Source organism: Ailuropoda melanoleuca, chromosome 11 (assembly GCF_002007445.2).
Source record: "Ailuropoda melanoleuca isolate Jingjing chromosome 11, ASM200744v2, whole genome shotgun sequence".
In the NCBI taxonomy this organism is placed as follows: domain Eukaryota; kingdom Metazoa; phylum Chordata; class Mammalia; order Carnivora; family Ursidae; genus Ailuropoda; species Ailuropoda melanoleuca.
This window is the reverse complement of record NC_048228.1, coordinates 26,281,579-26,353,667: the sequence shown is the minus strand read 5'-3', so window position 1 is coordinate 26,353,667 and position 72,089 is coordinate 26,281,579. Positions and strand designations below refer to the sequence as shown.

General features: G+C 39.3%; 1 long non-coding RNA gene across 2 annotated transcripts; it reads left to right on the top strand.

Annotated features, from left to right (window-relative positions):
* Positions 1-38,254: 38,254 nt before the first annotated feature.
* Positions 38,255-54,650, top strand: LOC117804392. Of its 2 annotated transcripts, XR_004628763.1 has the most exons (4): positions 38,255-38,578; positions 42,520-42,631; positions 52,498-52,659; positions 53,009-54,650. It is a non-coding gene; the product is annotated as an uncharacterized LOC117804392 (long non-coding RNA). The 2 variants fall into 2 exon arrangements; XR_004628764.1 differs by lacking the exon at positions 42,520-42,631.
* The last annotated feature ends 17,439 nt before the right edge of the window (positions 54,651-72,089 follow it).

Genomic DNA, 72,089 nt, shown 5'->3' with positions numbered 1-72,089 from the left:
CCTTGACAGATGAATGGATAAAGAAGATGTAGTGTATATATAATCAATGGAATATTATGCAACCATCAAAAAAATGAAATCTTGCCATTTGTACGTGGATGGAACTAGAGGGTATTATCCTAAGGGAAATAAGTCAATCAGAGAAAGACAATTATCATATGATCTCACTGATATGTGGAATCTGAGAAACAGGCAGAGGATCATAGGGGAAGAGAGGAAAAACTGAAGCAAGAAGAAACCAGAGAGGGAGACAAAGCTTAAGAGACTCTTAATCTCAGGCAACAAACTGAGGGTTGCTGGAGTGGAGGGGAGGTGGGTGGGATGGGGGGGCTGGGTGATGGACATTGGGGAGGGTATGTGCTATGGTGAGTGCTATGAGTTGTGTAAGACTCATGAATCACAGACCTGTACCCCTGAAACAAATAATACATTATATGTTAGTAATAATTTTTAAAAAGAAAAAGAAGAAAAAAGAGAGAGAAAAGAAAATAGTTACATAAAAGGGAAACCCCATAAGGCTGATTTTTTCAGCAGAAACTTTGCAGGCCAGAAGGGAATGACATGATACATTCAAAGTGCTGAAAGGGAAAAATATGCAGCCAAGAGTACTCTGTCCAGCAAGGTGATCATTAGAAAAGAAAGAGAAATGAAGAGTTTCTTAGATGAACAAAAGTTAAATGAACTCATGACCACTACACCAGCCCTATGAAAAATGTTCTGAGTGGAAAGGAAAGATCATAAGTAGGAGAAAAGAAAGCAAGAAGCACAAAAACAGTAAAAGTCAGTGTATCTATAAAAACCAGTCAAGGGATTCATTAAATAAAAGGATATAAAGTATGATACCATATACCTAAAATACAGGGGGAAGGAGTAAAGAATGGGTTCAAACTTAAGTGGCCATCAACTTAATACAGACTGCTATGTGCACAAGATGCTATATAAAGACCTAATGATAACCACAAATCAAAAACCAGCAATATATATGAAAAATACAGAGAAAGAAATCCAAGTATATCACAAAAGAGAGCCAGCAAACCATGAGAGAAGAGAGCAAGAGAAGAAAGGAACAGAGAACTACAAAACAACCATAAAACAAAAAACAAAATGGCAATAAGTACATACCTATCAATAATTAATTTAAATGTAAATGTAGATGGACAAAATGCTCCAATCAAAAGACAGAAGAAGACAGGATGGATTAAAAAAAAAAAAAGCAAGACTGATCAATATGCTGCCTGTAAGAGACTCATTTGAGACTTAAAGACACATGCAGATTGAAAGTGAAAGAATGGAAAAGCATTTATCATGCAAACAAGGAAAAAGAAAACTGGAGTAGCAGTACTTATATTGGACAAAATAGACTTTAAAGCAAAGACTAACAAAAGAAAAGAGGACACTATATAATCATAAAGGGAACAATCCTACAAGAAGATATAACAATTGAACATATTTATGCACCTAGCATACATAAAGCAGCTCATAACAGACATAAAGGAAGTAATCCATAGTAATACAACAATAGTAGGGGACTAACACCCCACTTACATCAATGGGTAGACCATTCAAACAGAAAATCAACAAGGAGACAGTGGCTTTGAATGACACACTGGAACAGATGGATTTAACAGATATATTCAGAACATTCTATCCTAAAACAGCAGAATACACATTCTTTTCAAGTGCACATGGAACATTCTCCAGAATAAATCACATATTAGGCCACAAAACAACTCTCAACAAATTTAAAAAGATCGAAGTCATACCATGCATTTTTTTCTCACCGCAATGCTTTGAAACTAGCAATCAACCCCAAGAAAAAAATCTGGAAAGAACACAAATACATGGAGGTTAAATAACATGTTACTAAACAATGAACAGGTCAACCAAGAAATCAAAAAGAAAATAAAAAAATTACATGGAGACAAATGAAAATGAACACACAATGGCCCAAAATCTTTGGGATACAGCGGAAGAGATTCTAATAGGGAATTTTATAGCAATTCAGGCTTACCTCAAGAAGGAAAGAGAAAAATCTCAAATATAGACCCTAACCCTACGCCTAAAGGAGCTAGAAAAGGAACAGCAAACAAAACCCCAAAACAGTAAAAGGAAGGAAATAAAATTAGAGCAGAAATAAACAAAATAGAAACAAACAAACAAAAATAGAACAGATCAATGAAACCAGGAGCTGGTTCTTTGAAAGGATCAACAAAATTGACAAACCTTTGGCCAGATTCATCAAAGCAAATGAACAAAAAAAGGGGGGGGATGAAAACAAAACGGAAAGAACTGACACCACAGAATACAAATGATTATAAAAGAATATTATGATAAATTCTATGCCAACAAATAGGACCACCTAGAAGAAATGGATAAATTCCTAGAAACATAACCTCCCAAAACTGAATCAGGAAGAAACACAAAATTTGAACAGACTGATTACCAGCAATAAATTTGAATCAGTAATCAAAAACTTCCCCATGAACAAATGTCCAGGACCAGAGGACTTCACAGGTGAATTCTACCAAACATTTAAAGACTTAATACCTATTCTTCTCAAACTATTTAAAAAAAAAAATAGAAGAAGGAAAAGGAAAACTTCCAAATTCATTCTATGAGACAAGCATTACGTTCATACCAAAACCAAAACACTACAAAAAAAGAAAACCACAGGCCAATATCTCTGGTGAACATAGATGCAAAAATCCTCAATAAAATAATAGCAAACCAAATTATACAATACATTAAAAAAAATCATTCACCATAATCAAGTGGGATTTATTTATGGGATACAAGATTGGTTCAATATTTGCAAATCAATCAACATATATCACAGCAACAAGACAAAGAATAAAAACCATATGATCTTTTCAACAGGTGCAGAAAAAGCATTTGACAAAGTACAACATCCACTCATGATTGAAACCTTCAATGAAGTAAGTTTAGATGGAACATACTTCAACATAATAAAAGTCATATATGAAAACCCACAGCTGACGTCACCCTTGATAGGGAAAAAAAAAAAAAATGAGAGCATTTCCCCTAAGATCAGGAACAAGACAAAGTTGTCCACTCTCACCACTTTTTATTCAATGTAATACTGGAAATCCTAGCCACAGCAATAAGACAACAAAAAGAAATAAGAGGCATCTAAATGGGTAAGGAAGAAGTAAATCTATTTGCAGATGACATGATACTATATATAAAAGAAAAACCTAAAGACTCTATCAAAAAAATACTAGAACTGATAAATGAATTTAGTAAGGTTGCAGGATACAAAATCAATATACAGAAATTCATTGCATTTCTATACACCAATAAAGAAGTCCAGAAAGAGCAATTATGAAAACAGTCTCACCTACAGTTGCTCCAAAAAGAATAAAATACCTAGGAATAAGATTAAGCAAGGAGGTGAAAGGCTTGTGCTCTGAAAACTATAAAATGTTAATGAAAGAAATTGAAGATGGCAAAAAGGAAAGATATTCCATGCTCATGGATTGGAAGAAGAAATATTATTAAAATGTCCATACTACCCAAAGCAATCTACAGATTTAATGCAATTCCTATCAAAATACCGACAGCATTTTTCACAGATCTATAACAAAAAAAAAAAAAAATCCTAAAATCTGTATGGAACCATAAAAGACCCTGAATAGCTACAGCAATCTTGAAAAAGAAGAACAAAACTGGAGGCGTCACAGTCCCAGTTTCAAGATACAGCACAAAGCTGTAGTAATCAAAACAGTATGGTACTGGCACAAAAGGAGACACATAGATCAATATAACAGAATAGAAAACCCAGAAATAAACCCACAATTATATAGTTAGTTAACGTTCAGCAAAGCAGGAAATAATATCCAAAAAGACAATCTCTTCAACAAATGGCGTTGGGAAAATTGGTCACCTACATGCGAAAGAACGAAGTTGGACAACTCTGTTACGCCATACACAAAAATAAACTCAAAATGGATTAAAGAACTAAATGTGAGATCTGAAACCATAAAAATCCTAGAAGAGGGCACAGGCAGAAATGTCTCTGACATCAGCCTTAGCAACATTTTTCTAAATATGTCTCCTGAGGCAAGGGAAATAAAAGCAAATGTAAACTATTGGGACTACACAAAAATAAGAAGCTTCTGCACAGCAAAGGAAACAATCAACAAACTAAAAGGCAGCCTATGGGATGGAAGAAGATATTTGCAAATGGTTTATAAAGGATTAGCATCCAAAATACAAAAAGGACTTATACAACTCACCACCCAAAAAGACAAATAATCCACTTAAAAATGGGCAGAAGACATGAACAGACATTTCTCCAAAGAAGACATCCAGATGGCCAACAGACACACGAAAAGGTGCTCAACATAATTCATCATCGGGGAAATGCAAGTCAAACCACAAGGAGATATCGCCTCACACCTGTCAGAATGGCTAAAATCAAAAACACAAGAAACAGCACGTGTTAGTGAGAACGTGGAGAAAAAGGAATACTTGTGCACTCCTGATAGGAATGCAAACTGGTGTGGGCACTGTGAAAACAGTAAAACATTAAAAATAGAAGTAACAAATGATCCAATAATTCCACTACTGGGTATTTACCCAAATACTACAAAAAGACTAATTCAAAGGGACACGCAGACCCCAGTGTTTATACCAGCACTATCTACAGTAGCCAAATTATGGAGGCAGCCCAAATGTCCATCAACAGCTGAATAGATAAAGAAGATATGGTATGTATATATACACAATGGATATTACTCAGCCATAAAAAAAAAAATGAAATCTTGCCATTTGCAATGACAATAAAGGAGCCAGAGAGTACAATGCTAAGTGAAATAAGGCAGAGAAAGACAAATACCATATGATTTCAATCATATGTGGAATTTAAGAAACCAAACAAAGGAAAAAAGAGACAATTCAAGAAACAGACTCTTAACTATAGAGAACAAACTAATGGTTATCAGAGGGATGTATGGGGAGGACGGCTAAGGGGAGGGGATTAAGAATACACCTACGATGAGCGTGTGTACAAGTGTTGAATCACATACTTTACACCTGAAACTAATATAACACTGTACTATACACAACTATACTGGAATTAAATTTAAAAAAAAAAATAGCTGGGGAAAGTTTAAAAAGAAAAAAAAAGCACCATGAACCAAGGAATGTGAGTGGCCTCTAGAATCTCAGGTGGCAGGGAAATGGATTCTTCCCTCCAGCCTTGAGAAAGGAAAGCAGCCCTTCTGACAGCTTGATTTAACCAAGTAAAACCGAGGCTGGCCTCTGACCTCCAGAACTGTAAGATGATAATTTTTTTTTTTAAGCTACTAAATTCGTGGTATTATGGTTTAGTAGCAATAGGAAACTAACAGAGAGAGCAAGAGCTCCATCACCGGATGATTGGCTGAATGATGAGTGGTGGTACCACTAAGGGAGGAAGGGGAAATAAAGGGAAGGGGAGATTTCTTACTTGTTATTCAGGGTAGGTATGCAGGAAAAGATAATGAGTTCAATTTTGAAATTCTCAAGAGTGAAGGCACCAATATGGACAACCAGATGGAAATGTTTAGAATATAGTTGGATAGAAATGTCAGAAAAAAATAGGAAAGTAAATTTCAGAGTTTTGTCTTGTTTTTAATCAATTTGCATGTGGTAGTGGGAGCCATAAGCATGGATAAGATCGTCCAGGGAGTATTTGTAGTAGTGTGAGAGGTAAGGAATTCCTGGAGCAGGAATTACTTACTTAGAACTTAGGAATCACTTACTCAGAACACTCACTCGCTTAGAAGGAAGTCGGGAAAACAGTGACCCACAAGAAGACTATTTCTATCTAGATATATCTAACCCCACTTCATATCTCCCTCCTGAGTTTAGATCCACATTTACAACAGCTTCTTGGACATCTCTACTCGAATATCACATAAGACCATCAAATTTGTTGTGTCCAAAATGAAATGAATCTTTTCCCACAAACCTGATCTTCCTGCTTGTCTTTATTTTCAGCTAAGGATACCTCCAGGAACTTCGCCGCCCACGGTAGAAATCCAGGGATTAACAGTAACTCCTCTTTTCTCTCACTATGCTCTTCATAAAATCCTTTATTAAATTTTGTCAATTCTACTTTCTTGTGCTTCCAAATTGCTCTGCCTCTCTCTCTTCCCCACCACCCCCTCCCATGTCCAAGGTCACTATCATCTTTCAAGAGGACTACAATATTAGCTTCCCACATGTAGTCTTGCCCCCCCCCAACTCCAATTCCTACGCTGCTTCCAGCGTGAGATTTAAAAGCAATAGTGCTCACAGCATTGCCCTGAGAACCCTCCAGTGGTTTCCTGTATTTTCAGGATAAAATATAAATCCCTGAACATGACAAAAATGCCCTCAATGATTTCACTCTTGACTATGTCCCCATTCTCAACACCTCTCCTAAGTCACACACAAAAAAACGCCTTTTCCTAAATATGCCATTTGCTCTGTCATGTACCCCATCCTTTTCACATACTGTTCCCTCTACCTTTAACAAATCCCACCTTTCTTCACCTGGATAAGGTATCCTGGTCCTTCAAAACTCAACTTATACACTACTTCTTCCAGAAATCTCTCCCTCACATCTCCAAAGTTTACTTAAGAGCTCCTCCAGTGTGAACCCTTAGGCAGAAAAGAGATGAAAAGTATTTGGGGTAAGTCACAGACCTGACTAACCACAGAGAAATCAGACTTGCAAGAAGACAGAAAACAAGGGAGCTCTGGAGTCCGGTAGCAAAGACTCCTCATTCTATTATCATGCTGCCACCACTGGAGCAAAGTTATACAGAGCTTAGTTTGCAACCTTGTGTCATTCTCTCCTGATTCAAAGTCCCAGGGGAGAGTCACATTGGCTTGGCTTGAGTCACATGATGACTACTTAGCTAGATGAAGGAGTATTGGCATACATTTTGACTAGCAACACACGCATGGGGAGAAGATAAAACTCTACAGTGAAATCAAGGTGCTGCTACTAAAAAAAAAAAAAAAAGAGAGAGAGAGAGAAAGTTCAAAACAACAAATATCCACTAAGGCCTTGAACCAAGTGTAAGAGTCATCAGATAGTTGTCAGAAATATTTTTTTTCCCCTAAAATGTGAGAACACACTGGAGAAAATCAGAACACCCAGTCAGCTGTCCCATTTTCAAGGAAAGTTGTTATGTCGTTACAACAATGACCTAATAAGTCAGCAGTCATTAAAATGTGCTGCAAGCGAAAATCAGGGCCTATTTCTTTTGTCATCTGAAACATACTGAAAGCGGAACAAAGGCATTTTGTGCAAAGGGAAATGATGCTCCTTTTAAAAGTTTTATCACGAGTAAGGAAATTTCTAGGTTAGATTAACATCTTATTTGTAGTCCCAGGGCTCATGAGAGTAAGTAAAGGGCCCTACGCTTTTTCTGAGGAGCAATGAGCATCTTTCTGTTACCTCTTACTTTTCTTAGGAACCTCATGGAAGTCACATGGCACAGTCTGCTCTGGCACAGACATACTCTCCATTTCAGCAGGCATCAACTGTCTTTCCCCCTCAGCTCCTGACCCTGCCAGCCTCCACATGTCACAGGCATGTACTTCTATTTTTTTTTTTTTAATTAGGACATGAGTTTCCCACTTGCAAAAGGGATAGAGCATTCCAAGACACACCTTGCTTGGCTCAGAAACAGACCATGGAATATGATCATTCTATAATAGTAGAGTGGGCACAGATAGGCCTCCTCTCAGTGGAATCCCTTGGAAAGACCCCTTAAAAGAAGCTTTAGGGAGAGGCACACTCCTCATTGCAGTGTCAAAGTTCAAAACCAAATCTGGGAATGCAGAACAGTCTTGTTTTCTGCAAACTGAATACGAAGTGTCTGGACAGCATGGGGAACTAAACTCAATGTTTTCATTCTTCTGCCACCAAGTTCATTAGCGTTCATTTTTTACTTTTACCTATTGATGGATATTAACAGAAGCAGAATTAGCTACAGTCTGATACCCCATTAAAAGAAAGAGGTGCTTTTTCTAAAAAAGTGGCAGTAACTTGTAGAGGAAAAGCTGGTAGAGAAAAACAGTCATTTTATCCTGGTTTCTCTGCTAACTGGCAATGTCACCTTGTGTGAAATACTTAACGTTTCTGTGTTTCTAATTCTTTCTTGTGCATAGTAATATCTGTTATGAGACCTCAATAAGATAACTAATATAAAATTTGGGGGAAAAAAGAGCTACCATAATCAAAGTCAAAATAGATCAGTGCTTTGACAAATTCACTATTGTACTCCAAAGTTATCATTCCATTCCAATAATAATGCTATTTTACGTTCAGAAACTAGAGAAGAGCTCCATTTCTTCCTACTACTGTATAATGCAGTTACTTTCTAGTTATCCTACCTAGAAAACTAATGAGTGGCTTTTTGGTCAGTGGATGTTTTGGTTACTTACTCCCAAAATAGGAAAATTAAAATTTTGAAAAGCTGGCTGAATTAGATTATAAATTTTACTAGAATTCATTTCTATTATTATTTAACTATCAAAAACCAATATTTTAAAGAAAATGTGACACAATATGAGCCAAGTCAGGTAAATATAAATGTTGACTATTCATGGGTAAATGCATGTTGAATCTAAAAATTGTATTTAATTGATTCTGGAAGCACTTTTTGAAGTTCAACAAATGTTTCAGAAATCAGATGGAAGTCCACAAATGGTGATAGTATTTAGCTCATTTCAATGGAAATGGTCTCATTAACATGTCAGCTGCTAAAAATGTATAAGCCCAGCCATGTCCTTTGCCCGCCTGGAGGAAAGAAACCCTACTTGCACATTTTTGCTTTTAAAAATAATCCTTGTTTAAATTGTTAACAGTTGCTGTAGTGGTGGCCCATGGCAAGAAATTCAAGCCCCTCTCCTCTCTTATATAAGCATTTCCAAACCCTTCAGCCCTCTCTTATACTGTCAATGCAAAATGATTTAGTTCTAACTGCATTTAAACTATTTTAACCAGCTTTAGTGATAGACTTTCTTCCTCAGTGCAGAATATACAATTTAAATCAAAACTTAAGAATGTTAAACGTGCATGTTTTCCACAACATGAGCTCAGAAGTTCCAAAATTTATGAGCAATATCAGTAATAACATCAGAATACATATCCAGTAAAATAGCCAGATGGCATTAACTAAGCAACTCTCTTAGACTATCTGTTCTTTTTAAGAATTAACTAAATGGGAACTTTTCAAATAATTTTGATCTTACAGGTATGAGGTTTGCTTTAAAGTAGGTGGTTTCAAGGAGGGATTTCATGTATATATTAGGTGACTTAAAATAATAGGACATTTAGGAAAACATCGTATAGAGTCTGCCTTGAATTAAAGCAATTTCAGCAAATAAAGCTCAGATCAGAACTGTAACTCATGGGAAATATTTTTTTCAATGGAACATTGAAGATTGCATTGTTATCACTTTAAGTCCTCAGAACTGCTCATTTTGCACCTATGTTGATTGTTTATTTTGAGCCATTGGCAAAGCTCACATTCCAGAGATATTCAATCCAAATTAAGGAAAAGAGCACTAACTGAAAGAAAGAATATTTTAATTACACTTCAAGATTAAAGTCCCCAAGACACACAAAAAAAGGAAAGACATTTCATGCTCATAGATTGAAAGAAAAAATATTGTTAAAATGCCATACTACCCAAAGCAGTCTACAAATTCAGTGCAATCCCTATCAAAATTCCAATGGCATTTTACACAGAAATAGAACAAATGAGCCTAAGATTTGTATGGAACAACAAAAGACCCCAAATATCCAAAGCAATCTTGAGAAAAAAGAATTGGAAACCTTACACTCCCTGATTTCAAACTGTATTGTAAAGCTACTGTAACCAAAACAGTATAGTATTTTCATAAAAACCGACACATAGATTGAGAAAACAAAATAGAGATCCCAGAAATAAACCCACACATGCATGGTCAATTAAATTATGACTAAGGAGCCAAGAATATACAATAGGAAAGTCAGTTCTTCAATAAATTGTGTTGGGAAACTGCACAGCCACATGGAAAAGAATGAAACTAACCACTAGCTTATACCACACACAAAAAATCAACTCAAAATGGATTAAAGACTTGAAGATAAGACCTGAAACCATAAGACTCTTAAAAGAAAGCATGACATCAGTCTTGGCAATGAGTTTTTGGTCTGACTCCAGAAGCAAAACAAAACAAAATAAAACAAAAACAAATGGGACTACACAAAAATGTTTCTGCACAGCCAAGGAACCCATCAACAAAATGAAAAGGCAACTTATTGAATAGGACAAAATATTTGCAAATCATACATCTGATTAGGGTTAATAGCCAATATATATGAAGATCTCATACAACTCAATAGCAAAACAACAACAATCTGATTAAAACATGGATCAGAGGCTCTGAATAGACATTTTTCCAACAAAGACATACAGAGAGCCAACAGACGCATGAAAAGATGCTCAACGTCACTCATCATCAGGGACGTGCAAAACAAAACCACCACATGCTATCACCTCTCATCGGTTGGAATGGCTATTATTAAAAAGATAAGAAATAAGAAGTATTAGTGAGAATGTGGAGAAGGAAACACTTGTGCCTTGTTGTTAGAAATGTAAATTGGTGGAGCTAGGATGAAAAATAGAATGAACCTCCCTCAAAAAATTAAAGAGAGAACTACCATATGATCCAACAATTCCACTTCTGGGTGTTTATCCAAAGAAAACAAAAACACTAATTGGAAAAACATAGGTACCCCCATGTTTATGCATTCATTTCAATAGTCAAGATATAAAAATAACGTAAGTGTCCATCGATGGATAAATGGATAAAGATGATGCTGTGTACACACACACACACACACACACACACACACACACACACACAATGGAATACTATTCAGCCATGAAAAATAATACAATCTTGCCATTTACAACAACATTTTGCATCTTGAGAGCCTTATGCTCAGTGAAATAAGTCAGACAAAGACAAATACCATATGATCTCACTTATATATGGAATTTAAAAACAACAACAAAAACCAAGCTCATTGGAACAGAGAACAAACTGGTAGTTGCCAGAGCGATTGGGGAAGAAATGAGTGAAGTAGGTCGAAAGGTGCAAAATTCTAGTTATAACATACTTAAGTCATGGGGTTATAATGCACAACAGGGTGACTATAGTTAATAATACTGTATTACATATTTGAAAGTTACTAAGAGTAAACCCTAGCGGTCCTCATCACAAGAAAAAATTTTTCGTAACAATGCATAGTGATGGAGACTAACTAGACATATTGTAGCGATCATTTCACAATATATGCAAATATTGAATCATGTTGTATACCTGAAATGAACATGTTATATGTCAATTTTACTTCAATTTAAAAAATTTTAAGTGTCAAGAAAGTTCTTCCCATTTCCCACCAAATAATAAATGTCACTGATTAACATTTCAAAATACTGTAAAAAAAAAATGGCTTTTGCTTTTTCTTGGAAAAACCTACTCAGTATCTCTGAAACCTTCTCGACAAGTTCTCTAAAAGTAATTACTGGCTTTTTTCTTCATTTGAATGTGAGGTTTCATAGCAAGTTTTCAAGGCTGTTGCTCCCACCCTCTTTCTAATGCTCCAAATACAAATGGCAAGTAGTCCGATGGCGCCGAGCTGTTCAAGGCAGAAGACAAGTCTCCTGACACCTAGTAACCAGCTCCACAACTTCTGCTCCTGGCACCAAAGAACGAAAGAAAGAGAAAGAGGAAACATAGAAGAAAATCTCCGTGGCCTTAGACTAGGCAAAGACGTCTTGTCATGTACCACCAATAAAACACCCAGCCAAAAAAAAAAAAGAAAAAAAAAAAAAAAAGACTTCTTAAACATTGTACAAAAAGCAAGGTCCACAAAAGAACGAAAGAACAAATCAGTGAATTGGACTTCAAGGAAATTAAAAATCTGCTCTTTTAAAAACACTAGTAAGAGAGCAAAAAGGCAAGTCACAGACTGGGGAAACAATAGTTTTAAATTATATATGTGGTGAAAGATTTGTTTAAAGAATATATAAAGAACTCTTAAAACTCAGTAAGAATTTAAAAAACTTTAATAGGCAAAAAATTTGAATAGGCCCTTGCCTCAAAGAAGTCATGCAGATTGTAAATAAACAGATGAAAAGATTTTCAACACCATTAGTCAGTAAGAAAATACAGAGTAAAACCACAGTGAGATACCACTGTACGTCTACTGGAACAAAATCTAAAGCATAGCAAGTGCGTCGTAATGTGGAAGAACGGGAACTCTTATATACTGCTGGTGGAAAGGCAAAATGGTTCAGCCACTTTGGAAAACAATGTGGAAATTTCTTAAATTAACATATACCTACTGTAGGATTCAGCCATTCCACTCCTCGATATTTACCCAAGGGAAATAAAAGCGTGTGTCCGCAGAAAGACTTGTATACCGATGCTCATACAGCTTTATTTGCAATAGCCAAAAACCTGTGAACATTCCAAATACCATCAACATGTGAATGGACAAATGATCCTGTGTCCACATCATAGAATAACACTCTGCAATACGAAAGAGTGGCCTATTGACATAATGATAATCCCAAAATAAGTATAATGAGCGAAAGAAATTGAACAAAAAGAGCATACAGTGTAGATTCTATTTATATAAAGTCCTAGAAAGTACACAGTAATCTATAGTAACAAAAAGCAGATCAGGGTTGCCTCAGAAAGAGGGAAGGGGTGGGGAGGGCCAAGAGGGAAGGAGTGAAAAAGGAACACAAGAAAACTCTTGTGGTGATGAGTATGTTAATCATCGTAAACTTACTGATAGCCTCATGGATATTTACATATATACAGACTTACCAATTGTATACTTGATATGTACACAGTTTCATGTATGTAACTTATACCTCAATAATGCTGTATTTTAAAAAAAGAAAAGCACTCTGCAGAGACAATGCTAGAATACCATATAGGGGTAAACAAACCAAGTTGTCTGCTCTTGGCACACACTGAACTTCCTTTTCCCCCGATAATATCTGCAAATTTATGAACTATCAAATAAAGTATGCAGTCTTCATGGATAATATACTTACATATGCAAAAGGGAGCCAAACAATTAGCCACTCTCCCTACTTGCCCAGGAGAATAATAATCAATGTCTGATGAGTAGCAAAGCATACAAATTTGATTTACAATGTTTCCCTGCTCTATGAGGGTGGGCTGGAAACACATGCTTATATGCTGGAAAATGCTTACATACCAGACTTCGCTGAAGGGCCAGGTGCACATTTTTTTCTTTTTCCCCCTGACTTCCACACCAGCCGTGATCTACTGTCTTGCAGCCTGGATGTCTCTGTCAATGGAGCAGATGGAACAATTCTTTCCTACTTCTAGCTAGCTTTGATGCTCACTGATGAAATCAACATTTCCTCCTTGCTGAGTATTCTTGTTCACATGTGTTCATTTGGCATTGTACCTGCTTACAAGATGTTTTAGCAACGTACATGCCAAGTCATCGTGGTTCTGCTCTGGGAACCTAGGAGTCTTCAGGGTTCTATTTAATTCTGCCCTCTGCAACCTCCTGAGGAGGGGGAGGGGGAGAAGTGGAAGATAAAGCTTTAGACTTTTTCTGCAATTATGTTGTTGATACTTTCAGATAAAAAGGTCTGAGGCTGAACTTAGGAAGATACCAGCTTGACAGCCTCAGTACGTAACGAAGATGAGCCCTTTACCATTTCTGTTTCTCCCCTAAGGAAGGTGCCAATGGCTCTATTAAAAAAGGAAGGGGCTGTTTGCCAGTTGGAACGGCCTCACATGTCCTGCGAAGCTGCCCAACATAGCTGGCGGGCCAAAAAAGCCAGTCTCCATCCTGGAGTTAGTCTCCTGCCAGAACTCCCACCATGTGAGAAGCTACAGAAGATGTCCAGGACGTGTGCAGCGTGAGTACCTACTGTCTTGGCCCAAGTTCATTTCGGTTTATACCAGTTGGTGCCGCCCCTGGAGAATATTTACTACATATACAAACAGGCAGTTAATGTGACCCTGATAGACACGGTAATAGGGTTTGTACTGACAACTGACCCAGAACTGCATTCTGCCAGTTGTAGCATGATTAATTCACTGCGCCGGCAGAGAACAAAACGGCTCTAGCTGAACCCTGGGATTCAGGTTGAGAATCAGCCTACCAAGACCTCTACTGCAATGACCCAGTCGATGCACAGTGAACCCAGACGCTTTGAATACGCTTAAACCATTTCTAATATACACGAAATGGAAAGATAGCAACACTACGAACACTGACTCTTCCTAAAATGCCATTTTCTGTCGAGGTTGGGGTTGTTCCGAAGCCCCTTGGCTTCCAGCATCCTTTGTATTTTCAATGAAGACACGTACACCAAGGAACATAGTGCCACCAGTGAGCAAATTCCCTGAGATTCCTACAAGCCAAGGGATTTGGATAAAACTGATTTGTCTCCAGAAATGGCGTAAGTTCACGGCTGTTCAGGAAACGGGCTTTGCCTTTCTGCACTTCTTGCCCTTCCAGCACTGGCAGTATGTTAAAAATCTCTCTTCGACATGAGGATGAGGGGACTCTTAGAAACTTCCCAGGCCAACTTAACACGTTTCCTGAAAGCATCACAAAAGAAAAGAAAGTGCGTCCTAAGACTCAGACCTTCCCAACCTCGTCAGACCGGCAGGACAGAAATGACAACTGCCTGACTCTAGAGAAATCCTGGAATAGGCAGCTCTTACATATTAATACCCAACACAGACCAAGAAACTCATGGTCTCACGGATTCTCAACAAACCAACGGATTTCTCTTCCATACACATGTTCTCACCTCAGCCACAAAGTCACAGAGCCACACATAATAGAGGTTTAAATCAAAGATATATACAAGGTATTAAACATGGACCCAGGGAATAGTTGGACACTGTTTACCTTTAGATATGAGTCCATACCTTAATATTTTAAAAAGCTGCCCCGTTCACATTTACTTAAACTACTACTGATCTTGAAAATAAATTGAAATATTGGATATTTGGTTAGTCTTTGTCACCTGTGATTTTTTAATTAAATATTTACCAAAGTAAAAGTTGCCATGAATATTTTCTTTAAAGACTTTATTTATTTGGGAGAGAGAGAATGAGAGCATCAAAGGGGTGAGGGGCAGAGGGAGAAGCAGGCTCCCCGCTGAGCTGGGAGCTTGACGCAGGGCTCGATCCCCAGACTCCTGGATCATGACCTGAGCTGAAGGCAGACATTTAACCAACTGAACCACCTAGGCACCCCTGTTGCCACATATATTTAAACATATTTGGTGTATATGCAGAGAAACCTCCAATTACTATGTTGCTACTCTTTGAGGTACAGGATTAAAACTTCACTTATTATTCCATTTGTTAAGAAACTGGGTGTTTTTCCCTACTGATAGGGAAAGGGAAAGCAATATTTGGATATAAAAACTAAGCAAAAGTGTATGCATTTACAGAATATATTTCTCTGAGCAGCTCACATTGAATAGTGAAGTCCTTCAGAATCACTTTCCTTCTTATTCACACACATCCTGATATATAAAAACATCTGCATGGTTAGTTGGAAAGTACACATTGGTATAGTCTGAGTCCCCTGGGACTGTTCATAGCTACAGATGTGGGCTGATATGGGCTATCAGCTGGACTGTGGGTCATAGGTGCCCCTATTTGTTTATTAACTATTTTTAACATCACCCCAGGTTATAATAATAATGGAAAGTTAGTAGCACATTTTTTCCCTATCATAATGCTGTGTTACAAGCAGCCGCTTTAGTGAATGCACTGTCCTGGCCTATATTGTAAAGTGAAGAGAAAGAGCAGGAGTTCTCCCTCAAAACCAGGGAACAGGAACTTGACGAGGATATTAAGTTGTTTCCTTGTTGTCTGGGCTGCTAAAACAAAATGCTAAAGACTGGGTAGCTTATAAACAATGTAAATGTGTATCTCACTGGTCCAAAGGCTGGGAACTCCACGATGAAGTTGCCCGCTGGTCTAACGTCTGGCCTGCTTCTTGGTTCATGGACAACCAGCTTTTTGCTGTGTCCTCACATGCTGGAAGAGGCTGGGGAACTCTGTTTAGTCTCTTTCATAAGATGTCAGTCTTGACAAAGATTTTTTATGTGACACCGAAAGCTTTCTGACATTGGTCTTGACAGTGATATATTGGATATGACCCCAAAAGGACAGGCGACAAAGGAAAAATAAACAAGTGGTATTATGTCAATATAAAAAGCTTGTGCAAGAAAACTAACAACAAAATGTAAAGAAAACCTACAGAATGGAAGAAAATATCGTGCACTATATATCAGATAAGGAAATAGTATTGAAAATATGTAAGGATCTCATGCAACTCAATAACAAAATAAACCCACATTAGAAACGGTCTAAGGACTGAATAGACATTTTCCCAGAGAAGACATACAAGTAAGTGAAGGGATTAAGAGGTATAAACTTCCATTTATAAAATAAATTAGTCACGGTGATGAAAAGCCCTGCACAGGGAATATAGTCAATATCATAATAGCATTGTGTGGTGATAAATGGTAACTATACTTATCATGGGAGCATTGAGTAATGTATAGAATTGTCAAATCACTATGTTGTACATCTGAAACATTATATTTCAACAATTAAAGAACATTAATCCCACTCATGAAGGCTCCATCTTCATGACTTAATCACCTGCCAAAGAGCCCACCTCCTAATACCATCCTTTTAGGCATTAGGATTTCAACCTATTGAAATTTAAAATTTTGAGGGGCCATAAACACACAGACCTTAGCACCTGTGGTAATAACTTTGCCTCCATTTCTTAGCTTTTGGTTTCTGACCCCTTTTGAGACCTATAGGTCCCCATTGCATGTCTTTATCACGACATTAAAAAGTCACAATCTAGACTGGTAACAGTAACAGCTACCATGAGTTGAATAGCTGCCATGCACCAAGTACTAACAATCCTCCAAGGTAAGTGTCATCCCAGTTTTACACACAAGTAACCGAAGACTCAAACAAGGCCAGCTACCCGCCAACAGGCCTATGGTATTAGGTAGCACAGCGAAGCTTCCAACATGGGCTGTCTACAAAGCCAATGTTCCCCTACTCTGTTTTATATTATTCCTCCTAGAAAAGCCAGAAAGATTGTCAAGCTTTCCCTGAGAGTCAGCATGTTTCCTGCGTTCCTGCTACCTGTTGCTTTAATGGAACAAGCAGCCCTTCCCCCCGTCCCATGGACTCTGAATTCTAGTTGTTTTAATACGGTTGTGTTTGCTAATGTAATACTAGCAATGATGATAATAACATAATACCCACGCATGTGACTATCAAGATGAGTTTCTGTTTCTTACCAGAAAAATGGCTCTGGAATTGAGGCCAACATAGACTGGAAGAGCCCAGATTTAGCTGGAAAGGGACAAATGATAAAGGGGACGATTTCAGAAGTTATTAGTACTCTAAAGGAAATGTTTCTCAGGTAACCAAAAATTAGTTTTTCTTAAACTAAAGTGATAATACAGATTTCTTAGTGAATCAGACAAAAACTATAAATTTGTGGCAGGAAGAGATGTACAGAGGTTTAGATAACTACAGAACTCAGTAAAAAAGTCCTGAAGCTGAGTTCTGGATGTATTCTTTGTACCTATTGTGTTCAGACTAATTTATAGCTGGTATCCAACTCTTGCTATACTCAGAGGTGTTATTTTTCAAAAGAGTAATTTATTTCCACCTTTTAAAAGAAAACAGTCATTGTGGAACCTCTGGGGTTTCTGTGCATTTGTTTAGTATTACATAAACTTAAGTTTGGAAATAAATAAAATAAATGTATGTATTAGATGCAGTCAAAACCATGGATACATTCAAATTATCAAGTAAATGTGACAGATGATACTATTTTACTGAAACCAAAGTATTGGTGTTATAAATGGTAGAACATACGTCCTCAGTTCTGGTTCTATATTTTAACTATTTCCGTGTGTTGAATTTAGTCATTTTCGTGCTTAAAATGTCCTTTTAACTTCAACATGCCGCATGTGATGGAATTAATAACGCTGAGATTTTTCTTGCTACTTCAGGATAATCAGATCTTACATTCAGTCAAAACTACAGCAATCTATTTTCACATACCAATGTAAAGAGCTCTGCAAATGATCAGCTTAATTGAAGATTAGTATTATTGTGCACAAGTTAAGATCAGTTTGGTAGCAAAGATTAAAAAAAATACCAGTGGTTTAAGTTTTTTAGATTTTTTTCTTTTAATATGACCATAAAAGAAGTCTAGAAATTCACAATCCATGACTGATACAGGCAAGCCATGGTGTCATCAAGAATGCAGGCTCCTACATTTCTGCTCCTGAATCAGACCTTCCATTTTTAATGTCACCCCATCATCCATGGAGCTCACGCTGGAATTCCAATTATCATCTTCACACTGAAAACAACAGAGCAAATGCAAAAGGGCGAAAAGGATTCCTCTCCACTGAGTTGCCTTCCTTTAAACGGCCTTGCCATAATTTTAACACAATATTTCTACTTATACCCTGTTTGCCTCAACTTAAACATATAGCCATACCTAGTTGCAAAGGAAGAAAAGAAATAGAAATTTGTTTTTGGTTTCCATGCAGCAGTGTGTCTGGGTTTGTTATTAAGGTGAGAGAGGAAAATGTTTATCAGAGGAGGCAACTATTAATCTTTGTCACAAGTTATACTTTTAAACTCTGCACTTTAAAAATCTAATGCAGTTCTTGATAAGGAACAATTACATCTACCACTAATAAACTGTTCCCATTTGATATACCCAAAGGTGACAACCTCTAGGTAAGTGTGAAATAGAAATGAAAATATTGGTTTCTGCCTGCCAGTTCCTAGCACAGAACTCCTAAAATCCTTGTCATTTCCTACGTGATAATAGCACTAAGAATATCATTTTTTTCCCCTAGTATTTGGCTTTTGACCCCAGTTCCTGACAATGCCTTTAAATGCCTTGGGATTTACTGAGTGATAGAAATGTCTGTTGTTCTCTTGGGTCTAGACGTAGTGGACATCTAGAAAGCTTCAGGATAGGGACTGGTCACCAGAAAAACCAAGTCATGATTAAAAATTTAGAACTTTCAGCCTCCTCTTCATCATTTGGATAGGGGAGAAAGGCTGGAGATTGAGTTAATAATCTATCATACCTACATGATGAAACCTCCATAAAAAATCCCGGAAGTGGGAGGTTTGGAGAGCCTCTGAGTTGGTGAACACATCCACGTACCAGCATGACACACCTTGAACACATCCACGTACCAGCACGACACACCTTAACTCCATGGGGACAGAAGCTCCCGTGCTCAGAACCCATCCAAACCTCACCCTGAGTATCTCTTTGTCTGGCTGCTCATCTGTATCCTTTATATAATAAACTGCTAAGCACAAGTAAATGTTCCCCTGAGTTCGGTGAACCATTCTAATAAATTATAGAACCCCAGGAAACGTTCCAGCCATTTGGTCAAAAGTACCGAAGACAACCTAAAACTTGTGATTGGCATCTGAAGTGGGGACAGTCTTATGGGACTAAGCCCTAAACTTGTGGTGCCTGTTACTCGCTCCAGCTAGAGAGGTCAGCTGAATTGTGTAACACCTGGGTGGTATCACAGAATTGGTCGCTGTGGTGGTGGTGGGGGGGGAATCACACATCTGGTGTCAGAGATATTGCGTGTGTGTGAGTAAAGGAGACACACAGGGATATGTTTGCTACACACTGTATGTCTACTTACAGTGTAAAAACGGTAATACCTCTACAGTATAGGTGCTCTTTGCTCTATTTGCTTAAACTCTTACGTACAAAGTGATGACTTAGTTCTACCATTACCTTTGTCTTCTAAAACTCTAGCAGGACTTTTGTTCATACAGCATACCATGGCAGTTTCCAATCTCTAATATGGCCTCTGGCAGTCTGAACAATCAAAATTATTTTTTTTTAAAGAAGAGTCTAAGGTTTAGAGAAGTTAGACAACCTGCCTGAAGTCATGCAGCTAAATCCAACCCTGGACCCCTGTGCAGGTGCTGTGGCTCCTCGGGCCTCCTTAGCACAATTTATGGCACAGAGTCACTTCTTCAGATCTAGGGGTCTAGTTAACATTGTGAACGGCCATGCAATCCTATGTGGGCTTCCCAGATGCTTAAAAGAATGTTTTTCTTGGCACCTCCATTTCAAGGCATCACATGGATACCGGGTAGAGCACGGGCCGCTCTACCAGTAACAATGATGGTGGTACACAGTTTTATGTTGTTGATGGTAAATAGACAAGTTTCAGCAATTATTATAGAAAAATGACTCATCGTTGTGGCTAAGAACTATTTCTGGATCCACACCACTTGGTTTGGGATCCCAGCTCCAAAATTACTGGCTGTGTGATCATCAAGTTAATCAACCCATACCCCATTTTACTCATTTGTGAAGTATAAATAATAGTATGTACAGGGTTGTTAGAGGATAAATGACCTAATATTAGCACTTAAAATAGTGCCTAACGCATAGAGAGGCTGAGTGTCTGCTATCATCATTAGAAGTAGCTGTGTCATTGGTGTCATTATAGTCACTGTACCGAGGCAGAAGGGAGCAATTTTGCATAAACGGGAATACTCTGATGTGAGAGTCATAAAGAAGGAATTCAGAAAATCATATAAAATGGAAATGCACTTATGAATCACACAGACCCTAAATCCAACAGGATCTCAGGTCCATCACTCATCTTGGATAGAGATTTTTTTGTTCACTGGCAATAAAGTAAAGGAAATTGGTCTCTTTTTTTTATTTAGCAATTGTAAAACTTTGCAAAATTAATTAATCAATTATTTATTTATTTATTTATTTATTTATTTACTTATTTTACTCAAACTGCCAGGATCACATTATAAACAATGACAACTGGCTACAAGAGGGAAGGAGGGAATAAACCCTTGAGTTTGGGTGGGGGAGGGAAGAGCACGCGCACATTCAGGAAAGGTAGAACTAGTAATGCAAGAGACTGAGCTACCCTATCAGCCCTAAGCTGGTTTTCCTGACCCTTTTCCTACTGCTGATTGACCTTCTGCTATCCTCCTGCATTTGGATTTCCCTTACCTCCTGAGTCACTTGAAATTTCTTTTTTTTAATTTGACATCCCATGTATCATGTCTATAATGTTCCAAAAAGAAGAATTAAATTGAGTTTAGAATGTATCCTCCTTCTCTGTATGACAGGCAGTAAAAGACAGTGCCAGTCTTCATTTTATAAAACAAAGTACAATATCCATGCAAAAATAATTACTAAAAGAAGAAATAGATTAATGAATAGTATTATAAAAGTGTTTTCTGCCCTCCATTTCTTACACAAATGAACTGAGGCATAAGCTTCGGGGGAGGGAAACTCAGAGATCACTTCTTGGTCTCCCCCAAAGAAAAGACAGAATAAAAAAAATTCTTTAGAACTAAATGCAAGAAATTGCAGAGAGAATGAAAGCAGTTTTGCAAGAGGAACGCTAGCATAGTTTGACTCATTTGGTAAAACTTTAAGACCGGTATATATATATATATATATATATATATATATATATATATATATGACTGATACCTGCAAAACTTGCTTTAATGCTTCTTCCTGTAAACTGATATTTCTCACAAAATTCAGAAGGGAACTCTAACTCTAACTCCTTTTCTTCCTCTTTATGTGCCTTCTGTCTCAAATCCAGCACAGACATGCAAACAGGTAGATTTGATTCTTTGTGCCAGTAATTGATATAATTGATATAGTTGAACAAAGGATTCTTTTACCATAAAATCTATGTATTGCTGAAAGGAATCATGAGTTACCAGGCAGAACAATACCAGATGGCAAAGCTTGGAAGGAGAAACTGAGGTAGGTACAAAGCAACAGAATACAACCACTGTGGGTCCCAAGCCCTGGCTCGGTCTAAGCCTACACAAGGGAATCTCAGCACCTCTCCGTCACTGAGCAGCCCTGACAGCTTCTGGACCTTGGCACACGTGTGGACATCAGGGACCACATTATGCCTTGGTGTGATTAATGCAATTATCTGAACTCCACCTCACAGCCTCCTTTGTGTTTTCTAGCACAGTAGCACCCCCACTAGAGGGCAGGAAAAGGCATGAAGAACCAGTAGAACTCCATTAATGGAGTTCATGAAGTTTTGAGTGAAGAATAAGGATAAAGAAAGAATTTCTTCTGTTGACAGGGTCTGTGGTCCTAATTAGCATACATAATGGAAAGTGGACCACACTCGAGTCCCAGAGTCATTTTTAAAAATTCAGAATTCTAATTATGTGACTGACAAGCATTTCCTAAGTTATTTTATTTGATAAATTCGTTCTTTCTCCTGGACTCTAAATACCTTCGAGCAGGCTCTCCTATGCAAGTGTACAAGACCATTCACATTTTGTGACAAAAGGCTGATTACATCTCATCCCCTCCAGGAAAAAAGTAAAGACAGAGTAAAAAAAAAAAAAAAAAAAAAAATGGGATCCAAAAAAAATTTTGTACTTTTTTGTAAACAAGTCCGAAGGTTTAAAAGAGTGACCAAGTTTTACTGCAAATAATATATTTACCCAAGCTCAGCATCATACGTAGTCTAGTAGTATTCAGGTATGACAGGAATAAAAACCAAAAGCAGCCACAACTGCGTGTTGTAGAAATGACTTCAAATTCATCTAAATATGAAATATTTGTACAATGTGGATACATGAAAAACAAATGGGGTCTTTAATTCAGGGGTTGAGTTTTTTTTTTGAAACCTAGCCTATGGGAGCTCTTGAAGAATATAGTTTTGCTGCCCTTTCTTTATAATATGTAACTGCTATTTCTATTCTGGGGATTTCTCATGAGTTTGCAGCCACACTGTCACATATGGTCGCCTTTCCACCTAGTGCTGGATAGGGTCAAGTTCCTATGGATTTCTGTGACTTGGGCTTGGGGGGTTCTCTTTAGGTCAAATATATTTAATGTGAGAGGTCATGGTGTGGAGTGCAGCTGCAGGCTGAGCGACCCCAGCAGGAGGAAGGTAACAACAACCCACTGTGTCTACGGAGCCAAGCACGAAGAAAAACTACAATTAGCTTTTGCTGCTTTCTGCAGAATCTGCATTTGCATTTTAAATTACATTTTGGTGTACTCATTTTCATCTTTCTTTTGGCTTTTAAAGCTGGAACAGAGACTCCTGACAAAAACACTGCCTAAGATTGGCATTTATTAGGGGGAAAAAAAACCCACATCCACATGATTTTTTTTCTAAAATATTCCTTTGAGATTAGTTATTTCAGAAAGTCATGTTGACAGGCAGATGGAGAGAAAGATGCAAGATGGTTTCAGAGATTCTAGGAATCTCAAAGCCTGGATTTCCATTTCAACATTTCAATTCCTTGCTAGCCCGTGAGTTTCTCTAGCTTGCTACATTGAAGTGTGTACAGTAGTAATATATATTAAACTTGCTCTCCTGATACATGCTGACAATTATATAGTTTATCATGCCAATAAGTTTGTTGAAATCAAATCAAATCAAACTTGTCTCTTAAATCTCTGGAGGGATGCTCTCTCTACAAATTCGTTAAGCTTTGTGTGTCCTCCCCCCGCCATTTGCTTAAATACTATTGATTATCAACAGCCTTCTCCCAAGTGATCACTGGGTGTTAAATGTAAAGCAAAACAGAAATTCTCGTGAATTCAACTGTGAGCTCATTCTCACTTCTTTGAAAGGGACCAGTCCCTCCTCATTAAATGATTAATTCTCGTGGACCCTTTGGCCAATGACTTTATGGATGGGTAAACCAAAAAGAACATCTCACTTTTCATTTTATCACTAAAGGACAGATGCTGAAAAACTGAAGATTGAGCCAGGTGCCAAGGGGGAATAGAAAAATTATACAGCTCAACTGCCAATTTTCTAAAGGAGATATTAGCATGGAAATATACTGCTGTGATCAACTCAAGTGGAATTAAAGGAACTGATATTGTGCGGTATTTATAATTCTCTACAGTTCTAGAGAATTCTAACTTTGTCTATCTTATTGGTATATCTTAGTAGTTTATGTCTGAGTTCATCCCAGTCTATATTTTTTCCAGCCTTCAGTGGTTTCATGCAATAGTTTCTTGTTGTGCAATAATGAAGCCCTTTAGGTTTGAAACACTTCTACATGCATTTATCTAAAAATTTATTTGAGTATAAAAGGCACTAGGGATGCATTTGTGAAAAACACAGGTAAGACCCCTGGTCTCAAAAGTCTACGTTCTAATTAGCAAAAGAATCAGTAAGTGGGAAACACAAAATCACTTTGGATAGCTATAAGTGCTATGAAAAAATAACAACAATGATAAACTAAAATGATATGGGGGAGGTGAGGCTAATTGAAACTGAGTGATCTGGAAGGCCTAACAAAACAGAACACTTGAGCTCCATTATAAGAAAAGACAATGAGGAAAAGATCTGGGGTCTGAGTTCAAGCAGGGGGTACAGCAAGTACCAAGGTGCTGGCACAGGAACAAGCCTGACCTTCAAAGAAGCTGGTGTGGCCACTGGGCAGAAGCAAGAAGGAAAACAGAAGGGGATGAACGCCAAGGTAGAGGCAAAAGCTGTATTTTCAGGTCTTTAGAAGCTACTAGGCTACCCAATTTTTGTGAAATTACCCCCAAAACATAGGTGCTTAAAATAAAGGTTATATTTTGCTTACAGTTTGAAGATTAAGAATATGGGAAAGTTCTTCCAGGCAATTAATCTCTGATCCACGTGGTATTAGCTGGAGCGGCTAAAGCTGGAGGGCCCACTTTCCAGGTGATTTCTTCATTCGGTGTCTGGAGCCTCAGTGCTCCTTGGCCTCTTTCTCTACATGGCACCTCACATTCTAGGGCCTCTCCAATGGCTTGTTCTTCTCACAAGATGGCAGCATGACTGTGTCATAGTTGTTAGACTGCTTACACAAAGCCTGCCTTTCCCCCAGAACTATCCTTGACCCACACTTCAAGCCTTCTATATGACCTCTCTTCAAAGTCTCAGAACATCCCTTCCCCCATTTTTTCTTAATCAAACAAGGCACTAAGGTCAGCCCAGAGTCAAAGGAGGGAGAATCAGACATCTCCTAAGAGAGGAAGGTCAAAGAATTTGTGGCCACCTTGAGTTGGCTACAGAGGCATGGTAAGCATTCTGCATTTTTTTTTCTAAGTCTAATGGGAAGCCACTGGAGGCTTTAAAATACAGAAATGACATGATTTTATTTGTGTTTTTAAAAGATCATTTGGGCTGCTGGACAGAGAATATACTGAATGAGTATATTCTTTAGAGAATGAGTATATTCTTTAGAGAAAAGCAGGGAGACCAATTAGAGGCAGTTACAGCTGTCTGGGTGGCTGAAATGGAATGGTAGCCATGGAAAAGAAAAGAAGTGAATATGTAAGTAAATATAAGGGACATTGTGAAGGACTTGCAGTTGGATAGGTCTGTGGGAGAAGAAAAGCATCAGGGAGACTGAAGATTTTACTGAGGAACTGAATGGGGATTCTATTTATTAAGGCAGGAGGAAAAGGATCCAACTATTTACATGTCTCAGATCATCATCCCAATAGCTCTTTGTAACAGCCATGAGGTAGGCCTTATTGTCCCCAGTCTTTTGTCAGATGAGAACAATGACATTCATAAATAAAAGGAGGAAGAGGATGGGAGAATAGGGAAGGAAGGGAGGGAAGGAAAGAAAGGAAGGAAGGAAGAAAGACCTTCCTAAAACAATTAACTAGTTATTGCGAACATGGGTCTAGAATTACTTATCTAGTCAGTGCATCTTCCCATTGTACAACATAGTTAACTGTCAACCATTAGTATAAGAAGTTGAGTTTAAATTACTTATTTTAAACCTCCTCAAAGAATGTTTCCCTCTGAGTAAAAGAGAAACAGTGAAGATGATCACAAGCCAAAGTTTTGTTCTCAGTAATCACAGGATTTAAGCAGTGGCATGATCAAGTCTTTTCAGAGATCTCTAAATGTAGGTCAAATTCATTTTGATTTTATGTCTGCTAAATATATAAATGTATTTTAAGTTGAATCAAAAATCACAGTGAATAGAGGGAAAGCAGGATCTAGCAGAAATGTCCTGGAGGGCCTACTAATAAACAATGAATTGTATGAAAATTCCCTAAATTCTGTCTAATTCCCTCCTCATCAAAGCATTGTTACTGTTAATAACCATGTCATGAACATGTAAAGGGGAAATTATTGGGGGGAAATATTTTTATATACTTCAAAAAAAAAGCAAGTCTGTTATTATGAATTCTTCCCAAACAACATTAATTTAGAATTTTAATACACCAGTCTATTACCCACTAAAAAGAATGCCAAATAACCCAATATATCAGGACTCTTTGTGAGTAGAACCCTTTCCCTGCCACCTCTCTAAGTCACATTCAGCAACAAGTAGTACTTAACAGATTTTGTCAAATCAGTCTTCAAATATGAAAACTCACAACGTGGTTAGAAAATAAGTATTCTAGGAGGGTCCTAGTTACCAAGACAATACTCGCTGCTAATTATTTTTCTCTCTCATGCCCTGGTTTATACTGAATTGTTGGTCACTGTCAGCACCTTTCACTTCGTGAGACCCTGACTGGGGCGCTGTGCTAACACGCACACGCCCACTCACACCCACCCCAAGATACCTTTCTCTCACTCTGAGCAATGTTCCTTTACCCACGTGGGAACATTTATTGGGCTTGTTTCCATTCTAGGGGAGTGCAAGATTAAACGAGTACTATCTGAATAATCATTCGGTGATGTGTCTGAATTTTATATTCCTCAGCAGAAACAAGCCACAGACATCAAAACTGCCTGAAGATACAGATATATATAGATTTTATATGTGTATATATAGAGATATATATAATCAATAGTCTTCTGTTAGATCTCAAAGTTGTGCTGCGTACAGATGAGGATGGTAGGTCTACATACAGAAAAACCAGACCATTTCTCTTGTACTTGTTGTGGGAAACTGATTTAACTGATTTGGAAATGCTTAAAGGCAGGTTGAGAAAACTCTGCTGAATGTCCAAATAAACTTTCTGATTGTTCAACAATTTAATTAATGTTTCTGAGAAATTTGCAGCCAAAAGACCTTTGGATTTCAGTGCAAGCAAAATTTAGTTAGACATTCCACCAGAGTCATCATTCTTAAAATTCAAATTAAATAAGCAATGTTCCAAAGCATAAAATTCCAAATACATTTTCTTTTCCCTCAAAAAAAAAAAAATCTTTCTTCCTCAGATGTCACCACTTCTGTTAAAAACAAGAGCATTCTCATTTCCCTACATCTCTCCACGTGGCTCAGTGAGACTGCCCTCACATGAGCACTGTGCTGGTCTCCCAACCTTCCTGCCTGTATTGTTTCTTTCATAGGCACTAAGTCAACTTGCATAGTGTCCTTGCATATTACAATCTGAAATACAATTTTGTTGTTACATCACACTAAAGATTCTTTCACTGTTTACCTATTGACTATGAAATACTGTTCAAAGTCCTTAATTTCACTCTCCAGGTTAAGACCACCTCTTGGTTGTGTGGGGTCGTGGGCAATTTTTTTTTTTCAGGGCTCCTGTCTACATAACCTGTTTGATTAAAAATGTATTAAAAATTCAGAGGCCCATGTGAGGTATACTGATTTACTACCGGAGATTTCAAATCATAGGTAGAGAAGATGGACTCTCCTATTTATTGTCCAATCAGAACACGTTAAGATTTTTCCTAGTGTTCAGGCTCCTTCTCTGCCTGTTCAGGTCTGGTAACCATCTTGTCATTATCTTTTGATGGTGACAATCCCTCATTTTGTGCTAATAGGATTTATTCTCCATTTCTCATTTTTATTCTTGACATTCCAGAAATTGTTGCCAGTTCCTGACCTAATTTGAGTTCAAAATAATTATGTTTTTATTTTTCCCCACCGAGACAAAAAAAAGTAGCAATGCTTTCATCACTCACAAAGCCAAGGCTTTTTGTAATATTTTTGCAGCAATACAATACAGATTTTCTTGCTTCTGCAGTATTCTGTTATTTATATAATGCTGGTTATGTCACTAAAAATGCCCCCTCAGCCAGTGAGCAGCCCATGAATACTGGTTTCCAGTGACTCTCTCAGAAGCTGTGACCATGCTTCAGGATGGTGAACACCATGCTTACCCAGAGTTTGCAGGAAATATTAATGATAATTCATCTTCCGGTTATGCTAAATTTACTGTTTGGAATTTCATCACATAGATGTGGAATAACAAACCCCTCATCCATTTTTTCCCCTAAATTCTGTACGATACCTCGTGTCACCCCTTGAGTGTGCTTTCTCAGTGCTGACTGCATCTCCACCTCCCATACACCCCACCAGCGGGGGAAAGAAGAGGGGCCTGCTGGCAAAGCGGAAAAGCTCCCCTTTTAGGTAAGAAATGTCTGTGCCTCATGCAGCATGGCTTAGGACCAGCCTGAAAGGACATGATGTTGCCTCATCTACTGTGGGCAAGTGAGAACATGAGTCAGAAGGGCTGAACAGCCTTTCCTAATACGCACATTCCGATAATTCAACTTTGAAGCTCATTCCTGCAATTAGGATGAACTAGTCCCTAAAGAAAATACCTTGTCGAAGGCCCGTGGAAGAAACAAACGAGATATAAAGGGTAGAATTCAGTCTATTCTTCTTGATTTCATCTTTTCATCAAAAACTATGTAATCTAGTGTTGTTTTTCCAAAGATACGCATCTACTAATAAGATAGTGATGACACCATTTTTATGCACCTTCCTGCAGTGCATGCAATCGGGCTTTTGTAGACTTGTTTTTCCCGGGACTACACACACTGCCCCTTAAACGAAAACCAAACAGTGATCTGGTTTCACCTTCCAAATCGAGTGACTCGTTAATGATTGTGAAGGCAATACTGATGTACTGGGTCAAGCTGACCTGCTTCTATCTGTAAATCTGTTCTGATACTATGATCTTCCAGAATTGCATGTACTATGGTTACGGAAGGTGTCTGGAAAGATGTCAGATGGAGCCTGAGTTTCAAGGAAGCTGGTTGTTTTCCCTCAGTTCCTAACACCCATTCTGAACCATGCGAGGAGGAATACTGTATATTTAAATGCATCTGTTGTACAACTGCTGAGTTCAGAGTACTCTAGCAAGGGGTGGGTAATCACACAGATGGTGTGCTTCACAACCAAAACCGCTCGCTGGGAGATGCCACATTCGCAGAGAACATGTAAATACTTGGCACAGTTGTGAGAGTTTTCAGAGGTGTTACATTCATTTAGAGAGTTACAGCTTTGGTGGTGACAGCTTCTCATTTTGGGCTAGCAGGATTAATTCTTCCTTCCTTATTTTTATTCTTGACATTCCAGAAATTGCCACAATTTCCTGATCTAACTAGAGTTGGGAAAGAGTTGTGTTTTCTTATTTTCCTTATTTTCTTCCTTAAAGAGGGTTCCTATACCAACAAGAATGTGATGCACAGGAGCTGGCTGACCAGGAGAGCACTGGCTTCATGGCCCACCAGGGAGTCTTCAGGCCTATATTCGGGCGCCTTCCCACATTTCAATAAATGCCACCCGCGGCCCACCGCATCGTTCTGGTTTTCTTTTACTCCAAAAGTACTAGAAAAAGCATTTTTTAAATCTGTATTTTCTATGAACATTCACCTGCCCATCCACTTACTTATTAAATATATCACTGAAAGCTCGCTGAGCGTAAAATAGAATTGGTCTCTAGGTCCCTCTGCATAAGCTTCCCTGGCAAAGTAAGAAAGTCGGGGAGGGGCCACAGCTGAGAAGATCTGGAAAAGACGAGGAGGGGAGCATACCTGAAGAATGGTGAGAAGATGAAAGAGACAATAGTAAGTGGCATTGGTGTCTGTGAGAACTGACGATGAGGTATGACAAGCTATAGGTCAAGTTCAGGACCTTCTCCACAGATACCATGTATCAGAGCACGCAACCCATGTGGCCTGTGGCCCGTGTGGTTACACATCTGGCTGTTTAAAGGGGCAACACAGGGCTGCACGCTAAGGGAAGGTTCAAATGACACAGGAGCTCCCCTAGAGGAATTCACCGTCCAGACAAGGATGAACACCAGTAAACGTAGTATACCAGCATTCTAAAAAGAGCCAAAGATTGGGTCATTTCTAGTTTCATGGGGGAAATAGCACAGAATGTGGGTCTCACAGAATGAGTAGGTATGTGACAGCCCAGAGGAAAGAGGGTAGAAGAGAAGAGCGCAGAGTTTCAAATGTCTGTTCCTCCTGATTCTGTGGTACATAGAACAGTGGCTGGTACGTAAGAGTTATCATTTACTGAATGAATAGATGAATGACTATCAAAGAAGGTTGCATGCAACTTTTAAAAATAAGATTCAGACTTTAAGGACCCCATACGCAAACTTGCAACATCATGCAACAGACTACATTAAAATAGAAAATATGTAGAAAGATCGTTTATAAGACAAAAGAATAATGGAAAATGAGAAAGAAAATTAAGGGGTGAGCTTAGAAAGCCAAAGAGAAAACAAGGGTAGGAAAATAGTGTCGGCCAGAAAAGAAGCTTGCCATCATCAGATTAGTTTGTCAAAGCCATTTAAAATTTCTATGTATATATTTCCTATAGAAAATTTATAAAAATAAAGCAAAACAAAAAACACTCCTGATTCTAACATCTAGAAAGACTCGCTTATCCAGACACAACCACTATTAACCCCCATTGTACATATTTTAAAACAAATGCACTAATATTTAAATAAATATTAAAAAGTCTGATACTCTATGTTTTCTTCTCCTAACTATTGTATTGCAGAGAAGGAGATACCGAGAAAGTGAAAAGTATCAGAAATAATCCTCATCTGATTTAGCACAATTTTCTGAGATGTCTAAGAAAGTGGGAAACTTCTAGAAGTAACTTCTAGGTAGTTCTCCTGAAATATTTTAAGAGCCACATTCGTTACTTCACTAACAGTGACTTGAAGCAATGAAAACATGTAGTTAATTGTTGGCAAAGAGCTGGGGGTAGGCAGGAGCTCAGGGGCATCGTCAAAGTCTCCGTCTCCTCCTCTCTGCCCCCTTGCCCCACACACAGCATGTCGCCCTACTCCTTCGGGGCACCACGATGGCTGTCCCAGCTCATCTCCATGTTCACGTGGCGGCAGGAAAACAGGAAGGGTATGCGCGCTAGCTTTGTCTGTCCCTTCGATCAGAAAGGCCAAAGATCTCTCTCCACGTTAGTGTGGCCGGCATCCCTACTTCTGATTGATCAGAGTTGGGTCACACGGCTGGCAACTTTGAGAACACAATTAAGACTGCCTTTAATACACGTAGTGTCATTGGAGCCAAAGACATGGTGATACCAAACAGATGTGCGGTTCTGTCATCAAGGAAGGAAGAGACAGGATATAAGCGATCAGCTTGCCTGCCATACACACACTAACAACTAGGGGCTGGTCCGTGAAACCCTCCTCACAACCTCACGGGTACGTCTCAGACTCTTGCCACGTCAGGCGAGGTCCGTGCTCCAGCTCTAGAAGCCATTTGCCTGATCACTGAAATGCACGGTAGCCTCTCTACTCTCCGACACGATTTCATCCGTGCGTCTCCCTGGCAGGACCGCACAGGTCAGCATTCAGTTACACTATCAGTGTTCACTGCTCTGTATGGCTCTCTTAGGGCTTCTCTTATTCTCTGTGGCAGGCCACCCAGGAGCCAAATATGGCCTATTTATTTGTGTAGTTTTATTAAATGCAGACATGCTTGTTTACTCACTGTCTATGGCTGCTTTTGCATTTACCGGGACCGAAATCATATGAACTTCATTTCAAACATATTTACTATCCATCCCTTTATAAAGAGAAATTTGTCACCCTGTGGTCTACAGGCCTGTAAGTTTCTCAAAGGCAAGGTCACACCCTGCATCTCGGTGAGCACAGCTCTAGACACAGGGACTGCTCAGCAAATACCTTCTGTCGGATGGAAACGAAAATCAAAGGAGAGCTAAACTCTAATAGTTAAACTCTGACATAAGTGTCACATATTTGGTGCTTCATTAATGTTTGGTGAATTAATCCAGGAATTAACTAAGTAATTGACTAAGGCAAAACGCTTTAGTACTTAAGAGTGTGGGCTCTGGCTGCAGACTTCCTGTATTTAAATGCTGTGTGTCCTAGACAACAAACTTAACTTGTCTATTTCCTCTTGCATAAAATAGAAGTAATAGGATTCAATTGCTTGTAAAGTGCTTAGAACAATACCTATCACATAATAAGTTCTCAAAAAAATTGATTAGTAATGCTGTGAGGGGAGTCCTTTAAAATATAGAGTGTCATTTTCATACTTTGTGGTAGATCTTCAAACCTGTTTCATAAAAAAGACGGAGACGGGATTAAGATGGGATCAAGACGGAATCCAGCTTTTCCTGGCACCCTAAACCAAGTCTGAATCAAAAGGAAGTCGGAGGTAGGTGTTGCAGGGACCTCCAGGAAGTATTTGCTGGTGGCAGGGTCAGAGAATGAACTCCCACATGCTGGGGCGGGGGGTGGGGGGTGACCAAAAAGTCACAAGCACGTCAACACAAAAGGACTGAAGTTTGCTTCTGCTGATGAGAAGCGTCCTCGCCACACACATGAGGTGAATGGCAGGAGAGCGCTTTCATTGAACTGCCAGCTAATGAAGTGGTGAGAAATTAGCAGGCCCTGCGATTTACACGCTAATTCTCCCTGATGCCACCTGGGGGCTTCCTGCAGGCAGAGGCACAGAGGAGTGGAAATGGTGTCCTCCATCCAGCAGCCAGCCTGCAGGGCTATTCTCTCTGTGCCAAGCAGCACAGCAGCCCAGCTTGTTCCCGTCCACTATTCAGCAAGCACTTGGCAGACGTCCCTCAGAGCAGGGGCAAGCCTCAGCTATAAGAGCACAATGAAGACAATGAAAGGAATTTTAAAAGGCTTCCACCTATTTTGCACTTTCTGTATGCTCTCTAAAAGTTGACTCAGCAGGCAACCCTCTATCTCTTCTGCAATCCTGCCAACCCCTCCCTCGCCGCAAGAATACGCCCGTGGAAATGGTCACCGTAATCAATGCACTCCGGGAAACACAACTCAGAAATACGATTCGTGAGACCCAGCATCCAGAAGGTGTTCTCACTGCACTTATCATCATTACATTGATGATAAAGAGAGGAGTTTCTTTTTGTAAAGCTGCACCATGTATTCCTCTAACAGGACTGCAGCTCTGCCCACCTGCCTGATCCCTAGACTCTCCTGTTATGAAAGAAGTAACAGTTCTCACCCCAAAAACACACGCCAGGAGAAAGCAGGAAAGGACTGTCTTCGTCTACTGGCATCTTTCAGGCAAGCGGCCAAGTCAGAACTGGGGAAACAGTGTGTGATTGTGTATAGAACAGCCTTCCGTATTATAATCATATATTTCCTTGGACATCCTCTGACTGTCCAATGAATAACGCTGCAGTTTAGCTTCCCCTGGTAAGCTAGGCCTGATTTTAAGACCATTAGGAAGGGGGAAAAATGCTACAGTCTTCCTGGTTTCTCTGGGGTCACGGTGTAATTGTGCGGCAGGAGCAACAAGGCCCTAGAGATGGTGTGACAGTCACTTCTCATTACCTCCCACTTGGTTCATTACATCTGTAGACAGCGATTGCCCATGTGTGGATACTTCCATTACACAGAAGGATGTCATGTGCTGTAGACCTCAAATGGCTTTCAAAAGGGGAGATGGCCGTTTATTCCAGGCACATACCTATCTTGTGTCCAGGGCCGTGCCAAAGGAATAGAAAGTGACATGAGGCATAGATTAGAGCTGATCAATACAGAGGAACAGGCCCGTAGGTGCTTATACCCAGGACATATGAATGCACGTGCATCCCACGAACGTGTAATGCAGCACACGGAACAGAACGCTCACTTCCTAATCTACAAATTTTACTCTAACAAACAGACCCAACTCACTCAGGTGTGTGTACATAAGCTATTTTGTGGGCCCTCTGAACTGGCATTACTCCTCTGTCATACATTGTGTGTGTGTGTGTGTGTGTGTGTGTGTGTGTGTGTGTGTGTGAGAGAGAGAGAGAGAGAGAGACAGAGAGAAATTTTTCATTTGCAAGGGTGAGTCCTAGGAACAATGAAATGCAGATATATTATTTCATACTTTTTCTCAGGGGTATAAAAAGCCCCAATTAGATTACAAACTAAGGAGAATTAACGAACAAGACAATTATAGAGAATTATAGATGGTTAGAATCAGGAATGAATCTTAGGTATTCTCTATTATAGCAAGGCTCAGACTTTTTCTTTAGAACAAAACCAAACCACCTCTCCCTAAAAGGTAACAAAAGGAACCTAAAAAGATACCCACAATGAAATAAAGCTGGGGTGCTACATACTATATCCTACTACTGGGAATTCACAATGATGTCAACTTATTAAAGGTTCTGAGAATTCCTGTTACAAAAAAAAAAAAAATTTAACTCAGAGTTTCCATTACTCGTTCAAGGAACACTTTTGTTTACATGGCGGTCTCCTCACTACCCTACAGACTAATTGTACTACAGGAAGAGATCTTGCTGTACAGCCCGTCACCTTCTGTAGACCTATGTACTAACAATTCACAGATTTTAGCATTCATTCGACTCACCTGAGGTTCTAATGGTAATCCCTCATGGAGATTATTCAACAAACTAGGTAAGACTTGGGAACCTTAATATTAATCAGGCAATTCTAATGCAGAGGGCCTCATACCCGACTTTGGGAAGTACCAAACCACACACGTGCTCTGTCTGAATTCATCAGGGATTGAACTACACGTTAACACGAGAATTTGACAGTCAATAGGCTGGATGTCTGCAGCTTTGACTCTGAAAGTTGGCCAAGTTCATCATGAATTACAAGAGTTTCTGAATATGAAAATGAATGCTTGCCTCTATAAATTGACCACAACTGACGGCTCACCTTTATAGATGGCTTTAATGGTGTATTCTTTTCACTTTCCGACTCATCTATTCATGAGATTCACTAATCGACTTTTATTAATTTATTCATTCAACAATTACTTACAGAGCATTCTCTATGTATCAGGCACTGGATGGAACACTAGGGATATTAGTGACAAAAGGAGACAAAAATCTTTGCCCTTGTAGGCCAACATCTTAGCAAAAGAGACACAGACAACAAAACATCAACATAATAAGTAAATGACGTAGAGTCAGAAAGTGGTGGGTGCTACGGGAGAACAGGCTGAGAGAGCTCAGGAGTACAGGTGGGCAGGGGGCTGGGACCAGGACAATGGGGCCAGGACAATGAAAAACGACACTTGGGCAAAGTCTTGAAGGAAGTAAGGGAGGCGGCCTTTCAGGGATCTAGAATAAGGCCCAGGCCTAAAGAACAGCCAAGGGTCACAGAAAAGAAGAAGGAGGGTGCATGGGGAGAGAATGGGGATTGGAGGATAGGCACCGCAGAGAGCAGATCACCTGGGTCAGGGTTTTGACTTGGACTCTGAGCGGAAGGAGAATCCATGGCAACACGTTGAGCAGAGAAATGAGATTATTTGTGTCCTTTTTAAAGGTGCTGTATGTATTCGACAGGATTCACAGGGAGTGGGTTTCTAGTGCTATGCCAGGCACTGAGCTTACCACGCCATTTGCAAAGATGAATGGACAGCCCCTGCTCTCAGACTGCTCCTAGTCTCTGGGCCCACCTCAGGAACCGCTTGTTGCAGTCAACATGTGCACATTTAAAACCTAGTATCTTTACCCCTTGCAGAACTAGCCCTCTGCTCGGTGTTTGGCTCCGGGATCTCGGCTTCTGCGCGCTCCCCTGTCCTGGGCCAGAGCAGGAAGAGCTCGGTCAGATCAGTGCGGAGGCATGGGTGCTCAGCCCTGCCCTGAACACACTGTGTGGCCTTTGACCAGACATTAATCCCCCCTTTTCTTGGCTTTTCCATCTGTTGACACAATTTTCTGCAGAAGTATATTTGTGAGGTCTGATGAGATAGCCAGCACTGAGAGCTTTCATATGTAGTGGAAAACTGGCAATTTTAATTTTCCCTCAAATTATCATACTCTAAAATAAATAGAGAGTCGAGGAGATTCTCCAGCTATTCGTTCTGGCAGCACCGCCTCAGCTGAAGACCGTCTACAAGTTGGCAGGCCAGAAGCGAGGAGAGACTTCGTTCCTGGAGATAAAACCTGCTCGTTATCAACGACCGAAATTCTGAGAGAGGGTCTTCTGGGGAAGAGCCATTTGTAGCAACAACCTCTTTTTAGAATTTTAACTTGCTTCCCTCCTGCTAGCTAACTCCTTTCTGTTGGGGAAGGATGTGAAAAGTCTCACTTAATTTCAGCCTCAAACATAATTCCAAACGATCAGACTTGCTCACCTCACCTGTCAGTCATCAATAGACAGGTCAGAGACGAAACCTCCATTCCGAGGAGCTGGAAAGTGAAAGGACAGGTTTCAAGAAAGCTGGAAGAATTCGCACGATGGCTGTGTTTGCCGTAAGTATGCATATGCAGCCGTTATGAACAGCAACATGGTTTTTAATCAAATGCTCATGATGGAACCTCCCTGAAATCAGGGAGACTCAGGGATTTGGCAGGCGACTGGGGAAAGAGGCGCTCCACACAATGCTGCTGCACACCGCACTCTGCCTTGGAGCTGAGCTGCTCCAGATGTTCTTCTGTCTTCTTTTAATAGTTTCCCTAAATACAATGTCTGAGTAGCAGCCAAGGCAGCGAAATATACAACATACGAATTAATAGCAAGATGCTTAGCTAAGCAGTTCTGTCTCTGAGTATGTAATTATGTTTTTAGAGCTTAATTTTTTTTTTCTTTGACCTTTCCTCTGTCAGATTTTACTAAAGGAATAGGGAGTGTTAGGAGCCCATAAAATCTTATGTAGCTGTAGCAGGATTACTCTCACTCAGGCAGTAAGAAATGAGCTCTATTGCTTACTCTTAACCATACTGGTTACATTGGTTATATCAGTTATGAGTTCATAACAAAACAAGTCATCCAGGGAATGAGAACCGCAACTCACAAAGGACAACGATAAGTGTAAAGCGTCTTCTCGCCATCACTGACCATCTTAATTTTAAAAATTAAAAGTCAAATTAGGGGGCGCCTGGGTGGCACAGTCATTAAGCGTCTGCCTTCGGCTCAGGGCGTGATCCGTGTTCTGGGATCGAGTCCCACGTCAGGCTCCTCTGCTATGAGCCTGCTTCTTCCTCTCCCACTCCCCCTGCTCGTGTTTCCTCTCTCGCTGGCTGTCTCTCTCTCTGTCGAATGAATAAATAAAATCTTTCAAAAAAATGGAAAAAAAAAGTCACATTAGTTCTTCTTGCCTGTTCAGAGATTCTTAAACTTCATATTATCAGCAAAACACGCTGCCAGACCTGCTGTGCTGATCCCCAGCCCCGATCAGTCCAACTGCTAACTTGCTCAGCTCCTGCTTCCAGGCAGCAGAGCACGGATAAGGAAAAATCCCATAAGTCTGTGTGCTGGCACAGCCCCAAATCTATGTTCTCCAACATTAGCTGAGCCCTCCGTGCTACTGGCAGTCCTTTCATTTGTCCCCACTCAGCTCCGTTTCAGATTTCCCCTACAGCTGTTCCGAATTGCCAACATGCTCTACGATCCCCAGTCTAAGTAGCTGCCCCTGTCCATCGATCCGACAAAACAGAGGTCCTCTCTTTCCCCTCCACCTGCAGCCTGACCCCTGGAGGCATCCACCGTTTCCCTCCTTTCCTCCTTAATTCCATCAGGGAATTAGCTGATCCCCAAAGTTAACACTGGTAGAGAATATTGGATACCATCTCCTCAGGCACCTTCTGGGGCTTCAGTCATTTCCCCTAACGCTTTGGGGTCTTTAATCCCCTGCTCTCTGTTCTCTGCCTTCCACCCTTTCATCTGCAAACGTGCTCAATGTCGCCCTTATCACCACACACACTTGTGCGCACATCCCCACTCACGACGTTTTAATCATTTCAGCCTTTCACTCATGCTGCAAATTGCCTTGTATAGCAATTATCTGTTTACATGACAGTTTTCAACTGGTCCAGCGGTTTTTAATCATTGTGTCACAGATTCCTTTGAGAATCTGATTAAAGCAATAGCCCTTTTTCCTGAAGACACGCACCCCCTCCCACACACACGCTCATAACTTGTATGTGCAACTCCAGGTCATTCACTGACCCCCACGGGGGCTCTTACTACCGCTCCTCAATACTTCCAGTTCTCGTCTCCCAGGCACGCTGGAGAACCACACTTCCTTCCTGACCAGATTAGTCGCTGCTTTGGCCAATGAAATGCTGGTGGAAGTGATGTGTGCTAAGCTTTAAGAGGCTGTACTGGATGCGGCATGCTTTCTTTTTACTCTGTCCCCAGAACCGCTGTGTTCCAGGCAAGGACTGCTCGGTCAGCGAGGGTCCAGGAGCGAGGGGCACACGGAGCAGAGCACCTGGCCGGCTGCAACGGACGGACGGAGTGAGTGAGAAATAAATCTAGCTGTTTGCAGTGGCTGCGATTGGGGATGGTTGGTTACTGGAGGGCAACCCAGGTTCTCGTGCTCGACAGCGGGGCATTCTCCATTAGATACGAAATCATCCAAGTCAGAAAGATCCTTCTAGTGGACCTTGAGCCACCCTCCTTCCTGTTGCTAACCAAGCAGCTTGTTTCACTGCCTATTTCTGCACTCCTACTTCTGCCTAGCAACACGCTTTCCCTGGTTCTGCCCAGGGCTCCTCATACTTCAGATCTCAGGTTAGGCGCTGCCTCCTCACAGAGTTTCTTTTTGGCTTCCTTCCCAACTCCTCCAGCCCCTTACCATCATTCGCATCACGCATTTCTGTCTTTCACCCAGCACATCACAGCCTGTAATGATCTTATCTATTGTCTGTCCCTCGGGTTCTGAATTCACAACATCTGTATTCTTACTATCAATAATGACTCATCAATCACTAATGCCAAGCTGCTTTAGCCCCACATGAACTTAAGGGAATACATTCAAAATACGGACTGCCTTCTTTTGTTTCATATAATGATAAAAATAGTATCGTAAATGTTCAATTCCTGCTTTACACTTTCCTAAACTATGTTAATAGAAGAAAAAGCTCTAACTAAAAATGTTGGACAGACATCTAAATGTTTGGATGCACGTCAAGAACAAACCACTGAACCTTGGTATTCACCCAGTCACCATTAAGAGGTCAGCCTGACATTTTGGGCTCTTTTCAGATAGCTGTGGCCAACAGCACTAACAACCTTTGGTCCCAACCCAGTTAAATAGTAGTTTTTGTAATTCATTGGCATACGTTTTTTGTTTTGTTTGCCCCCTTTTTCCCCCTTTTACTCGGGACCTGTACCAAACGATCTTACTGCACGGTGATAATAAGAATTAGTCCTCAGGTTTCAGAAAGTATCGAGTGGCTAGACCTTTGTTATGCATCTACAGATATCGGTAGAATATCTTGTCACAGAGTCATACTTGTTCAATGGATTAACAGATACATTTGTATGAAATTACAACGCATTTGTTTTACTTGCCTTTATTATATATGACTAATACAAGACAGGTATTCTAATTCTAAAAACCAAAATTTTAGCCTTGTTTCACCTGCATACAGAACATGTTTAAAAATGTTAGAAATGAAAAATTGAGTTCATATGTAATTTTTCTATTTTCATTGTCTTTATAAAATGTGTTAGTCTTAACATTTGATAAGAGATTTAAAAGTTGCAATGCTATCCTTCCAGCATACAACAGACTCTGAAAAATAGTCATTAGAAATCTGTATCGTCAGACTTCAATTTCACAAGCAAAAATTTTGTGAACCTTCTGAATTGTCTGAATAAGATAAATTTAGTCCTGATGACAACAACTGAACAAAATGTTTTACAATTGCTAAGAAATAAGCTTGGTTTAGAAACAAAAATAAACTTAGTTTAATTTTGTTTCTTTTCATAAGCTACTTTATGTTTTCTTTGAATTTCCCATGTGGCAGTGTGCATTGCAAAATAGTATCCCCTAAAACATGGAGCATATCCATTACCCTATCTCTTATGTAACATGTAATTGGCATGTGATAGCTACATTTTTCTATTTATATTTTACAAAAATCCACATGGGTAACTTAAAAATAACACGAATTGTTGTTTTGTTTTTGTTTTTAGATGAGGCTGAATATCTCTGCTCTCTAAATTGTTTCCTATCAATTAACTTTTAAGAGGAGATCATCATGTGTCACCCCATTTTAAGTGAATATGGGTAATCAGATGGGGCTCACTGTCTTTAAAATGGGACATGCCTCAAACATGTGTTTGCACACACATTTGAACACATATAAAGAGATTTTTTAAATTGTTTTGCAAACAAGGCTAGTCCTTTTTCAATTCCTCATCACTACACACAGCCTTCAAAAAAAAAAATTTACAAAAGCTTCTTTTTTGTTCTACTGGGGCATTTCAACCAAACTCATAAATTCCACAGAAATAGTTGCTATAGAAATGCAAAGGGGATAAACAAGAATGAATTTTACAATCAAAAATTGCAACTGAAGTAGGGCAGTAGCAAGGTTTATGTTTAATAATGCTGACTGTATTTATCCTTGACTTTATATATACTCCAAATTGAAAGTTCTGAGTCCTAAATGGGAAGGTCCTTTACTACTCAAAATAACACATCTTAATGAAAATATTTTAGCAGGCATTCCAGATTAGGAAATCAGTACATGCCAAACCAAAATTAGTTAAATTTAATGAATAATGAATTCAAGTGATGCCAATTACTTTCCTTTATTTCACACAAAATGGTCTTTATGTGAAATGAAAGAAAGAGAGGTTTCCTACACGAGTTTTGCAGACACCTTGGCTCTGAAGAGTAAATGCTTCTTCAGGTTTCTACATGTCTTTCATTTATTTTGCTAAGGAGCTTATATTGAAACAGCACTCTACAACAGCACTGAAGGTTTTCCATCAGGTTCATTGAAGAAAACAATCATAAGTTAAGTCTCCTAAAAAAAAATTTGTCTCTGTTTTTGACTTGTTTAGGGATTATACTTTAAATGCTGAATTACTAACAAGGCGCCTGGTAAATGTGACTGTGGCTATTTTTTTTTATTATTATTAAGCTTTTGTAGCCTTTGATCTTGCTAATTAAGTCTTATAAAACTTTGGAGAAAAAGTTCTATCAGTCATCTTATTTGGACAGTTTTAGGAAAAGCGTTTACTTCAGCAGACTGATACAACCTGTGTTCTAATACCAAAATAATCCTATTAAAATGTATAACAGTGACACCTCCATTCATGTTATAAAATTCAACTCCTAGTTACCTATAAAATCAATACAATCAGCTGAAGAAAAAGAAAGCAGGGAAGGGGAGGAATGGATGGGGAATCATCTCAGAAAATAAAGAAAATTCGCCTACACCTTTCTCTCTGAAAACATTGACCTTTACAACTCCTGTAAGCCTTCTATTTTATACGGCTTTAGCAACATGATAAAATTATATCTGAATCAGCATCTTACCTAAGTGTACTTTTCAGAACCTGTTTGGAAGAGTGGAGGAGCGAGGGTTGTGGTCTTGGATAGGCAAGAGTTCAACACCAAGTTCCAACATGTACTGTGGACCTTGGTCAAGATTTAACACCTTCAGTCTGTTTATTCATCCATAAAATCATAAGGCATTTATCCTACAATGATCTGAATTTTACATCAAAGCTCTATTAAAATTATCCTGATGAAGGTCACCAATACTCTCTTAAGTTTAAAATCTTTTTTTAGCTCTTATTAGATCTCTTTGCAATATTTGACTCTACAATGTAGTAATTCTTTGAACTGTTTTTCTTCAAAACGGCCTACCTGTTTGCTGCCATTTTTCTTCCTTTCTGGGAGTATTATCTTTCGTGCATTCTACTCCATTCATTAGATAACCTCCTCCGTACTCTTCCCCCTCTCAATAGTGTTCCCAGCAAATTCCATGCACTTCTCCTTCCCATGGCTTCAACCCTCACTTGCACTCTGATGACTGCCTTGTATGTGCCTCCTTTACAGACCTCTGCCCCAGGCTCTTAGCCTCCATATTACTACTGTCTATTGGACAACTTCACTGGATCGTTCTATTGGTACCATTCAAAACTTCCACCCACGTCGACACAGAGCGCTAGAACCCATCCCACACTCCTTGCTCTTGCTTCTGATCACATGCCCTCAGTCTCCAGAAGCTCATTCAGTCTACCTCTTCACTGTGTTCTTATTCTGCCACTGCCTCAGTTCATTTCCTCAGGTTTAGATCAATGGAATAGTCCCTACTTTATTCAGAGTAGTCTAAATGCTATAACTGAGAACATTTACAACAGGTGTGGCAACAAAAATCTCTGGCTTAGCACAATAAAGTTTGTTCCTTGCTCATGTCACAATCCTGTTCAAGGTGTAGGGGAAGATTCAGCTCCACTTGGGTAACCAGGCTTCCTCCATGCAGTGGCCACGCCACCTCCTTATGGCTTGGAGTCCCGGCTCAGACCTTTGTACCTGGCAGGCAGGTAAGGGGGAGAGTGGTATTGTTATGAGCCTAGTCTATGTATGATGGTGGGTCATGGACAGAGTGCAATTAAAACTTCCATTCCGAAAGGGGAATAATGAGAGATACATAGTGTTTACTGGTCTATTGCAATTCTGAAATCCTGCCTGGCAGGTCTTATTAAAGCCCCTACCCTGGGGAGAAGGTGGGTTATTTAATTAAACTTTAATTCTCCTACTTGGGAATAATTCTCTTTTCCTCTTTCCTCCTTGGACTCAGCTTTTAGGAGTCCTTATTGTCTATTTGACTCGCTTTGGTCACAGCTGAAAGGAGTGTTAGCAAAAATCTGAGAACCAAAACGTGATTTTACAGCTCAGCCAATGAGTTTTTTAGTCTGATAGTTTGGGTTTCTTGACAATACAATTTTCATCAAAAACATGCTAGGCTTCTGTTGTATTCGCTTCCATCTGTAATTCTTGGGTCTTTCTTTTCCCTCCCTCTCCTTAACATCTACTTTTATTATGGTTTCATATCAGAGGGCTTTACTCGTAATCTGATCTTTGACATCAAACTAAATCATGCTATCCAACTAAAAAGTTTTACCCAACTTTCATGGCTCCATTGGGTATCTGGAGCCGGTTGGCTTCCCAGCCACTTTTGACGCCAAGTCTCTGGGTTCTCCATTGTTTTCTGGTCAGCTTGAAAACTGGCCAACTCTGTCTGAGCACATCTCTTTTTTGAAACATCTTACCAAAGGAAGCCAACACACTGATTCTTTTTAAAATATTCCCTAAAGCAATGGTTCTCAAAGTATGGTCTGCACACACCTAGGAATCCCCAAGATGCTTTTAGTGGATCCACAGGTGAAAACTACTTTGTAAAAACACTAAGAGGTTATTGGCCTCGTTCACGGCGTTGACAACCCTTTCACCCATGCCACAATCAGCAGCCGTAGGTGAAACTCCTGGTGCCTTTGTGCAAATCAAATCCCTCTCACCAAACTGCGTCACTGTATCATTGGGCTTTGTGTCTTATTTGTCACCATACACTTACGGCTTAAAAAAAAAAAAAAAAAAAAAAAAAAAAAAAAAAAAAANCACTTCTGCTTAAGAATGCCCTTGCTGAAACAGGAAAAATTATTCACTTTATTAAATCTCAACCATTGAGGACGCGTCGTTTCACTGTTCTGTGGGATCAAAAGGAAAGAACACGTAAAGCACTTCTGCTGCGTACCAAAATACAATGGGTGTCTTGAGGAAAAGCAATATGTGATTGTTTGAGTTGCAAACTGAACTCATCTCTTTTTCATGGAACACCATTTTTACTTGAGAGAACAAGTGATAAACAAAATATGGTTATTCAGACTTGGGTATTTGGCAGTCGTTTTCTTGAAAATAAATGAAGTGAGCCTGTCACTTGAAGGGGAACAACCTGACGGTATTTGTTGCCAATGATAAAGCTCAAGCTTTCAAGTAAAAATTAGAATTTTGGAAAAATCGTATCCGACACCATGCGCCTGCCAGCGTCTGGATCTTTCGAGACTTTTCCGAAGAGATCAGTACTGATATTAACAAATGTGATTTTTAGAAATATTATACAATGAAGCATGCCAATGGTATAAATCAATGAAACAATATTTTCTATGTAACCGATGTAAGATACTACAAAGTCATGCATAGGTGAAAGATCCCTTTGAAGTGCAAGTAAACCAACAGATTTTAATGTAATAGTATGCGAAAAGTTCCTCGATATGGTTTCAGATTCCACATTGCAATCAACTTGAATCATCACTTACTGAATTGTTGTAGAGTATCACGAACTATCCACAATTATCTGAAAAGACTACGAAAATCCTCCGTCAGGAGACTGGCCTTCTCACAAGAAATACCTACATATGTGTCCGGCCAGGTTTTCCCCCTGAACTTCAACAACAAATCCTAACAGGACAAATGAAGAAGCCAAATGAGCATCCCTACGCCTATTCAAGTGGACAGTACAGAGTTTTGCAAAAAAATGTGCCATCCTTTAGGAAATTACTTTGAAAATACAATGATAGTATCTTGCTTATGTTAACATAATGGACTTATGATTGTTTTCAGTTCATTACAATCTTTAACCTCTCAGTTTCGATATTTAATATGGTAATTTGTGCTAAATATAACTCATAGACAAAAGCTTTCTGTGATCCTCAGTTTTGAAAAAGAGAAATGAGCCCCAGGAAGAAAGATTTTGAGAATTAGTGTCCTAGAGAAAGGATCAGCAAACGGCAAAAGGTAAAATCCAGCTGTTTCGCCTGTTTTGGAAACAAAGTTTTATTGGAACATAGCCATCTCCAGTGGCTTATGTATTGTCACGGGTGCTTCCATGCTATAATAGCAGAGTTGAATACTTGCAACAAAGATGATATCGCTCTCCAAGCCCAAAGTATTTACTATTTGGACCTTTACAGAAAACCAATCTCTGCCTTGAGCTTGGGTTCTCAAGCTTGGTAGCATATCAGAACTACCTGGAAAACTGCTAAAATAATACTAATGACCTTCCCCTTCTCCAACCCATAAACACACACATTAAGTCAGAATCTCTGGGAGTGGGGATGGAACATGGATAGTTTTTACAAATCTCCAAGTGATTCTAATATGTAGACAGGGTTAAGAATCACTGTCCTAAGGCTGTAAGATTCTCAAGCATACATCATGCCTTCTGGGTTTCCAGACAACAACATCTAAGGTTTTTCCCATTCATGACATCGGTTACCATATTGGAACCTCCTTATATCAGGGTCCTCGCCACCCACTGGCAAACACTAGACCAGAGCCACAGTTGTCCTTACAGCAGCAACTCCCTGCTGGGTACAAATTTCAGCAGCAGTCAGGATAGGCTGTCTGCTGTAGCAAACACTTCTCAAATTTCAGAGACTAACACACTAAAGGTTTCTTTCTCATGCAAAGCAGGGGTCTCTGTTCCACAAAGGAATCCAGCTGCTGGATTCCCCCTACATCCAGCCAGGTGAGGAGAAAAAGAGCGTGGAGGATTGAGTGAGAGGTGTTGTATGGGCCAGGCCTGGAGAAGGCATGCATAACCCCTCTTGGCCAGAACTTAGTCTTCCTGGTCACAACTAAGTGCAAAGAAGGTGCAAAACTTATAGCCAACCTTTCTGCCAAAGAGGATAAGCAAAATAGTTTTGGTGACTAGTTTATCCCTGTCACAATCGCCTTCCTTCCCGTCTTACATTCTAGTGCTGTGAAGTACCTTCAGGCCCCTCGTGATAGGCAGCATGGCCTCTAGACTCCCTCCTTTATCTTTTACTGCAAGATTTGATACATCCGATTTGGCTCTCGGTTCACTGACTTGCATCTGCCCCTTTCCCTGCTTTTAACAGATTCAGAGAGAAATTCCTAGCAACTTTACTTTCAAAAAAGGCTGAGAGTTTGTTCTTTCATTCATTCGTTCTCTGAAAATAAGTTCATCATGACAACATACTTCACCAGAACTTAATTCTGTGGGAAGATTGATAGTACTACAAAAACACCAAAATAGAAAAACCAGACAAGCTTCTAGAGCTCTTTTGCAGTATCTTTCCCAGGATGGATCTCCGATCCTTTTCAAAGAGCATCTTCCCTGAAGAAATACAAAACAGGAAGGAACTCTGAGAAGCCTACATAATGACAGTCCTACTGAATAGGACTACCACAAAACTTACATTCTGCATGTTTCTCTTGCAGTGACTTTCTCCAATTTACTAGATATTCGTGAAGGTGCATAGTACCTATAATTTCAACACATACCTGCAGCAGATAATCCATCAACGGGCTGTTTGTATGAATCGTTTCATTTGGATGGATTTATTGCATCAGCCTATATAAGAACGGGAAGAAAAAACTTAGACTTCTAAAAACATTTTGAGTTTAGAATATTAAACTCATATTGTGAAAATATTTTGTTATAGTTTAGGGTTATTTTTTCTTGAAAAAGACACTGGCCTGCTTCATGCACTGACACATTTTCCTGGTGCAGTCAAGCACTCCACGCAAGATTCACATTCTATTTAATTAAGTGGACAAGGATCATCCACATCAATTATTCAATTTTCTTGCATCTGGATATTTTATGTTCACCACAACGAACATTAATATATTTTACTCAGTAATATATCTGTAATATATGAATTGTGACCTGCTAAATGATTTACCATTTATAGAGAATATTTTGATAAATTACTGTCACTATGGCAGAGCCATTCTGCAAAGCCAAATTCTAATAGACTTTCAACCATTTCTTGAACTATTTTGCACCTACTATGTGTAAAAAGAGAGAGATAAGAAACACCTGTGCAATAATTATCAGTTGGTGGATTGGGTCAGATTTATTCTAACCATAGACACATAATTTTCAATAGGAGTCCTAAATGTCAATACATCAAGTTTCCCTGTTCTTTTCCCTTATCTTTTATTAAGACCTCTCATTCAGAATCTAGCAGACATTGAATTCCTACTGGCTCCTTTGGTTTTAGTTCTCTTGCACACTAAATATTAACAGTAATTAGCTACTGTCCTCATCCTCACCTCTCAACACATTATCAGTTTTCCAGCCGGCATTGATTCTGTACTATGGGCTCTAACCCGCTAACCACAGTGGTACAGAGTAACCAGGGAATTATCCCCCTTGGAGGACAAGAAGTCTTTCTACCCCTTAGTCAGTGATCATTAAAACCAACCAATACATTGGTAAGCTTAACAAAGCACAATGGCTGTAGGGAAATTACAATGGTGAACTCCCAATGATCCAGCAATTAGGTTTCCAGCTGTATTCACCTTTCAATAATCAAGTCTACAAAAATGTGCCCACACTTCTTTCTGTTGAACTTAATCTGGAAGGTGTATAAAGCCTTCATTTTTATGTAGGTTTCTGAAACCAAGGAAACAATTGTGTCTGAATGAAGTAATGACAAATTTTATGAAGCAGAAAAAAAAAATTTTCCACCTAACATAAGCCCTATTTAAAAAAAAAAAAAAATGGAGTATTTCGAAGTTATATTTCCAAATGGAATATGCTCTGAGCCATCATAAAAATTTGGCTGCCAGAAAAGTATCTAGTTTAGTAAACATGAACATGGATACCTAATGTTTTAGGAATGCTTTCAAATACACGTTACAAACAGTCTAACTAGAGTGACTTTTTTTTTTCTTAAATTAAGGAGTATTTTTCCCCCACAGTGAGAAATCCAATTACTAATGTTAGATTGGTTCAACAGATCAGTCATGCCAAAGACTGAGATTTCCTTGACCTTCCCTTATTATTACAAAAAAAGACTGCTGCAGCTTTTATAAATATATCCTCTTTCCACCAAGCAGGAGAATGGGACAGCAAGAAGGGATGCTGCCAGCATCTGTTTCAATAGATAACATCCTGTTTTAACGAAAGCTCCCAGAACATGTTTGTATCTCGTTGGACAGAATTTTGTCCCAGAGTCACTGCTGGCCTAAAAGTGGCAAGAGAGAGGATACACAGATAAAAAGAAAAGCAGCTTCTGACATTCAGAAATTGGCCAACACTTACAGTTAGGCCTTAACGCTAAGAGCCAGTGCGGGAGTCACAGTAGGCCTTGGTATTCTACTGTTGATCAGAAACAAGCTTCCAAATCACCGTCAGCGACCGCGGTGAAGAAAGACAAGACTATTCCATAACTTCTTTAAGCACAGAAACAAGGTCATTGTGCAAACCACAGACATACCAAACATCCCCATATACTGGCTAATATGGGAACCTCCTACCCTTCCCAATTACGGCTTTAGCCTCCCTTTATTTTTCCCACCTTACACACAAGATTTTTTAAAATGCCCAATCTTAGGGGCACGGAGAGGCTCAGTCGGATAAGTGGCCGACTCCTGATTTCGGCTCAGCTCACGATCTCAGGGCCTGCACTCAGCGTGGAGTCTGCTTCTTTCTTCCTCTCCCTCTGCCCCTCCCCACGCTGTCTCCTTCTCTCAAATAAATCTTTTTTAAAAAAATGTCCAATCGGGGCGCCTGGGTGGCACAGCGGTTAAGCGTCTGCCTTCAGCTCAGGGCGTGATCCCGGCGTTATGGGTTCGAGCCCCACGTCAGGCTCCTCCGCTGTGAGCCTGCTTCTTCCTTTCCCTCTCCCCCTGCTTGTGTTCCCTCTCTCGCTGGCTGTCTCTCTGTCAAATAAATAAATAAAATCTTTAAAAAAAATAAAATAAAAAAATAAAAATAAAAAATGTCCAATCATAGAATTATCCCCAACTATGGATAATTTCCAAATGAGGGCAAAGCCATTTCCTTAAACCATCCCCCCAAATCATTTCATGTTAGTCGTGATCCTATGATAATCCTTTCAAAAACTTCTACCGAAATGCCCCACATTTCCCAAAGGTCTCCCTTCCTTGCACCCAGGAAAAATTCAGCTTGTCCAATCATAAGTGTGTTCCTGGTGGTCTTTCCCTGGTCAGCACTGAAAGAAGATTGGGTCAACCAAACAAGTGTATTCACCACACCTTTGTTTCATTCTAGTATATTTTCAATTAAAATCCTATACCTTGATATGCTATGCTTCAAGATCCTTAATTAAGAGAGGGAGCAGTGAGCTGAACATAGGAGGAATAATCAAGAGATAAGGAGTCTAGTCTGTCCTGTCCAGTTAATTACTTAAGTGACTCCAGGTTAAGTCATCAGAGGACAGGAAAGGAACTGACCTCACAATAGTCAAATAAGCCAGTTAACATTAACCATGTTTGAGAGATGGCAAAACCTATGTTCCAAGAGGTTGAGTACATTTTCCTATTTGCTTTTGGTAAGTGACAGAACTAGGATTTGAACATGGGTTGTTTGGTTGTTGTTTTTTTTAAGATTTTATTTATTTATTTGACAGAGAGACAGCCAGTGAGAGAGGGAACACAAGCAGGGGGAGTGGGAGAGGAAGAAGCAGGCTCCCAGCGGAGGAGCCCAATGCAGGGCTCGATCCCAGGACTCCGGGATCACGCCCTGAGCTGAAGGCAGACACTTAACGACTGAGCCACCCAGGCGCCCCTGAACATGGGTTCTAACTCTAAAGTCTGGAGGTTCTCCATGACACCAAGTTGCCTCACCAAGTTTTACCTTCTTCCTCTGTGAGCCAACCAAATTGTGGAACTAGAACTTTAAAGGCCCTTTTCATTCAACATTCTAAGACTTTAAGTGATGAATCATTTACTCTTTTTTAATCCCACCTGACCTGTAGGTGAAAGGTACAGGAATAATGTGAGGTGATGTATGTTTATGGAGTTTTGAATTTAAGCAAGCCCTTTTCTAAAAGGCGTAAATCATAAATTTGATCTACCATTTGAACTTCCAAGCCAAATCAATTTTCAGTTCCTTGTAAGTTAAAATAGGACCACTTCACTTGAGAAACTGTGTGAGAGCCAGCACAAAAAGGGGCTGAGAAGAGCAAAGCAGGAAATGAGAAAAAGCAGGAAAGCAAATAAACATGCTCCTTTTTCACAGTCAGATCTCAACTTCAGCACCCTGACATTTACATACTCATGTGGCGCACCTGTACAGATCAGTAACAGACAGACACAAGAAAACACAATCACACAATTGAATAAGGACAAATGTAAAATCATATGCATTTTAGTCTTCCTGATTTAATACATTTTAAGAGAAATAATCAACAGTTGAGGCTTTGGGGAAATAAACACTGAAGGACTAGAAGAAGGAATGTCCTTCTGTAACTTGCTTTTGAAAGGCAATTTGTGATGTATATCCAACACTTCTAAATTTTTGCATATCACATTTGACCCATAATTTCCTTCTGAACAAAAACCACAGATGTGTGCAAAGAGTTACCCACAAAAATGTCTGTGGAAGTACTATTTGTAATTGATGAAAATTAGTAAAAAGTTAAAAGGTTAATGATAGAAGATTGATTAAATAAATTGTGGTTTATTCATGCGTGGAAGTCTTTGAATATTAAAAATATAAAGAAGAAGTGATATGGACAAACATTCAAAACACATTGCTAGGTTGATAAATGTAAATTACAAATGTGTGATTGTGTTTTTGCTTTAAATAGTGTACATACAAGAGTGGTCATGGACTAAGTATTTATGTGCCCCAAAACTCATCTGTTGAAATCTAATTCTCAGTGTGATGGTATTTCAGAGGTAATCAGGTCATGAAGGCTGAGTTTTCGTGAATGGAATTAATGCCTTTTAGAAGTGGCCAGAGAGCTAGTGTGCGCTCTTTCCCCCATGTGAAGATACATTGAGAAGTTAGCAGTCTGCAACCCGGAAGAGAGCCCTCACCAGAACCCAACCACACTGGCACCTTGATCTTGGAATTCCAGCCTTCAGAACTATGAGAAATAAACTTCTGCTTTTACAGGCGCCTGGTCATTGGTACTTTTTAGAGTAGCCAAAACTGAGTAAAATCATATAAACGAATTTTTTAAAGGACTCAGATATATCTAGTAATTATCTCTGACTGATGGGATTATGGGTGGTTTTGTCTTTTTATTTATCTACACTTTCCAGGTTTTCTACCAGGAACATATATGTATTTATAATAATTTTTCCTTTTTTAAAAAAAAAAAAAGATTTTATTTATTTATTTGACAGAGATAGAGACAGCCAGTGAGAGAGGGAACACAAGCAGGGGGAGTGGGAGAGGAAGAAGCAGGCTCATAGCGGAAGAGCCTGATGTGGGGCTCGATCCCAGAATGCTGGAATCACGCCCTGAGCAGAAGGCAGACGCTTAACGACTACGCCACCCAGGTGCCCCGTATAATAATTTTTAAAAATATATTAATTCTTGAAACACATACTAATATATTAATAAAAAGATACTGTTCGGATGTTAGCTACATGTGAACAAAGTGTAACACAGAGAAGTTGAATCACTATGTTGCACACCTGAAACTAATGTAACATGGTGTGTCAACTATACTCAAAAAAGAATTTCTTTAAATATACTGTTCAGTATGTCAAATGCCAAATTCACTTGTCCTTTAAAAAAAAGATAAAAGAAGGGGCGCCTGGGTGGCACAGTGGTTAAGCGTCTGCCTTCAGCTCAGGGCGTGATCCCGGCGTTATGGGATCGAGCCCCACATCAGGCTCCTCTGCTGTGAGCCTGCTTCTTCCTCTCCCACTTCCCCTGCCTGTGTTCCCTCTCTCACTGGCTGTCTCTATCTCTGTCAAATAAATAAATAAAATCTTTAAAAAAAAAAACAAAAAAAGACAAGCCCTTAACATGTCATGGCCATCAGACACCACAGACACTATGGCCACAGACACCAAACCAAGGGCCATCTCTGTTCTAAGAACCATGAATACCCTTTTCCCAAGGAGATTTTTCAAAAAATTGTATTAATTCTCTTTTGAACTTGGAAATCTAGCTTGAAAGGAATACTGTGTATGTAAACTTAAATTTTTAAAAAGCAAAATTATTTTTTAAAAGTGTTATTTATTTCGTAAGATTTTCCATTGTGGTATTAGCCACATTGACTTTGGAGTTATAAAAGCAATTTGTTTACTTGGAATATTTGCTTTAACAAATATTGCATTTCTTTTTTTTAAGCCAATGCAGTGTTGCAAACCAACAATTGTGCAATGATATTTGGAGAGAGATGGTATCACAGCAGAAACTTGTATCTAGTTATTTTCCCTTTGGGCATTTTTTCTTTTAACAGGAAGGACTTTTAAAAACTGAAAGGAATGTGCCTTATTTAACTGCTACATTAATGGTATAAATTTAAACGCTACTAAAATGAGAAGCTGAAGAATTACTTTGCTTTCATAGAAAATAGTACAACAGCTACCTTATATTTTTTGCCTATTGTTATTCAGGTTCTTAAATAAATGTTATCTTATTTCACCCTCATGCCACCCTGTGAAGGAGATGGGATTATCCCCATTTTACAGATGAAGAAATTGAGGCACAGAAAGTTTTGAATAATTTGAAAGTTTAAATTACTTGAGCAAAATCATACAGCCAAAATGAGGAGAACCAGGATCTGAACACAAGTCTCTGACCCTAGCCTTCTGTTCTGTTCACTATGTAAGTTGTTCACAATATACTACATTCCTTCGGGATGACATTGGATGATTTGGCTATTTTTCTCATTTGGAAAGGTGCCTGGGTGGCTCAGTCCATTAAACATCCGACTCTTGGTTTTGGCTCGGGTCATGATCTCAGGGTCCTGGGATCAAGCCCTGCCTCAGGCTCCATCTCAGGAGGGGCTCTGCTTGAGGAAGATCCTCTCTCCCTCTCCCTCTGCTTCTCCCACTACTCATGTTCGTTCTTTCTCTCTCAGATAAATAAATCTTAAAAAATAATAATAATGATGATGCCACACTAATGCTTCTGTCTATGGTTTTTTCCTCTTCTCTTGTGAAACAAATACCAGAGAGTCACTCACGGGGGATGAGTTACCTTAGGAACTCATGTGTACCTTGAAGCCTCATCAGGCAAGACCTCTGATGGCTGAGTGGACTTCCCATGGTTGAAAAAATGGATGTGGTTATACGCCATACTGGGGAGACAGCATACCAATCTAATGCCAGGACTTGTGGGAGCTAGAGTCCTTTCAAAGAAGATTGATAATAGGGAGGCAAGTTACTGGGAACTGTAAACTTTGGACTCCAAGGAGAAGAAACCTGGACTGAAAGTAACACTCAACAACCTCATGGACCCATGCCGTGAACAAGGGCAGCAAGACTAACACTCTCCGGAAGTGTCAACAAAGGGTGGTCCTCTGAAGAGAAATGGTCAGTTTACAGAGCCGCAGGGGGGAAAGCAGGAAAAATGGCGGCAAAAAAACCACAGATGGATTTAAGACCAGGGCTCTTCCTGCTTGGGTGTGGGAATCTAATGGACTCCTCCTGGGAAAGGGAGAACCTCAACTGAGATACTAAATCAGCATATGGATGCTTGATACCCTTTTAGCTTAACTTGGAGACATAAGAGATAAATAAATTGGCACAGCCATTGCTTCTCCAAGCCTTTCTGTCTCTTCCAAGTTAGCTACAATGGGCATGTATTACTATTTTTAAATTTAATATAACTCACTTAAAATCATTAACCTGACAAATTATATTAAATAGATATGTATTATCTTACACATCAGTTTAATATTTAAAGAACATACCATTGGTTTAAAAAAAAAACACATTAATACTTTCAAGCCACAAAGCTATCATACAGAAAATTTTACATCGATGTGCTAGAAGATATGAAATATTACTAGAACATATAGCAAACTAGATAGGCAAAAGCTCTTAGAACAAAGGTTGCTTGAGGTCATACTGGCCCTGATCATGTTACACATTCCCTCACCTCCTACAGGAAAGGTTTTAGGCAGAGAGAATATAAATATTTTATTTATTAAATGTCTGGTCCTGTTTTAAGTATTTCTGATGGTTTCTTCATGAGAATAGTAATAACAATAAAAACCTCCCTTCTTTTTCCTTGGGTTACTTTGGAAATACAGCTCATTCATCCCTGTGCCAAAGAGAGGCTTTGGGGTTTTTTTAATTAAAAAAACATTCTTGTCAACTTTACCCTCTATCTTCTTATGTAGGTTGGCCATGCCCACTTAAAAATGTATTGCTGATGACTGATTCCTGTTATGTAAAATAACCAACGGGAAATTTAAACACACACCCACACAGAGTTTGCACTTAGACTGTCTTGAATAGTACATTCAATTGTACTTTGACTTCCTTAAAACTATCCACTGATTTATTTTAACCATTGTTTTTTTAAGATTTTACTTATTTGGCGAGCAAGAGAGTACAGCAGGGGGAGCAGAAGAAGAGGGAGAAACACTCCCCACCGAGCAGGCAGGGGGCCCGATATGGGTGATGCCAGGACCCTGGGATCATGACCTTAACCTTAAGGCAGATGCTTAACCCTCTGAACCCCCCAGGCTCCCCTATTTTAACCTCTTTTATATAGAAGACATTCTGGTAACAAAATGTATGAATTATTTCAGAGAAGGAAAATATAATGTCTACATGATTAAGAGAAATCTGATTTCTGGAATAAAGTAGGATTAAAATTTACCACTTATTCCTTTACTTATTTATTTATTTTTTTTAGACAGAGAGAGAGACGGCCAGCAAGGGAGGGAACACAAGCAGGGGGAGTGGGAGAGGGAGAAGCAGGCTTCCCCCTGAGCAGGGAGCCGATGTGGGGCTCGATCTCAGGACTTCAGGATCACGCCCTGAGCCAAAGGCAGACGCTTAACGACTGAGCCACCCAGGCGCCCCTACTTATATTTTAATTGCATTTGACTGAAACTTTGTTTATAAACTAACACACTGGGAGGAAATAGGGAGAAATAGCCAATCCTTTATTCTCACAATGCANCTCCCCCCTGCTTGTGTTCCCTCTCTCGCTGGCTGTCTCTATCTCTGTCAAATAAATAAAATCTTTAAAAAAAAAAAATCAATCAAAACGGAAACACTTCTGCTAGACTCTGTAAAAATCAGAATTTCCTGAAAGACCCTCAGTGCCTTTTTTTTTTTTTAGCCCCTCCACCTCAGCTCCTGTCCACTCCCACCCATCATGATTGTGGAGAACAGTAGAGCTGCAATTCCAAGTCAAAAATTAATATATTACAATGGATTTGAGAGTGCAGCATTGCAACTAGTCAGACAACTTTCTGTGATGAAAACCCACAACTAAGAAAATTAAACTTCCTATAATTTTGTAAATTACAGCAGGAATACCTGTAATCATCCACATAAATGATGACAAAAAATTTGCCCTTAAGGGGTTGGATTACTTTTGAAGGGAGGCTGCCTTATTTGCTATGCTCAAGAAGGAAGGCGTGTTGACACACAGGACAATAAGAGCTAATGTGTTTTGGACAGCACTGAGAAAAAAGGATTTTAAAGAAACCTGACAAACAGGATATGGATCTTTTCTATAAGGAGATTCAGCAAGCCCAGCAAAACAAGAAGCCACCTGTAATAGCCAAAACTATCCCTACGTCTACACACACACACACACACACACACACACACACACACACACACTTTTTCAGCTACCTCTACCAACACAACACTAACTGGCAGATTATAATCAAGAGTGAATCCAGATCTGGTGTTTGTTTTCCTTTTGGGACCGGCTGCCAAGCCTGACTCCCCGTCAAATAGGACAGAGTACTATTTGCTCCAGAAGCTACAGAACTCTGCCCCTGGGTCACTGACGAAGCCTCCAAATGTCAATCCCATCACAAAACACCCATCACTTTAGTCCTGCTAAATATTGGTTAATTCTAGGGTTTAAGCAGTTCTTCAAAATATCAACCCAAAGAGGAAATGCAAGCTATCTAGGAGGGAAGGGCAGGCAGGGAGGAATAACCGTCCACTTGGATCCTACTCCGCAGCACTAAAGGGACACCTGTGATTTTACCCTCTGTGTGCATCTCTAACCAGCCAACTACAGTCCTCGCTAGTCCATTATTCATAGAAACACATCTAGGTTTAAGATTTTAAATAATCTACAGAAAACCGAAAGGAACAAATTGTAAAGTACTTCATTATAGAAACAGAAGGTGATTATGTATGTATGTATGTAGAATACTAAAGATCTTAATATAAGAAATAAAGTCATACACACAGCTTAGATAGGCAAGGGTTTTGAGGTGACCTATGGAACTTATCTGGAGCTGCAGTCTTTATAGCCAGACCCTTCTATCATTGCTCCAAAGATGTACCTTCTGGGCCTACGCTGCATTAGCTTGCCCCCATTACTGAAGTTCCTAATTTCCAGTGCACATAGCATAACCTATGTTAGACTGACAGTACAGGAATCCTGGTAAAGTGCTTCAGGATGGCCTTTTTAGGTCAGTTAGAAATCACCAGCTGTTTTTAATTACATTGTCACCAGTACTTATATCTCTGTTTATCTGTCATTGCCTCAAGCCTTGGTTCCTGTTGATTAAATCTGTCTTAGCAACAGTTACATAATTTTGCTTCTAGATATGAAATGGCCATAGGGACTCCACTTCCTGGTTAACCTGTCTTAATGAAACACCACATTTTCATATTTTCCCACAGGAGAGGAGCACAGTATAATAGAAACGAGTTAAGACATAATGATCTCTCCCCACCTTTTCCCTGCACAAGTCTCTGAATATTCTCCTTGTATATCCCTGTATCCTTTCATTCATAAATAAGGAAACCACTACGGATTTTAGCTTTTAAACATCAATGCCAACTGTGGTCACATTTCCTACAAAGACCTAGAACTTACTACAAACTTGTTAAAATGAACAACAAAAAAGGAACCAACTCTCCAAAAGGTCAAAGCTTTAGCTAATTTACATAATCACTAAAAATTAGCACCAAGTGATACTGAAAAAGTTAGAAGCCGCCTCACCACTAAGTCTGTCATTCCCATACCATACATACACATATTCACTAAGTAGGAAAATACCTGGCTCAACTCTCAGATTTTCTTTGTAACACTTCAACGTATTTTTCCAAAATAGCGTAATCATGGTCTCTTAGACCTCCTCATATCTGCCATATGAGGTCAAAGATTATTGGTATTTAATGGTAAGGAAAATACATAGGCTGGCAAATTCTGTGTATGCAACTAGCATTCCAGAAGCATACCATTGTTATTGTCATATCCTATTTAGACACAAGGTACTGAGTGTGCATGTGTTGACATCTTAAGGGTAGGCTGTCTACACACTGAAGGAGCCTGCCAGTCACTCGTCACTGTCAGTTTGTAGGGGACACTTGTATCTCCCTCCCTCAAATTTTTATGGAATTTTGAAACCATATAGACTGCTCCAGGATAAATCTGGCTTCTAGTGCATAAATAATAGGTCCATCTTCTCTTACATTTTCCTGCTTATTTTGCTAAATAGGTTGCAAAAATCTCCTTCTGTAAGGCCTATTTGACAAATATGTTTTCTAGGAGATAAAACTGGGATACCAAGAAAATTCTCAATCACAATAAAACATAACATCCTAGCAATCTTCCAGGGTTTATGACAGTCAAGCACCTAACCCATTTATTGGAGGTTCCTATCGAATACTGGGTCTTTGTTGATAAAGCCTAAACTCTTAAACTTGCTTAAAGGGTCTCCAAGATTTTGCCACCAACTTCATTTTCCTTCTCCTCTGTGGAATACTCGAGGTTGACCTCGAATGGCCAATATGCCTTATTTCTGCTGGCAGAACTCCAGTCTTCATGTGCTCATCAAATCATTCTAGGACAAAAATCGCAGTGTTTCCCTTTGCCAGAGGATCATTCTTGCACACTTTTTTGCAACTAGGAGTGACCATATTTCCTGATAAAGGGAACAGATGTGGCTGGAACCTCCTCTTGCCTCTTCTTTTTTTAAAGATTTTATTTATTTGAGAGAGAGAGGACAAGCGGGGGAGTAGCAGAGGGAGAAGGACAAGCGGACTCCATACTGAGCAAGGAGCCTGATGCGGGGCTCTATCTCAAGACCCCGAAATCATGACCTGAGCCAAAATTAGAGTCACATGCTTAACCGATTGAGTTACCCAGGCCCCCCTTGCCTCTTCCTGCCATGTGGAAATGATGCCTGGTGCTGTGGTGGCCATATTAAAAACTAGGGAGCCTCAAGCAGAGGAGAAAAGGGCCAGCAGATGAAGATGGAATGGCCAGCAGATGAAGGAAGATGGAATGGCCAGCAGATGAAGGAAGATGGAATGGGCAGCCAGAAAGCACCTATATGCTTGACAGCATTGTGAGCAATGGAAATGAGGCCAGCAATCGCCTACCATCTTGCTTCTAGCTATGTGAGAAAGAATAAACCCCTATTTATTTAGACCACTGTGAGTCCTATTTTCTGTTACTTGCCGTCAAAATCATCCCATGTAATAACTTCTGCTTCATGCCTTCCATGCAGTCCCATCAGACAATTTGTCATCGCCCCCAAACATCACACATTTTCCTACCTTCACTTCTTCTCTCCAATTGGCTTTGCATATGGCAAGTGTTTAATAAATATTATTATAAAATGAATGAGGTGAGCTGGTTGATGAAATTTTAAGTTTAAAGTAGTGGTCCATGTTTAGATCAATAAATAATTATTCACGAACTATGGTATGTAAGGCATGGTGTTATAGTTATTTTACATTTTGAGCTTTCATTTACAGAATTATTCCATCCGTTGCAAATGACAACTTCTCGTGCTTTGCTTTTATAAAGAAACAAAAGGCCTCAGTACTAGTTTGATGTACTGGGTGGTTGTCTAGACGACAGGAACCAGCTCTCCTGCTGTGTTTTATAGAAAGTCTAGCTCACTGCTGGCACTCAATGAATATTAAATTATAATAATACTGCTATGGGTATCATTCAGATTCTGACATTGTTATAACTTTCTACTCTGTTTCTGAAGTGTGTGAGATCCTATAATAAAAATGTTTTATAGAAGTGAAGGCACATTATATACAGTTTGTCAGTCATCTTAGCCAGGTTCTATTAGGAACATGTTGGGTTCAAATAAAAATGTGCTTTAAAATTCTATGTCTAAAATGTTGGTGTGGTTCAACTGCAGGACTGTAAGTTTCCTAATTTACTATAATAAATTTCTTTTCAAAAACATTATCAGATTGCAACTGTTCTCAATTCTAGGGGGGAAAACACCCTTTTCTACAGGAAAACTGAAGTAGGTCAAAAAAAAATTTTTTTAATATAAAAGCTTAAGTCATACCTCTATTTAAAAGAATTCCTGGGAGATTTTGTTTTAATAATTTTAAAACTATTGCATTTAGAAGGAGCATATAATTTTTAAAGAAAAAGAAGTTTCAAACTCATTCATATAGCTACCACTTTAAAGAATACAGTCAAAGGTCCTGAGATGGTCCAGATGGCATTTGCCAGATCTCAAAACTTCCAAAGAAATCTTAGTGTTTCATGAAATTTTTCTTGAAATTGCCGTTGCTTATCAATCTAAGGAATTGTTAAGGCACAATGACGTTCCATTGTCTTTTTACCTGTCTGTCCATCCACTCCATTTCTAAAACTCTAGCTAACAAACTTTCTCTTTGCTTATTTAACTTTTTTCATATTCAACCCTTTGGCTGAAGAACACCATTGAAAAAAATTTTTAAAGTTTAGAGAAGTTCTTTAAGATGGAATAATCTTCATTTAAAATCACATTTATTTTACTCCTGGGCATTTACCCTAGAGAAATGAAAACCTGAGCTCGTACAAAAATCTGTATACTAATTCATAGTAACTTTATGTCCAATAGCCAAAAAGTGGCAATAACCCAGGCTTCCTTCAAGGGGTGACCCGTTAAACAAACTGCAGCATATCCACACCACCAATACTACTCAGCTATAAAAAGAACAAAGTCGATACATGTAACAACCTAAACGAACCATAGAGTTGTGCTGAGTGGAAAAAAGCCAATCCCAAAAAGTTACTCCCAAAAGGTTACAAAGTATAGAATTTCATTTACAAGACATTCTTGAAATGACAAATTTTTTTTAAATGGAGAAGAGATTAGTGGTAAACAGAGTCTAGCATGGTGGAAGGGCAGAAGGGAAGTGGGTGTGACTATAAAACGGCAACCTGAGAGATCCCTACGGTGATGGAAACATTCTGTATTTTGACTATGCTAATGTCAATATCCTGATTGGGATATTGTCTTATGATTTTGCTAGATGTGGCCTTTAGGGAAAATTGGGTTAAAAGATCTCTATTTCTTACAACTGAATATGAATCTTTATCTCAAAATAAAGTTTAATTTTTTTGCCTAGCTTCTATTCCATCTCCTTATAACAACTCCCTGATATTTCTTGGAACTACCTGTCCTGTTTTCACTCCATGTGGTTCAGATGGTCTAATCGAGCCTTAAGTTTCATGGGTGGACATGTAATTCGGACCTGACCAACCAGCACCGTCCATCTCCTTATTGCTAGCGATTGGTTCAGGAATAGTCGTATGATTGAAGCCACTGCAGTGAGACTCAACTGAACTGTGGAGGAAGAGAAACGCTCTTTACTGGGGTTGCTTAATTTTGGAAGATGAAAAGCTAGAACCAACAGTTCCCCCCGAACCCCCCGCACACACACGGAGCCAGAGCAGAGGAGGCAAAGCCAACAGATGGAGACTTGAGACCTAATGACACTTTGTGCCCCTGAATCCAACCATGCCTAAAACTATTATACCTTCTAGACCTTCCAATGATGTGAACCAGTAAACACATTTTTAAAAACTTTAATTTTAAAAGATCTTCAGTGAAGGTTAGAATCACATTCAGTAAATGACAAATACTTTGTAAGCAATGTAGTGAAGTTTGAAATACTTTGCACTATAAGGAAAACATTTGATTATTCCACTAGTAGGGATTCAGTTCTGTACTTTTATCTCAGGTTTAATGTCAGTTCTCCTCCCCTTCAGATCTTGGTCTGCCACTAACTTTCTTGAACAGAGTTTCTGGTATATACTGTATTTTTGTGCTTTGCCTATTTTCCCACTAGCATATACATTCTTATTAATTTCTAAGAGATTTTTTATATATTAAGGACGGTACACCTCTGTCTCATGCACGTGTAAAATACTTTTGTGTACTGGCCATTTGTCTTTCAATCTCACTTGGAGTGTTTATTCCATACAGAAGCCTTTGATTTTCATAGTTAAATTCATCAAGCTTGTTTGTTTGTTTGTTTTTCATTGTTCCTGGCTTTCAGGTCATACTTAGAAAGGCTTCTCCATGCCAATATTGTCTTTAAAATCTACCCATACTTTCTTTTATTAGTTTTATAGTTTCCCAAATGGCTACATATTAAACTTTTCCTCACCGGTTCAAGATTCTTTCTCAAATGCTAAATCCCTATACATATTTCAGTCTGAGGATGAGTGTTCATTTGTTTCTAACCATCCATTTCTCAGTCCATATTATTTCAATTTCAGCAGCTTTATGATACATTTTAATGTCTGGTTAAGCAACGTTCCTTCTTAGTATTTTATGTTTTTCAGAACCCTTTCAGCTATACTTGCACATTTATTCTTCAAAGTGAAATGTAGAATCATTTTGTCAAGTTCCTCCCCACCCCCCCACAACACATCAGGATTTTGGCTGATGACACGCTGTGTATAGCATAAATTTAAACCAGACTGACCTCTTTAAAAAAATTAAGCCTATTTTTTCTAAGGTATGTCTCTCCGTTTATTCAAATCTTTTGTCATGTTCTCAAATCTTTTTGTCATACCTTCTGTATGTTTTAATTTTACTCATCCAGTTCCTGCACATCTCTTAAGACTTTTCCAGATATTAAATGCTATTCAGCTGTAGAAGTAAATGCCGTATTTTCCCTTTGTATTTACTTTATAAGAATGTGATATATCAGAAAACTACCGGTATTATTTTGTAGCCATGTACCTTAATGAACATCCTTCTTTTAACTTTAACAAGCCTGCAAGATAGGTCATTTTTTCAATATTTTCAAAGATCAGCTGATTTAAAATAGTTCAAGAAATGGGGTGCCTGGGTGGCACAGCGGTTAAGCGTCTGCCTTCGGCTCAGGGCGTGATCCCGGCATTCTGGGATCGAGCCCCACATCAGGCTCCTCTGCTAGGAGCCTGCTTCTTCCTCTCCCACACCCCCTGCTTGTGTTCCCTCTCTCGCTGGCTGTCTCTATCTCTGTCAAATAAATAAATAAAATTAAAACAAAAATAAAATAGTTCAAGAAACAATTGGGTCTTCGGTATAATTTAAAATGAAAAAAGTGATGCTGATTTAAAATATACACAGACATATGTCCCTACACACATATATACATATGAGTCATCTGGATTGGGACATGCTTTCTCCTAGAATTTAAATATTAACAAAAACAAGGATTTCAGTAGTTTTATAAGGCACTCACACGGTTTACAGAGCTCTTCCTGGGTTATACCATATTGTTTCTCCATTAAGAGGACTGCCTCAAGGAACTACTTTTTTTCAGTGATGCTCAAAAATCAAATATTGCAATTTTATAATCGGAAAACCATCTCATCTGATGCCTCTGCTACTTAAAAAAACAGGTTCACAGCATGTGATTAACCCCGCACATAAACGTGGCTCTGTGATTTTGTGTGTAGATAATGATTGAAATCCATTAAACGATCCTTTTATGGTTGATGATCTGTCAGCTGAACATCGAGCAGTTTCTTTTTATAGAAATATGATTTGATCTGCAATGTCCTGGAACATGTTTTTCCAGCTACTGGCTTCAAGCTTATGCTAACTAACAGGCTTTATCTCACAGCTTCCGCGGCACATTCCATTCCCCTCCCTCCAGAAGCATTCTTTGATGAACCAACGGAATTTCTACCTGCTGTAGGTACTACTCAGTGATAAGGTGTTTTTTTTAATCCTTTGTTGTACCAAATTTTTACTTTCTGTATGTCTTCTTTCTCGAGACCACTTAAAAGTTCCTTGAGAGAAGAAGAAATTAATAGTTTTTGAACTCCTGAGTGCCAGACTAGTCTAAATGTTTTAAATACACTTTCTCATGGTAAATATTGGTTCCTATTGACTGTTCTATCTCCTAAGAGACTCCGATGCCCGGTAAATAATAGATGGTTGTTACTTATATAGATGGTTGTTACTTAAAGAGTCATCAGTGTTTCTTTCTTAAATAATTTCCACCTAAGTGAAACAATAGTTTCCTTATTGTCCCTAACATGACTGTAAGTTGCCAGCATTAGCAATCAAAGTTCGTTGCCAGTCAAGAAATGTAAGGCGTTTGAGGCTTTAATCACAAAGAAAATAGGTTTCTATTAGAGCATTTTATTTTTTTCAAAGAAACACCCTGAGCTGTAGCAAAGCCTTGTGGACGGATAGAAGATTCATTTGTCCTTTTGTAACTACTCTTTTGTCCAATAATTACATTGTAATTTTAGTTAACTCCTACTTTTTTCCTCACTGATTCTGCTAATGACACACGGATTAGCTTGTATCTGAATCCCAGAAGTACAGATGAAACTTCTTCATATATACATGAAACAAGACCAATACCAACCACTTATTGAGTGACTATTACGTGTCAGGTACTGAACTGAGGGTTCTACATGTTTAATTTAATTATGACAACCCATGAAGTTGATATGATTATCCTCTGAGAAAACAAAGGCTGAGAGGAGTAACTTCAGATAGAATGCAAAGCCTGAACTCTTATCCATTTTCATGCACAATAAAAGAATCTAAGAATTGAACCCGCATCAGTGGCAGGAGTGAACTATCTACCTACCCAGTGAACTCTAAGAAGGCAGGGAATGTCCATGCGACAGTTATTATGACTGGAAACAGAAGCTAGGATAGTGAGAGTGAGCTCTTACCGGAAATACTTTCAAAAATACCATCTTACTGCAACTCCATGACCATCCTGTTGAGTCAGTGTTGTTCCCATTTGCAGATGGGAACACTTCAAAGTCATGTAGCTAGAAATGGCACAGACAAACCTATACCTGGGTCTTACAGATCCAAGTCCAACACTCCCACCGTTTAACTCGAGTTCAGACATGGCAGAAGAGGTGGCAAAAGCTGTCTCTCACAGTGTCACACCCACAGCATCACAAAGTTCAGATCACCCTCAGTGCAGACACTGTCTCAAGCATGCGTCAACTAAAGTAACTGCTGATCTCTAACTTTATAAAAGAAAACGCCTCTTAGCAGTATATTTCCTTTAACATCCTGTTTTTTTTCTTCTTGGATATCAATAATGTTCAGTTCAAATTCTGTAAATAACTTTTAGTCCAAGCGATGCTATACAGTTTGACGATATTTTATAAAAGTAGCTATTTGAAAATCGTGTACATAAATTATTTCAGCTTAGCTAACGTGTACAATTCCAACATGCCGCTCACCATGGACCATTTTTAAAGCCTTCCAGATGGCTCTCCAAATTCTCCTATGTACTCTACAAGGCCTCACCATTCTGGGCCCTGTCTACTTTTGGCCAAGCTAGCTGTGTCCCCCTCCACACCTCAGCCTCTCATGCAATTAGACTGGAGACGTAAGACCAGGTTGAGCTGGTGAACTACTTACATATTACATCATAAAACCTCACAATATGGTAGGTATTCTGTGTTTTCTTAGATTCAGTTTGTGTCTATTTGGCCTCCATCGATCCCATGTCCAGTTGTATTAACTATATTTTCTGTATGTTTGGTGCTCTGGTGTTTGGATACCTCACAGACCTAGAGAGAGATGGCCTCCCAGGGCTAGCCAATTCTTGGAGGTAGTGAAAAGCCTAGCTGGGAGCACATCTCCTATATAACAACCAGCCAATCCTGAGTCTATAGCTCTAATCACCTCTTTCTCCCTCACATAGCAAGCCCATATTTCCCTGCCTGAAATCCCCCCAGGGCCAGATACCAGGCCACAAGAAACCACCCCTACAGCCTGAAGCCCACGGGAATTATTCAAACTGGCCAATACTAAACCCTTTACCCTAACCTTCCTTACCTTTCTTGTAGAAACCCCAAGAAAAGCCCTGACCCAGATTTTCCCTTCCCTCCTATTTTCTGCCACCTGGCCAAGACCTAGCACTTTTCACATGACCCCTCTCAGTGACCTAGGAGTCTAACAAACTTCTTCCTTCCAAGTTCCCCTCCTTTGGCTGTACCACCTTCACCATACCACATCTAACATCAACATTCTTATAGCAGTAGTTACCATCTTTAACCTCATATTAGAGATGACGAAACCGAGGCACAGAGCATTTGAACAATTTGCCTAAGATAACATGGTGAGCCAATATTCTAAACCAGGCAAGCAGGTTCCAGAGAGCAATAAATCATGGCTTTGTCTTCTTTGCTGCCCTCTCCTCCCTCTGCTGTACCTGGAACAATGCCTGGGCTTATGGTTTTTCTTTGCATTCAGCTGACGGGATGCAAAGCCTCTCATATTTTTGGTGTACTCAAAAAGCAATAGCCATAGATTTAGTACTTGAAATGGCAGTCTGTTATCAGAAATCCTAGTTGTTTTTTTAAATTTTACTCCGTTTTCTCATTTTCAGTCTTGACTTTTCTAGATACCCTTGTATTCCATTGTCTTCAGTATCTCCTGGCTACAAATCTCTCTCAGTATTCTTACCCAGCTCTGACAAAGATCTAGTCCCATTGTTTCTGGAATACGTAGGGGAAGGAAGACAAAGTCTGGGAGATTATCCATGAGGTATATTCACAAAGACAGGTAAAACAGCATATAGGGAGGATGAGAGCTGCTCTTTTTTCTAGGTTAAACCATATCCAAGTCATCTCTACATCAAGGTATCAATATCTCCACCACTTTCATCAAAGCTCCCAGGATTTCTGCTACACTCAAGCAAGTTAATCTAGCATGATTGGATATAAAACCAGATATTATAGCCCCAAGCTTTGGTAAAGAAAAAAACCAGGGCAAAAGTGATTAACGATGTAGTAGGTTAGTTCCTCCCAAGAAACTCTCAGTATGATCTCAAGACATCTAAATAACTCCTTGACCTCAATGAGTAAACCTTATATTAACTCATTCCCCCAAGGATCCTTTGGAAAAAAGCCAGAACACTTTTATGGAATTCTTAGACAAGAATTCATGTGTTCACACTAGATCAAGGCCAAGAGCAGGGAAGAAAGATTTCAAACTAATCAATGTACAGTTGTTTATAAACAACAGTTTTGCCTTGCATATATTCACCTTTAGTGTTAAAAAGTAGTTTAAAAAGCTTTAGTGTGGAGGGAAAGTATTTTTAATAAATATTGGCCAAAACAAGTAGAAAGATAAGAATGCCTGTTTTTTTTTTTTAAAGATTTTATTTATTTATTCGACAGAGATAGAGACAGCCAGCGAGACAGGGAACACAAGCAGGGGGAGTGGGAGAGGAAGAAGCAGGCTCATAGCAGAGGAGCCCGATGTGGGGCTCGATCCCACAACGCTGGGATCACGCCCTGAGCCGAAGGCAGACGCTTAACCGCTGTGCCACCCAGGCGCCCCAAGAAAGCCTGTTTTTAGGGAAAGTTACCAATGCCCTGGTCTCCTGTTTCTAAGAAAGAGTTTCTAGAATAACACTTCCTCCAGCTTCCCCACATGCCCCTCTGTGTTCCCCAGACAAGAAGGAAAGACACAGATGATGGGGGAGATTAGAACAAGGAGCTGTGCAAGCATGGCTTAGCCCTTCTACCCTTACCCTGTCAGGTCTATAGAGGATAGAGGACCTTCCATGGGAAGGTCCTGGTGAAAAATATTTTGGTGGTCCCCAAAGAAGGGTAGACTAACAAAACTCTTCATGGGGCTCCATGTGCAGATCCACATCCGTTTTAGACCACCAGCCCCAGTTACTTGTACTGGCTTCTCCCCTCCTCTCATTGCCATTGGACTTCTCCTCCAGATCTTAAACTTCATGTGATGAATATTCATAGGTCAGGGCCCCAAATTCTTTCCTAAAGAACCATCTCCTTCTATGTCAACTGCCACAGTTCAGCAGACATGAGGCAGGAACTCAAAGTACATCTTTATAGAATTCTGGCAGATTATCCCAAAGTCTACCCTTGCAGGAAAATGGTCAGAAAGAATCAAGTCTTCCACTACTAAGGGAACATCCAAGATATACACGGAAACCTGGCCTATAAGTCTATCATTTGATCCTAATCTATCTGACTCTACCTATTTCTCATTCAGCTCCAATCTCAGGGGATTTATGGAGTAGAGCCAATGATTGTCCACCTCTTCAAACTTCAACAAAGTCCTGTCAGAGGTAATCTAGAGAGCTCTAGAATGTTTAACACCTACGCTGTATTAAAGAAAAAAGAACTCATCAAGTCCCAGTCTCTCTCAGTCTCAATTTCACTTCCTCGTAACATCAAGTATAGAACTTCATTCTGACTGTTGAACTCCCAGAATCTTAGGACTGATAACAACTATATGGACTACTGGAGTAAGGACCTCGCTCCAGGTCACAAAGCTAGTTGTGGACAGAGCTAAAACTGGGACCCAGGTTCTCCAGTTCCTGGGTTGTCTTTCCATCATACTAGACCTCCTTCTCAAGCTTTTTTGGTGAGCGGATGCTATGCATGCCGCCATTCCTTCATTAACATGTAAAAGTGTCTTGTGGTGGCAAGCAGAAAACGTGAGAACCATAAAACATCAGAACTTGAAGAAAAACTAGAAAAATACCACCCTTCTTTCATTTTACGGATGAGGCAACAGAGGGCCAGAGCAATGGCACTGCTCAGCTGGACCACACGCCTCTTGCCTCTCAGTTTGCTTCCCTTTTCTACACAGAAACACCCATTTTAATTACTGCAAGCCAAAACCTAAGTGTCCTTTCTCTCTGCTTGGCCAGGAGCAGGAAAAGGAGTAGATATTTAACCTCCTAAATAAAAAGATAGGCAGTACATTTTTATAATTGTCATGTATTGCTCTACAGAAACTGTTTTATTGATTGACTTAAATTAGTTGCCTCCTAAAACTTATTATGCACCTTTTTGGTAATAAGATTCCCATTCCTAGCATAGACACCGTTTAGAAAACCAACCCCATTTCTTAGGTGGAAAACACTTCAATGATGAATGCTGATGAAAACCATTAATCGTGCAAAACCATATTAAGTTGTTTCAGTAATGAGACAGGAACTGTTTAATGAAGCATGCCGCAACAATAAATAACAACAATAATAAAGGGAAATTTACTGCTTTTGTGCTCCATTGGACATTTGTCACACATCCCAACGCACTGGAAATTAAAATTGGAAATACTTAAGTCAGGGTATAAGTAAAAAGGTAGAAAATGTTAAAAAGAGGCCAAATTACACTCTGGTATCATAGTTTTAAAAAACAGATTCATCTCTAATGCAAATATATGAACTAAATAAGTGTCACATTTATCATACATGAATTTATATCTCTACTGAATAATAATGTGAACATTGACACTCCTACCTAGTTGTTACAGTTTTGGAAGGATTTGCTGAAAGACACTGATTTATTATTTTCACAGAAAATGCTGGGATGAATCAAGTGCTGACCTAAGAACTGCCACACTGTGTACATCCCAAGCGTGAAGTACCCGCCTCTAGAGAAATAGACCAAAAGAGCTCGCAATCCACAACGAGATCACCACATAGAAACAGGGGTCAGTCTTCAAGTGTTGAATCCTAGGTGGGACCAATCAACACTCCTAAAAGTATGGCTCACCCACCCGGACCAGAGGCTCCTTGTGAGCTGGGATGGCATATCATTCACCATTGTGCCCCCAGCACAACCTGGACCAAGGTGCTCCTTCCCAGCCACCGTTCAGAAACATTCCATCCTTCCCCCTCAGACCTTGAGCAACTTGCTTGTTGACTCACTTCTTTCCTACCTTTTCTACTTTCTAGCTCTTCCAAATGTTATGCTCAATATAACCTCTGGAAGGGAAGGACTGTGCTGGTTTTGTTCTTTGTAGTATCCGTAGTGTCCAACCCTAAGAAAATGGATAATATCATTGACAACCGGTTCTGTGTCTATCTGAACACTTTTAGGAAGGAAGTATTTGAGATGGTCCCATACATCCATCTTAAGACAATTCTGAATGACAAACCCTTCTTGAGAAATCTCAGACGTCTGAGTATCTTATGGGTGGGGTAAGGATGAATGTAGAATTCTGCTTCCTAGAAGCATATTTTCTATTATATTTGAGCAAAAACGTGCCTCGCTATTTTTCTTCCCTTTAGAGTTCTACAAGAATAACCATAAGCCTCATCCCCAATATTCGGTTAACAGATGATAAATAACATGTCCCCAACTTCCCAGTATGGTTCAGATTAGATACGGCCAATTTTCTGCACAGCCCCTCACATTAACTTCTGCCCAACTACCTCGTATTTTTATAATTCCACTACCTGAGTGCAGCTCTATTGCTTACTAACAATACTGGATAGGTTATTTAACCACTCTGATCACCAGTCTTTTAGCTGTAAAATAAGGACACTGCCACTTAACTCAGACTTGAGGATTAAAATCCCATACACAGAACTCAAATTGTGGTTATCATGTAAATTCAGTACATAAAAATATGTACACAGTATTTTGATTCCTGGTTAATTTTTTAAGTTGCCTCTCAGAGACAGGCCACTGGCTACCGTTTTAGAGAGAACAGAACTAGTAGAGGAAGGAGAAGGAAACCGAGAAAGAGTGGACTAACTGCTCATGTCCCTTATAGAGAAAAGAATATCCATTGGTATTAGATGACCAACATTTCTGAAGGAGAAAAATAAGCAGGAAAATATATTAACGGGCAAACACCTTGAGGAGATTCTCAAAAGAAACCCGCATGGTTGAATAAAGTCCTGTCAGACCAGTCTACTCTTCTCTGACAAAGTAACAGATCGGGTAGATTTCAAATTTTGAATTCCGATCTTGGAGCATACTTCCCTACAAAGGTAAAATCCACCTATCAAATAACAATTATGGAGACATGAAGCTGATTGGAGAGCGGCGCCCTCAGTGTGGTTGACTCTATCTGAACTGAGGGCCATGACAACCGTGCTCCAGACTCGTGTCATGCAGGAATCAGAACCAAGTCTAGCAAAATCACATGACTTTATTCATCTGAATCGTGCATATGTGTTGTCTGAACTACATCTGATTGCACACTCCCTTTTACACACTTACATCTTACACACAAGAATGAGAAAAGCAGAAAAAATAAGGATACATCTTACATATACACAAAGGTCTCAAGTTAGAAAAATATGGCCCCTTTCTAAATCAGAAGGAAACGCCCCCCCCCAAAAAAAAACGAGGTTTAGGTTTTTTCCAATTACCAAGCCTTCAGAATACAAAAGAGAGCAAAAAGTACAATTAAGGGTATGTAATACAAGGTTCTTTTGTGTGTTGTACCCACATTGACATTAACAAGTAAAAAGTTAAAATTTCAATTTCTAAAACTAAACTGCAATCTTAGCTACCAAGGTTTTACTTTATAATTCTCTATTTACAGGCCAACCTAGTGTTGCTAAAGTGTCAAGTTGTTATTGTTGGTCAGAAACATTCTTGTCTTCTGTGTGGCTGTTTTTTCCATGGCTGGCGTGGGGGAAAAAAGGAGGGTACACAGAGCTTATCAGCAAAGCTCTTGGCCTTGTAGCTTTGGACGGGTTCATACAAGAGGAAGGCAAATACTCGTTATTGTGAGATCTACGAGGAATGGGTCCACCTTTGCAAAAAAATACATTAGGAATACTAAATTAGAAATTATTCACCACAACAATGTCCCCCTCCTTATTCACATTCTATACAGAAAAACTTTCCATTGTTCCTAGGAGCTACAGTTAATGGGAGAACAGACTTGGACTCAAAATAAGGACAAGCTTTCATAACAGAAACAAGATTTTTTAAAGGGCTGAGTAACAAGTCAACTAAAAGGAAAATATAAATGTGTAGTGTTATTACTAACCATTCAAGCTGTCCGAAAATGTAAAATCCTGCCTGAAAAGTTCTGCATGTCCCATCACTAAATGAGCTTAAGTAATTCCCCTAAGGGCAACGGCAGAGGGAATCCCCACACCAGATGTTTTGATGAGATTTCAAAAGTTCCTTCCAACACCAAAGAGATGACCATACCAGAACCTAACTTGGTACTCCAAGCCTATCCATTGTTTTTGTGAATTACGCATACACGTTTGTGGCTTGTTCTGATTGTGTTCTGAGAGAATTCCAAAAACAAACAAAAAAAAAATCATTTTTAATGAGAACTTGAATACAGATATCTGTTCTTTAAACAATTATAAAATTCCTTGTAAATGGGGGAAAAAGAGTTCTTTAAGAAAATCCAAGTAGTGTAATAAGGTGTGTAAGCTTTGTTAAGGAGGGAGGCAAGAGTTTATTAACTGTGTGACCTTGGACAGGGTAATTAGCCTCTTGGAGTCTCATTTCATCTGCCAAATAAGGATCGTGACCCAGTGGGTTTGTTAGGAGGACTGTATGAGTTAATACGCCAAACTCCTAGGGTTCAGTGTCTGCCCAACAAATGATAACCACTATTATTGCTGTTGTTGAAATAGAGTAAAACAAAGATTTTGTAATGCTCATTTGTGGAAGTACTGAACACCTTGAAAAGAATTATCATCCTGGACTTATAGGAATTTTTCTTTCAGAGTATTTTTCATTAAAAATCTTCCTTGGAAAGAATGACATGACACAGGAAGATAGAACCCTTCTTTTCAGCCAGAATGTTAGACAGTGTTATTTATTGTTGAAATGAAGCCTTTTGAGTCATGTTCCTGGGAAAATGATGGGTGGTTTGGGCATGAGTGCAGGGATAACCTATGGTAAAGAGGTCTGTTAGGAATGATCATTCTTAGAGCTCTTGCAACATTCAGGTTCCCAAGAACAAGGACTTATCACAGAGCAGCTCTCATGCCAAGACAGAAAATGTAGGAAAAAATTAATAATGACACATTAAAATCTCTCAGCATAATTCTAACCTGTCAGGTACACAAGCGGAACGACCATCCAGAGTATTCTTTTGTTAAATA